Below are 60,948 nucleotides of genomic sequence, written 5' to 3'. Positions count from 1 at the left end.
CCTTTTTAGGTGGGAAAATAGAATTAGCAACTTGCTAATTTTCAGATTGAACATCATTCAAACTAGCAGCGCGTTCTCTATCAGCTTGTATAATTTGAGCAGGGGTCAAAGGTACCAAAGTAATTTTCTTTCCTTTTTGCACAAAAGTGTATTTATTACTTCTACCATGGTGGGTAGCATCATTATCATGTTCCCAAGAATGACCCAATAAGAGTGAACAATCTTGCATAGGTACCACATCACAATCAACCGAATCAGCATAAGAACCAATAGAAAATAAAACTCTGCAAGTTTGTGTTATCTTTGCTTTACCAAAATCATTTAGCCACTGAATATGGTATGGACGTGGGTGTGGGCATGTGGTCAAGCCAAGCTTCTTGACCAAATCCGAACTCACCAAATTGTTGCAGCTACCTCTATCAATAATGACACATGCTCGACGGTCGTTGATGATGAAGAAAATCTGGAACAAGTTATGGTGTTGTAGCTTCTCAGATTGCTGGACTTATGAGCTGAGCACCCGCTGTACAATGATGTTCCTATAGGACGCCGTGGCCTCTTCACCAAGGATTTCGCTATCGTCCTCATCTATATCTTGGTCTTCTTCATCCTCAATGTCAGAGGTGCTGATGTAACCATCTTCTGTAGCAATATATGCCCGCTGACTTGGACAGTCCTTCTGCACATGGCCAATGCCATGGCAGCGGTGGCACTGAATGTCCGAAGTGCGTCCCGTCGATGCAATGGATGAGGAACTCTTGGTAGGCACCTACAAAGAATTTTTACCTAAATTTGAAGGTCTTGCGGGAGGTGCCTTATGTGTAGCGGAAACTTTAGAGGTTGTTGATCGCTTGCTCACTGGTGGAGGTGCCTGAAAAGTGGTTGGCTTGGTTAGCCCCGAAGATGGTGCTGAGCGTGGCGTGTATGTGTTGGTGTTGACCTTGCTCTTGCCTTGCTGTTCACGCCCCTACAATTCCTTTTCTTCAAGCATAGCAAACTAAAACAACTGGTTGACAGTGTTAAATTCTTTATAATCAACAATGTCCTGAATCTCATGCCTCAAACCTGAATAAAAACGACAAATGGCATCTTTATTTCCCTCCACAACACTATAGCGCATCAATCCCTTTTGGAGCTCACCATAGTAATCCTGTACAGATTTATCTCCTTGTTCTAAATGCATCAATTTCTTACGCAAGTCTCTATGATAAGAAGGAGGAATAAAACGATCATGCATAGCTACCTTAAGTTCTTCCCATGTACCAGGTAAAGCATTCTGTGCAGCTAGCCCATTCCACCAAATATTGGCAAAATCCTTAAACTCACTAGTAGCTTGTCTAACTCTATGCTGCTCAGGTACAAGGTGGGCACTAAACTTTTGTTCTACCATCATCTCCCAATCAAGATATCCCTCAGCATCATAATGACCCGAAAAAGATGGTATTGTGAACTTAATTTTAGCATAAGGATCATCGAGCACACGGTGATTATTACCTTGATGGTGGTGGTGGACACCACCCATACCTGTCATGTTGCGGCGAAGACGTTGTCGTAATCTCTCTTGTCAGAAAGCTGCTCGACCTATGTTCCTATTGGCATCATACACCGTGTCTTGACCATCGGTGTTGCTACCGGAGACGTCGTTGTTGCCTGCCACAAAGGTTTCCAACTCAATAACCTTGTCGGTTAGCGTGGAAATTCACTTGTCCAATCTCTCCATGCTATTACCAATGTTGAGTTCAATGAGTGCATCAGTGATGGCCTTCCTGACGGCCTCATTCATCCTTTTTTGGGCATCCTCTACAACAACTTATAGTTGCTCTTGACTGACACACTCATTGAAATCCTTAGGATTGTTATCTCCAGTCTGTTCACCTCCTACCATTGAAAACACAAAAACAAGAACAAACAGGTGAAAGTTATCCCTACCAAATGACTATATGGTTGTAGTTGTATCACTTTTCACAGCAAGTGGAAGCGTCTTACCAAGCTCTTATAAAGTTTTTACCAACACAAGCAGTGGGTGGTACAACCAGCGGTTGGTTCGTAATACCTGTGAGGCAGTGGTACCGAGATTGCAAAGCCCTTTGTCTGTACTGATCTAAAGAGTTTATGGAGCTTGAAAGGCACACAAAGAGTAATATGTATATCTGGCACACAAATCAGTAACAGAAAGTAATGCTAAATTATAGTCCAAAGTACTTGTTCTCGTTGCTGGTCTAAAATATTTCAAGTACCAGGTGTGTGACAAAAGTATGGTGGATAGCAAGGTGACAGGTGTATGAAAAACAAGTATGGTGAATGGAAACAGCAACACAAACAAGGAACCAGACAACACGCGCTAACACAACTCACTTTGGTCTTCTCTATATGCTCCTCTAGATATTGTTCCTCTTTTGTCCCTCTCTTTTTTTTATTTTTTGGGCTGCCGTTATTTTTTAGGAAATTTTGACTTTTTATTTTATTTTTTTGATATTTTTCCTTTACTTAGGAGCACAAAAGAAGTAATCACAAAAAATATGAGCTAAAATAAGTGAAAGATGTGGCCTGTGGAATTTCAGAAAACTTACTCAAAATCGACAAAAACCTTGTGACCACGAAAAGAGGATCTTGTGACCACTTTTTTCTGATCGATTTTGATATATGGAATGTCAAAATTGGAGTTCATATGCGAAAACTAGACCAGTTTTAAGAATTGGCTCCAAATTAGAGGACAAAACGGGAACAATGTGCGCAAAATTGGTCACAACAGCAAAGATTTGATGGAAATGATGGGGGAAAACACACGAACTGGACTCTAACACGACCTAACTAGCAACAAGACCTTGACCAGGACACAAACTCAACACGCCGGACTCTAAAACCGAAATATGCAAAGGCTATGGCGTGGAAGGTTCTAGGACAGGAAAAACGAGTATGGCACTGGACTATGGGACGAATGCGAAATACTCAAACTAGGGAATAAATGTGAACCTGACAGTATACCTTAGCTTTGATTACCACTTAATGGAGATAGGGATCTAGATCTTCCGTCAGGTGATGGTAACTATCGTTGTGGCGAAGAATGACACACTGATCTGGCTTCAGATCGAAAGATTGAACCCTGCAATCTTAGCACCATAGCTCCTCTGGTTATCAACTAAGTCATGGACCAGGTTGACCTCTCCAAGAAGGCTAATCCCTACCTGTGTAATAAAGAACACAAGCAAGAACAAGAAAGAACGCAACCAAATTACAGATGAATGATTATCTCACGAAGTTGGGGTCTCATAAACCGATGAACGGCGAAACTATTCTTGACAGAATAATCTAAGCAAAACCCAAACCCTAATGGAGGGGTGGTGGCTGTTTATGAAGACTCTAGGGTCGTGCAAGACCCCTGGACGCACCCCTAATGGGCCCAAACTCGATACATGGTCCAACGGACCAAAAGACGGTGTTGCAGCACCCTGACAGATTCTGGATGCTGACTTGTTTCAATGATTTCCATTGATTCCGAACAGCTTTTGATGTGAAACCACTTGTATTGGCTTCCTTATCAAATTAGCTTTCCATCCATATGTGGATCATCAAAAATGGAGTCCGGATGCGTCCTAGGTGACCAGTTTAAGGTAGACTAATCCTGGAGGCCGAGGCAGACTCGAATTCTTGTTGGACTGGGCCTCCGGCTTATGTTGGACGTCCTTGCTGGTCATCATCACCTCCACCACTTACTCTAAGTCCTTCATGACCCTTTCCAATGTTCGTAAGCAAGATAACATCATTAGGTAGTAGTCTATTCTCAAAAGTATGAAAAATATCGCTTAAGAACGAGCTCACCTATAAATTGAGTTGTGGCTTTCGAGCCCGGGTCATTGGACCTTGCATGATGGTTGGAGGATCAGCGGGTACCTCTGAAGAAGTGATGTCCTCATCACCACTAACACTTCTTGTAGCACTACTACTTCTACTTCACCTTTGAGTGATGGTCTCACTTGTGATGCCTCACGAACGGTGGAAAATTAGACCCTCAAGAAGGAGGTGAATGAGCTCACTCGTGCCTTAGACAATGCCTATGGTGGAGATGCCCACTTGCTAAAGTGCTTGGGTAGCCAATGGTTTTCTCTCAACAAAGAGGGATTAGGCTATACCCCCAAGAAAGGTAAGGCGGCCTTTGTCACTTCCAAAGGTAGCTTTGTGAAGGGCAATGGTTGGTTTGCAATAGATGCAAGCAAGTTGGGCATGTAGAGCAACAAGAACAAGCTACCTAATGTATCCTTAATTAAATTTGATTCTTGTTACATGCTTTTTAAGGGTGCCAATGGTGTGAAGGCTAAGTTCATTGGTACACCAATTGTGGGCCCAAAGAAGAAGGCCATTTGGGTACCAAAGACCTTGGTAACTAACCTTCAAGGACCCAAGCAAGTTTGGGTACCTAAAAGGAATTGATCTTCTTTTGTAGGTCAATTATAAAGCTAGAGGAAGGCATTGGGTGCTTGATAGTGGGTGCACACAACACATGACCGGTGATCCAGGAATGTTCATTTCAATCAATGAAAACAAGAGCAATGGGATTGATAGTATCACATTTGGTGATAATGGCAAAGGCAAGGTCAAACGGCTTGATAAGATTGCAATATCCAATGACTTGAGCATTTCTAATGTGCTATTAGTAGAGAGCTTGAACTTCAACCTATTGTCGGTAGCTCAATTATGTGATCTTGGTTTCAAGTGCATATTTGGTGTGGATGATGTTGAGATCATAAGTGTAGATGGCTCTAACTTGATATTCAAAGGATTTAGATATGAGAATCTATACTTGGTTGATTTCAATGCTAGAGAGGCTCAATTGTCAACGTGCTTGATCACTAAGTCAAGCATGGATTGGTTATGGCATAGAAGACTTGGTCATGTTGGAATGAAACAATTGAACAAGTTGATCAAGCATGATTTAGTTAGAAGCTTGAAAGATGTCACATTTGAGAATGATAAGCTATGTAGTGCATGTCAAGCCGGAAAGCAAGTTGGTAACACACATCCTAAGAAAAGCATGATGAGCACATCTAAGGCATTTGAGTTGATGCACATGGACTTGTTTGGACCAACCACATACACTAGCATTGGTGGAAACAAATATGGATTTGTAATTGTGGATGATTTCACTAGATACACATGTGTATTCTTTATAGTGGATACGAGTGATGTGTTTGCAACATTCAAATCATTTGTCAAGGGCATTCATAACGAGTTTAAAACAACCATCAAGAAAGTGAGAAGTGATAGTGGAAGTGAGTTCAAAAACACAAGAATTGATGAGTTATGTGATGAATTTAGAATTAGACATCAATTCTTGGCCAAGTACACTCCACAATCAAATGGTCTTGTTGAGAGAAATAATAGAACACTCATTGACATGGCAAGATCAATGTTGAGTGAGTACAATGTGAGTCATTCATTTTGGGCCAAAGCAATCAATATGGCTTACTATTATAGCAACCGACTTTATTGTCATCCCATGATGAAGAAGACACCTTATGAGCTATTGAATGGAAGAAAGCCCAACATAGCATACTTTTAGGGTTTTGGTTGTAAATGCTACATATTGAAGAAATGCACTAGATTGAGCAAGTTTGAAAAGAAATATGATGAAGGTTTCTTGCTTGGTTACTCCACTACTAGCAAGGCTTATAGAGTTTGGAATTTGGCTAGTGGTACTCTTGAGGAGGTTCATGATGTGGAGTTTGATGAAACAAATGGTTCCCAAGAGGAAGATAAAAATCTAGATGATATAAGAGGCACTCAATTGGTCAATGCAATGAAGAACATGGACATTGGTGATATAAGGCCTAAAGAGGTGATTGATGTTGAAGATGACAAGAACCAAGTGCTCTCTAATTCAAATGTGCAAGCTAGTGGTTCTCATGATCAAGTTCAAGCAAGAACTAGTGATGATAAAGTGCAAGATCAACAACAAGTGGCTAGTTCATCATCTCAACCAAGTGATCAATCAAATGCAAGCAATCAAGTGCAAGTGCTTCAACCAACCAATGTTGCAAGAGATCATCCATTGGACACTATTATTGATGATATTTCAAGATGTGTGCAAACTAGATCAAGATTGGCTTCATTTTGTGAGCATGTCTCATTTGTGTCATCCATTGAACCTAAGAAGATAGATGAAGCTTTGAAGGATATTGATTGGATCAATGTTATGTATGAAGAGCTAAACTTTTCAAGAAACCAAGTCTGTGAGTTAGTTGAGAGGCCTAAGGATCAATATTGATTGGAACTAAGTGGGTCTTTCGGAACAAACAAGATCAAGATGGGATAGTAATAAGGAACAAAGCAAGATTAGTGGCTCAAGGTTACACTCAAGTTGAAGGTCTTGTCTTTAGAGAAACATATGCCCCGGTTGCAAGATTAGAAGCAATTAGGATCTTGTTAGCCTCTGCTTGTGCCCACAACATCAAGTTGTATCAAATGGATGTAAAGAGTGCATTTCTCAATGGGTACATCAATGAGCTTGTATATGTTGAGCAACCTCCCAGTTTTGAAGATGAAAAGAAACCCAACCATGTTTATAAGTTGAGAAAGGCTTTGTATAGATTGAAACAAGCACCTAGAGCATGGTATGAGAGATTGAGAGATTTCCTACTCTCTAAGGGATTCAAGATAGGAAAGGTTGACACCACTCTCTTCACCAAGAAGCTTTGAAATGACTTGTTTATAATGCAAATCTATGTTGATGATATCATATTTGGGTCAACAAATCAAGATTTTTGTGAGGAGTTTGGCAAGATGATGGCAAGTGAGTTTGAGATGTCTATGATTGGAGAACTTAGTTACTTCCTTGGTCTTCAAATCAAGCAAATGAAGTATGGCACATTTGTGAGTCAAGACAAGTATATCAAGAACATGCTCAAGAAGTTTGAAATGGACAATGCTAAAGCTATTAGTACACCAATGGGGACAAGTGGAAGCTTGGATAGTGATGCTAGTGGCAACATGGTGGATCAAAAGATGTATCGGTCTATGATTGGAAGCCTACTCTATGTGACCTTATGAAGGCTGGATGTGATGTTTAGTGTATGTATGTGTGCTAGATTTCAAGCCTCACCAAGAGAAAGTCATTTGAAGGCAACAAAGAGAATATTGAGGTACTTGAAGCATACACAAAATGTTGGATTGTGGTATCCCAAAAGAGCAAGATTTGAGTTGATTAGATATTCGGACTCTGATTATGCGGGATGCAAAGTTGAGAGAAAAAGCACATCAGGCACATGTCAACTATTGGGGAGATCACTTGTGTCTTGGTCATAAAAAAGCAAAATAGTGTAGCACTTTCAACCGCCGAAGCAGAGTACATTTTGACCGGTAGTTGTTGTGCTCAATTACTTTAGATGAAGGCTACTTTGAGTGATTTTGGAATAAAATTCAAGCAAATGCCATTGCTATGTGACAATGAAAGTGCCGTAAAGCTCACCAACAACTCGGTTCAACATTCAAGAACAAAGCATATTGATGTTTGCTATCATTTCATAAGAGATCACTAACAAAAAGGGGACATTTGCATTGAGAGTGTGGGCACCGAAGATCAACTTGCCGATATCTTCACCAAGCCACTTGATGAGAAGAGGTTTTATAAGCTAAGGAATGAATTGAACATACTTGACTTCTCCAATATGTGTTGATGCACCCCCCACTTATATGACATGCCTCTCCTTCAAGCAATCCAAGGTAAAAGTTAATTGGCATGGCATACATCCTTGCTAAGGACATGTTTAGTGCATCTAGACATATTTCATATTTGAATAGGCTCATTCATGAAAATCAAATGAATTTGATGCTTGTATGGTACCACTATTGCTTGTGTGCTTAAAATGATCTAGTGGTAGCATATGACATGTTTGTGGGCTTGTAAACCTAGGGTTTGATCTAGAAAATAAGCTATAAGTGTTTAACTCAACATGGTACAAGATAACCCTTATTTGGAGGTGTGAAGAAGCTTGTCCTTGGATCAAATCGAGTTAAATATCTTTTGCAAGTAATCTAGATTGAACCTAATTGGGAAAATGATCCTCATTTCACATGGTTTCACCCTAACCTATCTATAATTTGAGCTCGCCTTTTGTGCTAATTATTGACAAAGGGGGAGAGAAATTCACAAAGATAGTAAGATAGGTGGAGCAAATAAATGAAATGACATTGTAAGGGGATAAAAAAAATGCACACAAGTAAGGGGAGCAAGCTCATAAACTTGTATGTTGCATTTGAATGTGCATTTCATATATTTGCTTGCATGGCACAAGTTTTAAATGTCAATATCCATGCTTAGGTGGTGTATGCTAGTTATATGCTTGAATGGTGAAATGAAAAACTAGCATGCATAGGCTAAAGTAACTAGACTTAAGTTCATGGAAACTAGACTCGTACTTCTAATGTTGATCTCACGGGGCATTCTAGTTTTTGTGTATGTCTAGTTACTAATGGTGCTAAGGAAGGTATATTGATGCACTCCGATTGGTATCACGCTTCAAAGGTCCATCTCGTATACCTTAGCATAATTTGGTAGACATTATCTCCTATATTTACTATCTAAGCATATGTGCAAGCTTCAATCTAAACTCTTAGCACATATGTAGGGGGAGCAATTGCTACCAAATGGGATTCATGAAACTTGTCCATATCCTTTTACACATGGTAAATATGCTTGGGCAAGCAACATGGACTCAATTAAATTTCAATTCATATCTTTGTGAAAGGATTGTCATCAATTACCAAAAAGGAGGAGATTGAAAGCTCTAGTTTCATTTTGGTGAATTGATGAAACCCTAAGTGCTAACCTAGTTTATCAAAGTGATTTTGAGATAGGTGGCACATTCCAAGTGATGAGACAAATGAAGATCATATCATGATGATGGTGATGCCATGGTGATGATCAAGTGCTTGGACTTAAAAAGAAGAAAGCAAAAAACAAAAGGCTCAAGGCAAAGGTATAAGTGGTAGGAGCCATTTTATTTCGGTGATCAAGACACTTAGCGAGTGTGATCACATTTAGGTTCGATAGTCATACTATTAAGAGGAGTGAAACTCGTATCGGAATACGGTTATCAAAGTGCCACTAGATGCTCTAACTCATTGCATATGCATTTAGGATCTAGTGGAGTGCTAACACCCTTAAAAATGCTTGTGAAAATATGCTAACACACACACACAAAGGTGATACACATTGTGTTTAGCACTTGGGAGCAAGGGTAAGAAACTTCACCGGTGGAGTGTTCGCCTGTTAAGTGCGGACAGTCCAATAGTGCCACCGGTGCCCTAGACAGAAAAGATAGGGCTTCATAGAGTGCACCGGATGCTAGCATCTACTGGACCGGAGCGCCCGGTCAGTGGAAGCACGAAGACACTAGTGTCGGTCTTTGACCGGACACTGTGTCACTTAGTGACCGAACATAGGAGGGGTGCATCCGGTCCTGCTGACAAGGTGGCGCATAGAGGAGACGTTGAGTGACCGAACACTGGGTGAGTCCAGTCGGGTATGACGGGACGTGTTCAGTCGTGAATTTTCATGAATGAAACCTTACTGGAAACGACCGGACGCTGGGGTCCTGCGTTCGGTCACTTCATAGCAGCGTGTCCGGTCACAACTTAAATGTACTGATGACCGTTGAGATTGGGCGATCAGCGTTTGAAGCAAGGGACACGTGGCACACATCGTGCGACTGGACGATGGGGTCCAGCATCTGGTCGATCTGACTGGCACGTCTGGTCGTCCCGTTTTTCAGTGGACTGAGGGGTCAACGGCTCTATTTCATGGGGACTTCTATTTAAGCCACATGGCCAGCTCAAGCTCACTCTCTTGGCCATTTGCATTGACATAGCAACCTTGTGAGCTTAGCCAAAGCCCTCCCACTCATCTCCATCATTGATCCATCATCATTATGAGATTAGGAGACAATCCAAGTGCATTGCTTGAGTGATTGCATCTAGAGGCACTCGGTATTTGTGTTTCGCTACGGGATTCACTTGTTTCTCTTGGTGGTTGCCGCCACCTAGACAGCTTGGAGTAGCAAGGATCGTTGAGCAGAGGTGGGTGATTGTCTCTGGCTCCGATCATGGTGATTGTGAGAGGTCTTGTGCCTTCTTCGACGGAGAGTCAAAAGGTAACTCTAGTGGATAGCTCGTGTCATTGAGTTACCTCACTTGTGGGTAGGTTCTTGTGGTATCCAATTGTGTGGATGAGGTTCATGCAACACCTCTTAGCTGCCGAACCACCAAGTGTTGGTCGACACAACGGGGACTAGCGTGCCGGCAAGCACGTGAACCTCGGGAGAAAAATTAGTTGTCTCTTGCCCTTTGGTATTCTCCTGGTGATTGATTTAGTATTCATCTTATGATTGGTTCACTCCTCTACACGACGGTATAATCACCCTACTCACTCATTTATATTCTTGCAAACTAGTTGTAGCAAGCTCTTTAGTGTAACTAGAATTGAGAGCTTGTTTTGTAGTTTAAGTTCATCTAGTGGAGCTCTTTAGTGTAGCAAGTGTGAGAGCTCTTAGTGAGTAGTGACATAGCTAATTGTGTGTTTAGTGATCAAAGCAACTAGAATTATTGGATAGGTGGCTTGCAACCCTTGTAGAGCTAGAGCAAGTTTGTATTTCGCTATTTGTTATACTAATCAAATTGCTCTAGTTGATTTGTAGATTTTTAAATAGGCTATTCACCCCCCCTCTAGCCATATTAGGACCTTTCACACGGTCGCATCAGCGTTGATGGGGAGGTGGTAGCGATTCCTCTGGCGTGTGCAAGGTGGAGAGGGAGGCAAGGCGAAGCTAGTAGTGCAGGTGAATTGGCTCAGGATGGCAGTAGGAGAGCTGCCATCGGCACCTGCTGATCATAGCCTTATCGGCCTTACGGCGAGGAAAGCTCCAAATTGGGGCTTGGCAGTGCGTGCTTCATGGCTGGGTGGGGTTGGGCAGCTGAAGAACTCACTGGCGGGACCATAGACGGGCGGAATTGATTGGAGATGACCTCTCGCTGTCTAACATGCTGGCGCGGCTCCGATGGCGGTAGTAGAGGGAAAGAGGGACGGGCCTGAGCTTTGGTCGTCCTCACCTTGGCAGCTAGCGGTCGGCCGAACTCGCGACCGTGCCTATGCACTCGCTACGCGACATGCGACCAAACCACATGCGCGTGCGGCAAGGCAAGTGGGGGCACGGCCTGTGCGGCCGCAGCGCCATTAAAGCAAGGCGACGGTGCAAGGGCAGCCGAGACAGCCCACGTGCCCGTGGTGGCAGAACGAGCGGCAGCAGCGCCGCATGGCATCGCGGTTACGTCGGTAGGGCAACGTGAGGCAGGGTAGCAGTGCGTGGACGCGACGACGAGGTGATGGCGTCGGTAGTGGCTTCATCGCGGCGCGGGGCGAGGAAGGCGACAGCAGCAGCTCCACGCGGCGGGGCCAGCGGCGGCCGGGACACAGCTAGGCCAGAGGCAGCCATGGCCGGCCAAGCGCGGCAGCGCGCGCACGTGCGACCAGCGCGGTGACTCCGAGCGCCCGAGCTTGGTGACCGCATCTACCCGGCGAGCCAGCCCGAGAACGTGTCACGCACGCATTTTAAAGCACCCATAACAACTAAACGGTTGCTTTAGGAACCAAACCATCTTCACCATGCTCAAGATGGCATGTGAGGCTACCAACCTGAGCTAAAACACGATACCACCTCCTAACTTGATTTCACAAAATAAATCGCCAAACATTGCATTATCTTGTTGTTTATAAACTTGAAAATATTCTAAGTCTTTGAGCTGAACTTGATTCCAAGTTATATTTCTAGGCTATTAGAAATGTTGGCTAGCAATGTTATTTTTCCACGGTAAGTATTTCATTGTCATCTACAAAGTTCGTATTCCAAACTTTATTTAAGTACTACATATATGTTCTATAGCGTTTTTTGTTCAATAAAAAGTAGTTTTAAACCCTACTTAATACATATGAGTTATGGAATAGCTTCTCATTTAACATTTTTATTGATCATCTTAAGTTACAAAAATGTTACATACACATTCTATCACATGCATTATCACATAAACATGATGCTCATGACATGATTTGGTAATTTGTTTAGGGTATAACACCGAGGGTGTTACAGTATATGGGTAAGTCCCTCTGAAAAGGCTTAACTAGTAGTTAGGGTAGTGTCACGTAAAATCTAACCCCATCAAGGGACCTCATGCGAACAACCATTGTCTATATAAGTGCCTGCATGAGAGCAATGAAAGACTCACTTGGACTTTCATTCTTTGCTCTAAAAGACTAAAACCCTAGAGGGCTCTCTCTTCCTCACTCATTATGGCTTGCTCCCAAACCCGATCTCTCTCCACCGTCTAAACTTCTCCACTCAACCTTCTCCACTCTAACCTGCTCAGAACCCCCGTTCCAACATCTATTTATTTAAAAATAGAAATAGCACTATATTTTTGTCGATTAGAGTCTTCTAAATAGGTTGTCGAATATTTTGATTATTGTAAGAATTTCTAGAATTAGTTAGGACACCCTTAATGGTATGAAATAGTTACAGTTCTTAGACAACTTCTCTAATTTTGAAGACCTGGTTGAGATTGGTGCCGATGGCAAGGGTATTCCAACAGTAATGGAACTAAGTGGTAAATTGGAGCGCAAGTTGGAGATGTCAGGGGGAAGGGTAATCATAGTATTCTGTGAGGCACTCGGGCTAAAATCATTGTACCATGAGGTCCAAATAAGCCTTCGAGGCGTAGAACACTCAAGAGCTTTAACAACATACCTGTGGCCCCCTATTCGTGCATGGGGAAAACTATTCGAGAAAGTCCAGACCATGAGAAGGACTTGATGAACATCTTATCCCATGACTTCGATGCAAAAGAACGTGGGCGACATAGTTGTGTGTCGCGGTCAACTAAAATTTCGAAATCTTGAAGTCAATGAGATCATCACTGAAAACAAAATATAGAGACGGGAAGGAGAATGTGCAGCTATTTACTTAGCTGATGCATCATTTCACCGTGAAGAACTGGTAGGAGAGGGGAGGGGGAGGGGAGGGACATAGAAGAGGGGGAAGAGGCGCCGTGCTCACCATAACAGCTGGCGGACCACAATAGGATTGGGTGTTGTTTCGTCTTTGGCGATAAGTACCACGAGAAATGTCTAGGGTCTTCAATCCAATTAAAATAGGCTGGTCTTCGGCTCACTGTGGAAAAGGGGGACTCCCACTCTTTGTATCTGGTTTACGATATTGGAATGTGTGCATGAATATGTTTTATTCTCTTACCTGTTCAACTCATTTTAATTATGTCATATCAAATTAATGTAGCGATGCTCATGCTAGAAATGTTTACACATTTGCCAATTTTGAAGACCTGGTCCAAGCTGATGATAGGGGTATTCTCACAGTCATCGAACTAAGTGCTCAACTGGAGCGCGAGTTGCAGATAGTTGTGGGGAGGGCAATTGTTGTCTTATGCGAGGCACTGAGGCTGAAGACAATCTACCATGAGGTCCAAAAATGGCTTCGAGTCAATGAGTATTCAAGAGCTCTAACAAGAGCGATGTGGAAGCTTCTCCGTTCGTGGGATAAACTGTCTGAGGAAGCCCAGTTTATGAGGAGGAGACACAAGACAGCGTTGACCACTAACCTTGATGAAATTCACGACATCAATTCTCGTGGCTTCGAGGCAAAGAAGCTGGGTGACATAACAACTAAAATTCAGCAAGCTTAAAGTGAAGGATGTCATCACCCAAAGCAATATACGAAAATGGGAAGGGGGCCGTTCTGATGTTTACTTAGCTGATCCATCATTCCAACCAGAAGAACTGGCAGGGGATGGGGACAGAGGAGAGGTGAAAAGAGGGCAGGGGAGAGGGGAGAGGAAGAAATTCAGCAAGCTTGAAGGATGTCATCACCCAGAGCAATATACGAAAATGAGAAGGGGACCGTTCTGATGTTTACTTAGCTGATCCATCGTTCCAACTAGAAGAACTGCAGGGGAGGGGAGGGGTAGAGGGGAGAGGAAGAGGCAGAGGAGGAAGGATCACAAGAGGAAGTGATGGTTTTGCGCTGAACGGATCCTTTTGGCATGTTTTTTTTTTTTTTGTAAACGATACTTCATTCTAAATTATAAAACGTTTTGAATCTTTTAGATACATTATTTTTTATATATATGTAGATATAGTGTATATCTAAGTGTATAGCAAAAATTATGTATCTAGAAAAACCAAAACGTCTTATAATTTGAAACGGATGGAGTATTAAGTTCTAGATCCACTTTTACTGTTTGATAAAAAAAAATCCCAGAGTGTTGGTTGCATTATGTTTCATCACTTTTGACACAATCGAAACAATACACTGTGAAGTGTTACTGCAGCAGAATTGGGAATGGATCATATCATAGAAGGAGCATTGGAATTGGGAAGCAGCAAATAAACAAGAAAGCATTCGTTGGACCTGTGATTGAGAGGAGTTGATACGATACGAGGGCATTACAATAAGCTAGCTAGCCAAGCCAATCCATAGGCGGCAGTAATCAGTCACTCGGAGGAGGGCGAGGGCGGCGGCGCCTGGTCGTCGTCGTCGGCCTGGGACTGGAGCGGCGGGAGGAGCTGGGACTTGCGGCGGGTATCGCGGGGCGGTAGCGGGATGGCGAGAAAGTGCTTGGTCTTGGAGATGGGGCGGGAGGGGCGGAGCTCGACGACGTCGCCGACCTTGAACTGGTTGTCGGGGTCGTGCGCCTGGTACTTCTTCTTGATGCGCTCCCGGCGCTTGTACTTGGGGTGCGGCGCCAGGCGCACCACCTCCACCCCCACCGTCTTGTCGGCCTTGGTCGTCACCACCCGCCCCGTCAGCTGCCTGGCAGCCTCGATCCGCAGCGCCGCGGGGCGAGCGCCATAGCAAGGCTGGGAGAACTGCGGCGGCAACGGCGACACGGACACGAAGGGGGAGCTCAGCAGCATCCTGTCTTTGCTTGCCCTTCTCTGTTTCTCTGCTAGGAGTCAGACGGGGTCCGTCCGTCCTCAGGGTCAGGTAGGGGATGATAAGGAGGCCGATAAGTTTTTTTTTTTGGTTTCGGGGGAGGGGGACTGGGGGACGACGCGCCGGACGCGGCGGCCCTTCCTTTCCTTTCCGTTCGGTCCAGTGAGACGAGTCCAGGCCTTTTTCTCCGTTCCGTTCGTGTCATCCATCGTGTGGCATTGCTTTGTGTCAAACTTCGACATGTTCATCTTTGGACAAAACTCAAGCGCATTTCCGATACATACGTACATGCCAACTGAGAAACAAGCAAACCTCATACTCAAGCTGTTGCGGATTAAACAGCAATATCGATCGGTTTATCATGTACACCCTCCGTCCAAAATAAGCATAGCTTCCCGAGAAATCAAACACTTTTAATACAAATGCTGACAATATTTTCTATAAACCTAACCAGATTTAAAAATGTTTGACCCACACAAATATCATAGCGACGCTTATTTTGAGACAAAAGGAGTGCTAACCAAAACCAATGGGAGAAACGCAGTGCAGTCACAGGAGAAACAAACCCCATCGATCTTTTATTATTGGGCAATGAATTGATTTCATACAAACCCTTCCTGTCGAACAAGACTCGAAAACAATCCTACACATAGTAATAAACCAAAAAAAAAGAATTACACGCTACAAAATCTTTCTGTTTGCTCAATGTTGCCGGGGCGAGGCGAGCAAGAGGGTGGGTTTGGTCAGTGGAATGACAAAAACAAAACCAAGTCCGCTGACCCAACCAACCAATACAAACTGACAGACATTCTCACCATCCCGTTGCAGGCAATAACATTCACACTCACTCCCGCTGGGGAAATGCTGCGATGTGCTGTGCGGTGCACGAACTAGTAGCCAGTATACAATGGACAATGGAGTACCAACCAACCACCCAACGAACCGAATCGATTCTCAAGTGCCACATATGTAAGATGAATCAGCAGCACGCACTCTCGAGGACCCCTCACAGACAGACACAGACATACATTCTCATAGCCCTTTCTGCTCCTCTCTGTCTCCGCCATAAAGATGGTCTATGAGGTGAATAAACCACACAAGCTTGCTTCTCGATTGCCATCATACTCCATATCTAGCTAATTTCTGCACAACATCTGGTTGCAGGGTGGCCATGCATTGTTCCCACCCACCATTTCCAAGTAGCTAGACAAAAAACAGTTTACCACATTAATTTATCATCCTTGCCATCATATAATGCAAATGCAACGGCGGGTAAAGAGGCCAGCTTTACCTGCTTGTAGCCATTCAGAATCTGGCACACTTCATTGTGAAGACCTTCACTTTTTATCTCCTGTACACAGATCAAAGAGCACGCATTGAATTCAATAGGGCTATAGGTGAACCTAAAAAAGACTCCCAACCCAATAGGAATCGCAACTCACAGTCCAACTTGCACAGGCCTGGCAGATGTAAGCTAATGAACCAGCGGCTCCTGTAGGGTTTGCCGCCACCTGGTGTAACCAAATAAGATTTCAGAAGAAAATCACCCAGGTAGGAAGAATGCAGCCATAACCAGGAGGTCTGGATATACCATTGCACACAGTCCATGAAAAGCGTCCTCTTTCTCAAAATCATCTCTGATCCTGGATCACACCAAAGAAACAAGTTCCATTCATCATGCAACAAACCATAGATAAAACACTTGAAAACCATCCTTCCTTCTCTAACCCTTCGGATGTGCTTAAAGACTCCAGAAAAGGGGCACTTACATGCACAAGGCATTGCACCATGCTTGCATGAAATGCTCCATATGAGGGGCCACAATGTCTGGACAGACCCAGCTAAGCCTCCCGAGAGTGATCGCACTATTTTCAATAAGTGACTTGTTCAAACCCTGTCAATGTGCAGGGGACAAAAACTAGCCCTTTAGTTAAGATCTTAAATGAAATGTGACACAAGAAACCTTAAAAATCACTCACCTCTGGGGATTTTACAATGGGAACCAAGCAAGAAACAACAGTGATCACCACAGGTGCAATTTCTTTGCCAATCTGGAAACAAATAAAATCAGTCACATATATGTACAGAACTTCATAAATACCAATCAGTACTGTTATGTCAAAGAAATAAGCTCTGTGGTGGGGCCGGTGCACTGCAACTTTATAAGCGACATATACCAAGAGGAAACCATGCCAAATAGTTTGAACTTTAACAGCATCAAAACAAACAAAAAGGTATTTTATGGATTGCAAAAGAATTCAGCACTGGGCTAAACCAAATGGTATAAAAGTAGGCACTAACCTTGATTGCTAATTCTCCAATAGCCCAACAGGCATTGTTAGCTACTGATACCGCATCCTTCACAGACTGAGGATTCTGCAGCGAAGTTATGAGAAATGAATCAAGATAATTATGATAACAACATATAGACCACACAGAATATGCTTACCAGTTGCTTTGCTGCAACAGTAAGAAATTCTTGAAGGCGTGGATGCAAATGTATTGGGCAAACCTAGTGTAACAAAGAGTGTTAATTTTTTGTAGTGTGAAAATTATCTCAAGATAATATGAACTATGGTGGTATGCGGTCAACCCTAGAAAGGTCTCCAAGAAGGGCAAGGGCACTTTGTCGAACATCAGCTGCTTCATCCATGCAGCATTGCAAAAGTAGATCTCTCAAACTGCTCTGTGCAACCTACAAGAAAATAAAGATGGCATATCAAACTTCTGCATATTTTGTACTAAAATTTTAAGTATAATCAGCAAACAAAGGAAAAGGAGTAATTGCCCTTCAAAAAAGTGTAGATGTCATGGCCATACTTTACTTGGCTCTAAACCCCAATAGTGTGACCATACCACAAGGGCAGGGAGATAACTAGGAACTTCAATATATTTCTTGCTTGATGAGATGGGAAGACTTGACCTTTAATAAACCTCTCTTAGATTAAGGAAATAGAAAACACTGCAATCTGATCTAATCTAATGTCTAACCAACAAACGAGCAACATACCCATCCTGAGCCCATTGTGAACAGGAACATGCGTGCACTGTTTACCTGAACAGAATTGCGCATGGACGCTATACTGGCCCTAGGGAGGTTCAGCGCTCAACTTAAATGTGTGGCTATTGTGTGCACCTGCTCTGAGTTTAAGAAAGGTGAAAGGCGAACCACATGCCCATAGGTGTGCCACAACGCGCACAGGCTCGGGCAGCCAGGCCATGAGATAAATGGTGTGCCAAAGGTTTTTGCAAGCCCAAACTCAAGGCTAGAAAGGTAAAAGAGATGGTGGACTGAGGGACAGATAGACAGATTGTGTGTGTGTGTGTGTGAGGGGGGGGGGGGGGGGGGGGGGCAGGAAGAGAGAGAGAGAGATTATCGTACTTTAATGCTATACTAGGTATAGATAAATAGATGAAAACAGCCCATTTTACAACCTTGAACAATCCACTTTGTAAGATTAACCCCCTAAACATAATTTTGGATCAATTTACTCCCACAAACAATTGGTCTCATACTTGTGCTCTGGTTTTAATCCAATTTCATTACCGCACAAAGCATCAGCACTTAGTTTTAATAAAGTCAAACTTTGCTATATGACAGTAACCAGTAAAACCAACATAACAAATGGAACTAACTCTTTCCAGATGGAAAAGAAAAACATATCCAGCCATCCTGGTGAGAAGTGAGATCTCAAACCTGAGGAGTCACACCTAACATTCATCCAGGATACATGCTAAACAGACAAAATGCCTAAACTCAGCTACCTGGCAAAATTACCAACTGGACAAACACACATGGTACAGCCCCATGTAATAGAACTGATAATTTCTGTAAACAATACAGTAGATATTGGGACAATCTATGTACTGTCTGACATTAACAAGTTCAAATGGAATAAGAGGTTTATGTGTATACAGCAAAAGCAACAGATACTACTGAAAGAGAACCAAGTGTGGTCAGTTGTTTAGGATCGAGCGCACTAGGATCTTAGGGCTCACCATTCTTCAGGACCCAGCGTGTGCATGTGGGTCCATTCTGGTTAGCCCTCCCTAGTTTAGATGTGCGCTAGGACAGACCCCAGGAGCGGAGCTACATGCTTCCATCAGAGTCAGCTGGCCCCGATGACTTTTGATCAATCCACTATAGTTCTGCTTTAACAATAGTGAATTCCTCCTCTAAGTACATAGTACAGCATGGCCCCAATATGATAGTATGATTGACCCCAATGAATAAATAATTCAACTCCGCCCCTGACGCGCCCATGTGGGTATGTGAGTGGTGTGTTCATGTGATCATGTATAAAATGTACTTGGAAGGGAAAACGATATCATACGACAAGAACTTACAAGACTTTCAATACCAGCGCCAAGACCTTCTGCAAGTCCTGACAGTAGGTCCAACGAACAAACAATGAATTCTCTATCATACACCAAACCAGCTGCAGTAGGATCAATCTGCGCATTTGAGGGAAATCATAAAGGAAAAGAAAATGTATGAGTCGTATATGTGATTTGACCTAGCTTATCATATTTAGTGTTTTTTTTCAGATGACCAAGATCCAGGGCACTCAGAAAGCACATTACGATGTTGGAAGACGATTTCTGTGCTTACAAGTGACCAAAATACATAGAAACAGCTCACAGGCCACGTAACCACTAAGGTGAACATCTAATTCCTTCCATGAACCATAACACATTATATAATAAGTTTCACCAATTCTGTGAAACAGCTAGAATAATGTGTGTTTTGCACGATTGGACAGCTCCAATTTGATGTCTCTGACATGATAACCAAGATTGAGCAGTCAATGTTAACCAACCATCCAGTTAGCAACTAGATGGTCTCATTTTTTATAGAAATTAGGTATTAGCAGTAAGTACATCATTGCGCTAGTATGGCTGTACAATAAAACTGTGGTTGAAATGAAAAGGAAAAAGAAAAAATCACTGATCAGGTCTCACAAAAAACAAATAATTGTGATACTGCACTTTGCATGAAAAAGTAGCATACTTGGATGAGATGAGCGATTCACAGAGAACATGACTCAAATATGTTATAGAAGGTAAAGATTAGACAGACCTTTGCCAACTGTTGCGATTGTATAAGATTGATGCACCTTTGAAACACTGGTTCCGCAAACTGAGCAAATCCTGGTCCCAATGCCTGTAGATTAAACATAAGGCATTGAAGTCCCAATATTGTATATGAGCATCTTACGAACAGCTAGGGGAAAAAATCCAATACTGTAGAAAGTCTTTTAATTATTCACATTCTTCTAGTTTTGAACCACAATAGGCAACTAAAAGCAGCTCCTACTCCAAACTGTTGCAATAGATGATTTCCAGGTAAGATAAGAACTACATAGATGGTTTCCACAGATTAAAACCACAGTACCTGTGAAATAGATGTAAAGCATTCAAGGAGTGGAAATAGATCTTTGTCAGAGTTGGACAGTTGCTGCCACTTCGTGATTAAAGGTGGCATAAATATATCTAGATATTTCGCCTGCATAACAACTTAGAAGAATTAGTATCTTCACAAGGAATTGACATACAAGAGAACATGGCATCAAGGAGTCTGGACTCTGAAAGAACCGAAATGATTTTTCACGATATACAGAATAAACCAGTGAAAGGTTTGTGAAAATGTTAGCACCTGATTTAATTCTGCTCCAACAGCATCAGCCAGGGTACCAAGGGCGTCATAGAGTATCCGGAGATTTCGTCTCTGCTCAGAAGCAACACATAAAACTAGAAATAAGAATGTGAGAGCTGACATAGCAGTGCTTGATAACAATCAGTGCATGCACAAAATAAGATTATTTAAATTTCGAAGAACCTGGTATTTTCCATAGGCACACATAAGGTGCTGCAAAATTACTTCCAAATGAGGTACTAATTCTTCGGAAGCTTCCTGAAAACAGAAAACCAATTTGTACAGATGAGGATCTGCAAAGTTACTTGCATGCATAATATTAATTCTTACGCAATTCCCTGAAAACAGGAAAGCATACTAAAATATGTCAATAACCTCTTCAAGAGTAGCAAACGCCGAACAAGCAGCCTCTTGCACTCTTTTGTTAGTATCCAATATCCTTCTGAGCAATCCCATGAGAATCTTATCAAATTGTTCACGTCCATTTGGATGATCAAGGCTCTGCATTGGAGACAAGAATACAGTTCTATAAGAACCATAATGTACAAATTTAAAAATGCAAAAGTGACACTTCTCCAAAAGATGATGCATAAATGTCAACTCCACATTCCTAAAACATGATTTGAACATAATGAGCTTCCGCTGAAACCCTAGAATGGAAGGAATAAGAATAATATCAAGGAACAAATGTGCCATGTTACCTGAACAATGAATTTGCTGTATCGAGAGAGCGTCCAACATGTAATACTCCGTATAAGAGGAAATTTATCATCAAGAAGGGGGATTAGGAAGGCAACAATCTGCATTTCAATGAAGATACCATATAAAACGTACAACATATACAGCAAGATGCATTGTGGTACAGTATAGAGAATAAGAAAAATCACAATAACCCACAATTGCAGAGAGGACAACAAATCAAATAAAAATATTTGAGTGATAATAATAATGAATATTTTGAGTTTCGATTTATCCAGTAAATACTAAGATTGCAACAATAGAATGCTCCTGCAATAGCCATTTTAAAATCACCACATACTGTAGCAATCTTATAGCTATGTTCTCAAGGATTCGTACCATAATCAAGCATTAAGTCTACATGGCTGCCTTTAATAAATGTAATACTAGCGTTTATGGTGGTATAAAGAAGATTTAGCACATAGTCATCTACCACAACGAGACATTTAATCATTTATAGAAAATAAAAGATATTTGACTACTATTCTTGCAGCGCATATGAACATAGCCACAATTATCCATTACTCATTAAAATTACCTGAGGAAGGTGCGGGTATAGACCACTAATGCACCCCTCTGCTATAGCGCCTAGACACAAAACAGCAGTTTCCCTCTCCTTCCAAGAATCATCATCTGTTCGAGCCAAGTTTTGCTGCAAATTACCGAAAATGGTGTATATTTAACCAAAAGATGCAAGGTTAAGAGCAGCACATACTAACAGTAACGCAAAGGCAGCCAAAAGGCATATACACTGGACAGATCCAACCATCAAATAATATCAGGAAACATGTTCTGAAGAAACCTTGCAATAATAGTTTTACATTATGAATTACTTTTGCACTTTTGATGACTAGGCAACTTTCAGGAATGGCTTTTAGGGTTTTCAAGCCATGCTATTTGACTAGTGCTAATAATAATAACTTTCAGTGACTATTGAGGAGTTTCACATTGTTTTCAACTAAACACAGAGCCTGAACAATAGGGCTATAATAAGGAAATCATAAACCCACAATGCTTTTCCATGAGCCATGCCAAAGGCTCCAGTTCAGGTCATTTGAGTAATTTTTTCAACAAAAAGCACCACAACTAAACTATCAGAAGTACAAATTACCTCAATCAATGGCATTAAAGTTGGAAGGATGCTGTCCCCAAACACATTAGAGAGAACATCCAACCCAGCAGCACTACACTTCCGCAGGTTCCAGACATTTACAGCATCATCATCATCCTGTTCGAATCACCAGTAATTTTTTTGAACACTTTACATAGATGAGGTAGTAAAGGGATGGCAAAAGCCATCAAAACCAAATGGCTTAAAAAGAAACAAATTTTAAACTCACATCATCATCTCCAGTTTCTGATCCATGCAATCGAGAGGCATGGAAGCGGGGCTTCAAATCCTGTTACACATTGTGTACATAAATGTTGGAAGAGGCTCGCATTATTCTTTATATTGCTAGTGTTAACTGACTTCCAAAAGAATTAACTACAGACAAATCTGCAATATGCTATGTGCGTTTACAATTCAGTAGTATACGGCTGCAAGGTTAAGCTTTCCTGTTGTTGTTGGATAATCTACTGCTCTCACATCTTTCTTTTGTCATAGGAGCATATGAATAGTGACTGCTCCCTCCCTTTCCTGTCAATAGGACAGCAGAAGTTGGGAGTATTGCTATAGTGACATATAGTACGTAGTATGGCTACAGTAGTAAGTAGGGGGCAGTATCAGTATGGCCCTTAGTTTGACATCTGTAATCTTTGCTTCTATATGAAGGAAGTGGCTAGCTGCAGCCATAGTAGTTCAGCAGCTCATTCACGTGTGTTCATGTGTGTGTGTGTGTGTGTGCTCTGATCTCCTCTTCTTCAACCTCCAGCATGTGTGTGTGAGTGAGAGCCTGAGAGGTGTGGTGATACACAGCTGAGTCACAAAGCCAGCCAACAGTTATTAGGTAGTAAAATACAGCAAAACAAAAAAGAAATCCTGAAATAGAATCAGCTTGGTCAATGCATTGCTGATGCACCACTCCACCCCCCCGCCCAAAAATTAGATCTCACTGATAGTCCTGAAATGAGCTAAAGCTATAATGTGATCACTTCATTCTGCCGACGCAGGTCTAACCACTACAATCGATGGCCACAGATGGAGCCATTCATGAAATTAGGCCATTATTGGTTATGAAGATTGCTCAAAAAGAATAAAACCAACCTGTTCCCTGTCTGGAAAGGATTCATCTTCCTGAAATAAATTGTATATATATAATATTTTATCAGAATAAGATATTGCCACTGATGACCCCCTGGATCAAACATGAAAGATATTAAAAGTTTACCACACCTCAGCATCATCAAGAGACTCATCATCATCCGCATATACCATGTTCGACAACAAAGTCTAGGAAAAAAATTGGAATGTAAGAAATTATATCCAGCAACAAGGGTACAGCTGCACTAATTTGAAGTACAAGAAAGACACATACCGGGATTAAGCGTGGCAAGAACTCCCGCAAACCTTCAGGTGGCATACTCACATCACAGTATGCAGACCTGAAAGATTTAACAGTTTTAAGAATGAGAATAATAGGCTTCTAATTCCTAGCCATATAGTTAGTTATTCAGACTTAGTTTTGGATTTGAGCAAAAACAATTTGTGAACTTCAAAAGTTAGAACCAACAGTTAATTAGATTGTTGTAAAGTGTCCATCACAGTATGTGCCCCATTAGTACTACCAATATAACTCAGATTCAGATAGTCAATGTACATTACTAGGTGCATTCTATATATTTTAAAGGATTGGTGCATTCTTTGTGCAGCCCTCATTACACTCACTTACTGAAAACATACCAGAACTCGCAAGCTTCCAGGGCGACTTCATCATCTGAATCTTTATTAGCTTGCAGGATCAATTCAGTAACATTTTTAAGATGTGGCTGCAGTTTCAATATCCAATGTTAGATCCAGTACGTCAAGGGAATAAGCAAACTAATACGAGTCAAGGCAAAAATTGTGTACATCATCAGAAAAATTGCGGGAAAATAGGAAAATGGAGAAGTTTGGAGCACTAGTTACATTACATCACTAATAAATATTAGGTGAGAGCAGGAAAAAAAGTCTAATAGACAGCAAACGTAACACACCTCCAGAATTGATGGGCGAACTTCAATGAGCTGAACCCAGGCTGAACAAACCTATCAAATAAACAGGGAGAATTAGCAAGTTGATATGTTCCATTGAAAAATCATTATTGCCATTTTGCTTGCTGACAAATCAGCTATAAGCCTAGAAAATAAATCCTGCTTCAATTATGAAATAATTACATTTGTATGCATTTGAATCTTATTCTCTTGCGAATAAGTAGCACACCATAATGTGCAATTTCATTATAACAAATAAGTTAGTACGATAAGTAATTATCTACGGTGGATACCAGTTTCCGAACATCTGCCAAAGGGTCCTTTGCAAGGTTGAATAATCCCTGAATATACTGATCCATAGACATGTAGAGTGCCTGTGCAAATCTAACAGTGAGTCAAAAGCGTTGATAAAGATAAGCTGAAGATGGGGCTAGAACTCTTACCGATGGCATCACTACTATGTACTGATTTACGCACCCTAACGATAGTTTTCTCAAAGCTGCATGTGGTGACTGGAAAAACTGAAGGAAAAAAAAAGCAGCATGTATCAGAATGAAACCCCGTAAATATGTTAAACGAGACTGTTCAAGCATCTACATGCCACCACAGTTGCATGCTTAGCTGAATTATAGGCAACTGGTGTATGCAGACATAAATATGACCATTTACAGAGAGGAAGTCAAAGTGTCAATTGCGTAGGTATGTAATTGGCTATTTCTGGATGTTGGATATAGACCTGCAGTATTCTCGGCATAAACACATTGATTGGTCGTTCAGACAAACCAGGAACATCAACATCGAGCTCTTCAGGGACATCCTCACAGATCTGTCATCAGAAAGAAAGATTTTGAGAACACAAATTGTAAGTGTAAGATACACTACATCATGCTGGTTTAATGCATGGAACCCCTAGTATGACAGGAGTGCGCATTACCTTGTATATCGCATCCATAGCACCTTCCATGTGATCCAGGTCATTACTATCCAAACACTTATGGAGTGCCTGAAACAACTCAATCCATCCAGCAACTCGTACAATTTGGAAAAGTACACTGATCACTGTTCCAACTGTGGATCTAATTGCCCTATTGGTTGCCCCTATACATGGTAACAGCTCAGACTTAACATAATGCTGGAACGGAGGTGGCATGGAACTGAAAGTCGTTCGCAAATTGTTTTTCAGTAGTAGACCAGCTGCCTGTCTAACTTCAATAGATTTCCCCTGGTACAAACACCAGATGTCAGATATGCCGAAGAAAAAATAGCTGGACCTACAGGCATATAGTCATATCAAAAGAGAATTTTGCTCCATAACAAGTTTGATAATTTATGAACTACATGCATGGCCACCTGTAAAAGACACCCCAATGTCGAAAAGGTTTTAGAACGAATAAGCGAGGAAAAGAACACAAGGGAAGCACACAATCCACAATTTTCATCCCACATTAACTCCATGATTAAATGACACCCTCCTTGATTCAATTCATTGTTTATCACTGTTTCTTATATTTGCCGAGCACACGTGAAACTAAATTCGGTAATAACCAAAATACAAACCGTAGGCAGAAAGTTAAAGTAAGTGGCAGTCCTTTCAATGTGTTTTTTTCCATCATCATTCCAGAGTCTAGATCACGCCAACACTACCATATTGTTTCTGCTGTGGTCTCCCTCCAACCCCTCAAGCATTAAAGTATAGATATTTCCTATCATCTGTATCTCTAAGTAAGTTACAAGGAAATGTTTTAGATAGTGGGAGCAAGCCGTCACTCAACTCCAGTGGTTACTTAAATCTCCGTGGGAGCATCACCAGTCGAAACTCAAACACTACTAGAACTCAAGTAGGCCAAATAACTAGCCATCTGAGCAAAATTTTGAAGTGGACACATGACTGCCCGAGGATTCTAAAAATATCGCATGATTTGCAGTTTAAACATTCTGGGCAATTTGAGAAATCATTACCACAATAAGCAATGATGCAGCGGCAAGTAGGACAGACATAAAAGATTAGCATGGAAACAAGCTGTCATCTCTTACTGTGCGTCGGCACATATCTGCGTAGACTAAGCCCTACTTGAACCTCCAACGCCACAACACAACAATTCAAATTACCACCGAATAAAACTGAAATGCTACATAGATAGGTAGCCTTATGTCGGCACTGAAATTTTAGCTTGATTGCCAGCGCATCTTTTCCGCCTTTGTGTGTACACAAATAGCACACACAACGTACGTTATCATTTCCACTAAAACACCAGGATATCAATATCGATTTGGATTAGAAGTTAGCACGTGCAATCCAAGCGCTAAACTCCAGTGGCGACCTAGGGGTCTATGGGGTCAAACAGCAAGCTTCAAATCCCTAGTAGCATCGGAGAAAACCCTAGGCTCTGCTGACGGCGTGGCGATCGGAATAAACCAGCGAGGGATTGAGGTGAAGGTGACACTCGGAGGAAAGGAAGGCTCACCTCTCCGCGGGCCAGGATGAAGACTAGGTAATTGTTGAAGTCCGGGAACTGGCTGTACTGCTGGAGCTGCTGCCAGATGCGGGCCTGGTCGGAGTTGGGGGAGATGTGCGCCTCCAGGAGGGTGCAGATCTCGTGGAGCCCCTGCTCCTGCGGCTGCCATATCGCCGGCGCCGCCATCGACGATTCCCGGGGGACGGAGCGGGGGGTGGGCGATGGGGATGAGATGAGGCGGAGGCGGCGGCGGCGGCTGGGAAGGGGGGAGAGGAGGTGAAGTAGGAAGGAATCGGCGGAGCTCAGGGAGTCCGAATCGGCGAATCCAAACCCAAACTACTGAAAAGCGCAGGGGTGGACGCGCAAGACTCCTCAATAACGTGGTTCTATGTATATATGGCTATAATTGATAGGATTTGTGTTTCTTCGCTCAGCAACTAGTTCAGCTTTCTCTCGTGGTCGACTTGTTCATCGCACTTAGATTTTTTCTTGTTCATCTTACTTAGCAAGTCCTTTCTCGGTTCCAAATTATAAATCACTTTAATTTTTTTTATATCTATTTTACTATATATCTAGATATAATAATATATCTAGATATATAATAAAATAGATGAATCAAAAAAAGTCAAAATGACTTACAATTTAGAAAGAGGGAGTATATACATTACATTACAAAAATTGAAGGATATATTCTAAATATTATTTGTTACAAAATTATATAAACCAAGTTACAAGGTCTCGTTCGCTCGTAGTTGTCTTCTTGACTAAATAAACGAGGACCCTTAATCAACGTGCGAGCGTTAGGAAAAGTAGCGATGCATGATTTTACAATCCACTCTTCATTTTCCTCATGCTCCGCCTCCACCACCACCTAGTTTGTTAGCACTCTCGTAAGCATTCTCACCGGCTACCTATTATCGTTGTGTCGCACCCCTGTCTTCTACTTCCTTCTCTTTCCTTTCACACTGTGTTGCCCCATCGACGCCACCATAGTCGCCGCCCTTCCCGCCAACGACTTCACCACCCACGTCCCATCGTCATCGCCACAGCGCCAACCCTTCCCTAACATTGTGGTCAGTTGCCGCCGCCGTCTGCCCTACCCACCAAATATCCAAACATTGCCCACTCGTGTGGCGCTCCCGCCTCCTTGCTCATCGCCCATCAAACCGCCTCTACCGTTGTCCCTCTCTCCCTTCTAAGGCGTTGGGTACGGACCTGGACCCCTCCAGATCCCTAACACTATAGATGGGGAGAAGAAGAAGATGAGCAGGAGGAGGAAGATGCAGACGATCCAATCGTGTGTTGACATGTGTTGCTATGCTTTCGCTTGTGGTTACGACTCACGCACTATCGGTGTTTTGGACCGGCGGGTCCTCAACCAACTAGTAAATTTGTACTGCGTGTTCCCAATCCCGGATGGTGATGCAAAGAGACACAAGGATTATACTAGTTCGGGTAATGGGTACCCTACGTCCAGTTCGAGAGGCCGATCTTATATTTCTTGTACCGAAATGCTCATAGTAGGAGGTTACAAGCAGGGTGAGAGAGGGAGCTAATCCTAAGTCTCTTCGTGGAGCGGTGTGGATTGCTTGAGATATTGATCTCAAGCCGTGGGGGAGCTCGGGTGTTCGTCCGTGCGTTTGTGCGCGAGTTCGTTGTGTGAGCCTAGGTCTAATCGCCCGCCTCCCCCTCCGAAACGGCCCTGGTCCCTCCCTTTTATAGTTGAAGGGGGGACGAGGATAATACATTCGCTAGCTACACGGCGTCATGCGGACGGAGGCAGCATGTTCGAGCTCTGTAGCTTGTTCCTGTGGCGGCGTGGCCGACGGAGTGGTCTGTCCTTGAAGTACTAGGGCAACGCGCCGGTCACGTCCGATCCTATGCGTCATGGGAGCTCCAGTGTTATCTCGAAGCGGGCACGGCAGTCGGCGTGTTGGTCACTGCGTGCTAATAACGCGAGAGGCCGAGGCTTAATTAGTGCCAAGGCCGAGCCATCGTGGGAGACTCGGCAGACGTGAATCCCGTGGTTGCCGAGACCCTGCAGTAGATTGTCGAGGCCCAAAAGGAGCAGTTGGCCTCGTACGCTGATTCCGAGGCTATGGTGACCCGGACCTGACTCCCCATGCCGTGTTGTCTCTAGGGCGGGGGTTAGGTGGCACAGCGTAGTGCAGGCACTTGATCGTGGGGCGCAGTACCAGTGCATAGTGGCTGGTAACCCCTACCCCGTCCTGCTCTGGACGGCATGGCGTTGAAGTGACCTCCCGTCCCGTCGGTCACTCCGTGGTGTCGAGCCGTCATTCGGCTGAGATTACAGGAGTGGTTGACGCATTAATGGGACGCGATGCATTGTCGGGAAGACTGGTCGAGGCAGGAGCGACAGGTTATTGCCGAGCCAGCCTCGAGCGATACGGAGAATCGCTGTCTCGTTCAAGGCTGTACGCGTGGGGCCTCGAACGAGATGGAGAATGGGTTCCTTATCGAGGCCTCTCGTGAGAGGCCTCATGCGAGGCGGAGATTTGTCAGGCCGTCAAGACCTCCCGTGCGAGGCCAAAGGCGAGGCGGAGAGCCGGCGGGCTCGGACGGGGCCGATGGTTAACCAATGGCTTACCTTCTGGCTTTGTTTTTTATGGGGTTGAAATGGTTCTTTCAATATACGCTCGGGGTACCCCGTTTTATGGTACCCGACAGTAGCCCCCGAGCCTTAGGGAGAGCGTGAGCGCTCTCCTTGAGGTTTTGACGAGGCTCGACTTGCGGTAGCTCCTGGCGGAACAGTGTTTTGTACTTCGAGGCCTCGGTGGGTGCGCGCGAGTGCACCCGCCGTGTGTAGCCCCCGAGGCCCTAGGGGAGTGGATTCATTCCCTCAGGGTCTTTTTCTCATGTTGAGCGAGAGATTTTATCGTATTTGCTGAGCCCATAAGTGCGAGTTTGGGTCGCGGGGTTTTGGCAAGGTCGTAGGAAGAGCCCCCGAGCCTCTGCCCGGAGCGAGAGGGCGATTAGGAGCTCCCCTGGCTTTTTGTACGACCCTCGCGCTTCCTTTTTGCTCGGAAGGAGGGGAGGAATATGCCAGGCTACCCTCGGTGGGCGTGAGTGGTGATACTTCCGGTGAGCTATTATCGGGTAGTCCGAGTGGAGGCCCGTGCCCCGTTCGCTAGGGGTCGGCTAGCGGTCCAAAGATGCTCTCCAAGAGTACCAGAGGGTTTCTCTAGTGGGTGCCGGGGCCGTTCGCTAGGCCCCGGTGGCTCAGTGCCTCCCTATGGTGGGATCCCATTCGGAGACCTCCCTGCCAGTCTCGGACACGACTTAGGACGTCCTGAGCGATCGTTTGCTCGGGCCTTGGCCATACATGGGCTCGCCCATAGTCATCCCTGACTCTATTGCCCTAGGGCGGCTGTTGAAACCCTAGGGGGCCTTGGCGTCCCGGCGGACCAGTTCATGCGGGCGCTCCCGCACTACTATGGCATGGAGCTCCACAACTTCAACCCCAATTCTATCATGCAGGCGGCCATCTTCGTCGCTGTCTATGAGGGGTATTTGGGGATTGCTCCCCATTGGGAGTTGTGGCTCCATCTCTTCTGGGCAGGGCATACCACCAAGCCAACGGGCACGTCGGGCATGAGGAAGGCGGTGAGGGCCAGCGGCTGCACTCTCCAAGTGCGACAGGACCGCCAACACCTCTACATCTCGACCCAGCTCGCATCAACCAATCATTGATGGTACACGAGCTGGTTCTATCTCTACAATGACGACGGCAGACTTCCCCCCTACATTGGGTGGATTGTGGGGAGCTGCCCGGAGAGGTGGAAGTATGGCATCCTGAGGGAGGATCAGCCTAAGCTATAGCTGCTCCTGGAGGGGCTACAGAGGCTACGGGACCGCTGCCTTACTACAGCTATGGTCGTGGCCGCCTTCCACCATCGGAGGGTGCTGCCACTGATGGCTCGGCGGCGGCGCCTGTTCGAGATGAGGCCAGATGAGCCGATCGTGGGCATCCAGATGTCTGCCTATGCCCTCTCTGACGAGGAAATTCTTCGCCGGGTGAGGGAGATGGTGGATGTGAAGCTGAGGAGCGGTGGTCTGACCACCCTTGTGATGCGTCCATCATGGGGGTTCCTCTCGCTAGTAAGTCACGTGCCGCTGTAGTCCCCAAGCCTTCTCTGTCTCTCATTATTTCTCATTCCCTTATCCACGTTCGCCGTTCCTGCAGGGGATGAGGGACGTGTGAGCCTCCCCGCCGCCCATTCCTGAGGACGCGAGGCGGCGGGCGACCAACTGGGCGCACGCCAAGGTGCAGAAAAAGCGAAAGGACGCCAAGGCGGCGAAGCGCACGAAGAAGATCCTTGCGCGTGAGGAACTAGACAAGCGCCGTCGGTAGCAAAGGAAGGACGGTCTCCCATTGGAGGAGTCCCCTTCGCTGTCGCTATCGACGGATGCCTCAGATGGAGATGACGAGGGCAAGATGGGGAGGGGTCTCCTGGACCATCTCCCTAACATCGGGGAGACGGTGCCCGGGGCATCGGCAAGTAGCCCGGCGCTCCCAGGAAGAGGAGGAGGAGCTGTCCTAGGGTTGACAATCGCCCACCCTAGGGCCGAGGCCGACACGCTTGAGGCGCGAGTGCTGGGAAAGTGTGCCGTCAGCCCGGTGGGCTCGACAGCAGCAGCAGAGCAGGTGGCGGCGAGGGCGACGCAACCGCCCCCGTAGAGGACCGAGGGGGCACTGGGGTCCATCGAGGACCGGCTGGCGTCGGTGGATACAGAGGCCGTGCCTCTACCACCGCCACCGCCTTTGCAGACGAGGGTTGCCATGCCGAAGTGGTTGCAGCCTCGCTCGAGGTAAGCGTATTTTTGGTAGAGCCGAAGTGTTTTTCCATTCGTTCTTCGGTCTCGTGCTGACCCTGCAAGTGTTCTATTCTTAGTCGGAAGCGACCTACAGAGGTGCCTACCTTGGCACCCCTTAAGGCGCTCAAGGTGAACCCTGGTTCCACCACCCACTGGGTGGTGGAGGCGCAAGCCGCCCTATAATGTGGCACGGTGTCGGCAAGGGCCGACCCGAAGGAGCCAGCCACCTAAGGAGGGGCCGCCGAGGTGGCCCCGACACGGACGAGGGAGGGAGCACCTACGCCCCATGAGGGTGAGGCCCATGAGTCAGGTGGGGCCGAAGTGCCCTCAGTTGCCGAGGCCACCGAGGTCGAGGCCCCCTTGGTCTCCGAGGCCGAGGCGGCGGAGGCCGGGGAGCCCAGGACCATCGAGGCCGTTGTGGCGGGCGCTGGAGCCCCCGCGACCACCGAGGCCATGATGGCAGAGGTCGAAGCCCTTGGGACCACCGAGGCCATGATGGCGGAGGCCGGAGCCCCCGGGACCACCGAGGTCGATGTGATCACGGCGAGGCCATTGGCCTAGGAAGTGGAGATGATGGTGGCAGAGGCCTCGGTGGTACCCTTGGTTCAAGGCCCGCCGTCGTTGCGGGAGAGCACCCGGGAGGTAGAGGTCCTTCCGATCTCCTCTGATGATACTTCCCGAGCATAAGAGATGGCCGATGCCAAGGTGGCCGGTGCCATAGAACAGTCAGTTCTGACCCTAGGCGAGGGAAGCTCGGCCCTCATGCGGGTATAACCCAAGCCCCGCGGGTGGGATCACTCGTGTGTCCTATGGCAGAGCCGGGACGACCCTGGGGCAGAGCCTCTGTTCGCCCTTGAGGACGTGGCCGAGGACGGGTGCTAGGACACCTTCGAGCAGTATCGCCAGCTGGTGGAGCGGTCACTACGAACGGTGCTGTCTGTGGTGGTCGACGATCTGCCCGGAGTCGCCTAGGTTCGTGCTTTCTTTTCTCACGCGGTGTTGTCTTTTTCTGAGTTTTCTTGTAGGGATTGACCCCTGTTCTATTTCCCCTAGGAGCTCAAGACCCAGTCCCTTGGGAAGTCGGTCTTTCTCCGGTGGGAGAGGGACGTCTGGGACCAGCTTCAGCGGCAGAAGGGCCTTCTTGCCGGTGCCAACGAGCTCCTATCGGCGTGGAGCGCAGAGGTGGAGGACCTCCACTTTCGTTGTGCCGATGCGAAGGTCAAGGCGGCCACAGCCTAGGAGCAGGTCACCCCTCTAGCGGTGTGGATCAAGGAGTTGGAGGAGGAGCTCACCCACATGGCCGGTGATCGGGATGCCTTCAGGTCCTGAGCCGATGAAGCCACGGCCTCAGGCAAGGCTCTTGCTGGACAGCTAGGAGCAGAGCAGAGTGCGCACCAGCTGACGAAAGGTGCCTTAGATGAGGCCCTTACGGTGGTTGAGGCCTCCCAGACCAAGGCTATGGTCTAGAGGGGAAAGGCCGAGGGTGAGTCCTATTCCCCTCGTTTTATTCGCTTTTCTTGTATTCGACCCCTAACTCTCTGGTGTGATGCAGAGCTAGGGAGAGAGGCTTCTCGATCGACTGAGGCTACTTGGGTCGAGGCCCAGCGCCTGAAGGAGAAGGCCGAGGCTTCCTGGGCTGAGGCCCTGCGCTGGAAGGAGAAAGCCGAGGCCTCTCGGGTCGAGGCCCGACGCTGGGAGCAGAAGGCCAAGGGTGAGTCCCATAGGCTTCTGTCCCTATTTGGCTTGTTTTCCTTTGTGCTCAACCCCATTCCATTTCCTATGGCACAGAGTCGGAGGCGGAGGTTAGCCGGGCAGCTGAGGCTTCCGTCGTGGTGCAGGCGGTGCTCAAGACCGAGATCAAGGAGCACGATGCGCTGAAGGGTGCCGCCCGTACCACCTGCGAGGCCCTGGAGGTTGAGGGGGTTTAGTCAGGCAGCTCCCTTAGGAGCCATCTGATTGCATTGAGCGATCAAGTGCACGAGTGGCTCCGAGGAGCGCTGCATATGGGCATCAAGCGCGCGCTGGCCGTCATCGCCTCGCACTACATCGGCGTTGACCTCCAAGCCATCAGCGATGGCTACATCCTACCCGATGATGACAAGGAGGCTGATGCGGCGGTCACAAAGCTGATGGAGGCAGTGGAAGGCCTCGGCATGGCACTGGCAACATTGTTCGAAGAGGAGGTTGTCCCTCCCCCACCGTCTGCCAATGCTGGAGGCCCTAAGCCTTGACCTAGGCCCAAGAGGCCATGTAAATAGAATAGGGATTAACCTTGTATCATGATGCTTATGGCCATCAAGGCCTCTTTTTAAAGTACTCGTGTTTCTTAGTTGTTTTTCTTATGTTTCCAAGCCTCTGCCCTCTGTTGTCTCTGATCAGATTTCTTTTGCAAAAAACCTCCTTGGAACCTAAGCCGTCCCTTGGGCGAAAGGTGGTGAGGGAGTGCCGTAGCCCGGGGGCGTAGGCTGTCTCATGACTCTACTGGCCTTCTGTCCCTGGAATAGACTTTTTGGTCCTTGGGTTTTTTACAACCGATTCGTCAGAGCGTGCTAGAGAGTTTGGCGTAGGAATTTTTTCAAAAAACAACTTAAAAAAAGGTGCGTGGGACTTAGGGGGAAGTCCCCCATCTAGCCCCTAAGGGAGGCTTAGTTCTACAGAGGCAGAGCCAAGTCTCTCTTATGGTGTTATTGTATTGCCGAGACCCGCGATGGGCTCAGGGGGGGTTCTCGAAAAATTAGAACAACTAAAGAACGTTTCTCAATTGTATTCCGAGAAACAATATATATAATGCTTGAAAATTTAAGGGTAAAAGCAACGTAGCTGTTCTATATTCCAAGCGTTGGTGAAGATTTCGCCCCTCTCGTTGGCTAGCTTGTAGGTCCCGGGCTTCAGCACTTGGGCGACGATGTACGGTCCTTCCCATGGTGGGGTCAGCTTGTGGCGGCCCTTGTTGCTCTATGTTAGCCTCAACACCAGGTCACCTACCTTCAAGTCTTGGCTTCGAATGCACCAGGCCTGATAGCACCGTAGGGCTTGCTAGTATTTGGCCAAGTGCAGCAGCGTGATGTCTCGGGCTTCCTCTAGTTGGTCGAGGGCGTCCTCATGGGTGGTGCGGTTGCTTTGCTCGTTGTAGGCCTATAGCCTCGGGGAACTATATTCTAAGTCAGTGGAGAGGATGGCCTCGGCTCCATAGATCAGGAAGAAAGGTGTGAACCCCGTGGCTCGGCTTGGAGTGTTCCTCAGGCTCTAGATGACCAATGGGAGTTCGGCGAGCCATTTATTACCAAACTTCTTCAACCGGTTGTAAATTCTTGGCTTGAGGCCTTGTAGGATTATGCCGTTGGCACGTTCTACTTGGCAGTTGGTCCTTGGGTGTCCTACGGCCGACCAGCCACACGGATGTGGTGGTCGTCGCAGAATGTCAAGAATTTTTTGCCGATGAACTATGTCCCATTATCAGTGATGATGGTGTTAGGGACCCCGAACCTGTGGATAATGTCAGTGAAGAATAGCACTGCTTGCTCGGATTTGATTTGATTGATCAGACGAGCCTCAATCCATTTGGAGAACTTATCAATTGCTACCAGTAGATGGGTGTAGCCCTCGGAGGCCTTCTGCAGAGGCCCGACCATGTTGAGCCCCCACACGGCAAATGGCCATGTAATGGGGATGGTTTGGAGGGCTAGGGCCAGGAGGTGCGTCTGCCGAGCATAGTACTAGCATCTCTCGTAGGAGCGTACTAACTTGGTGGCGTCGGCAACCACCGTCGGCCAGTAGAACCCTTGGCGGAAGGCGTTTTCGACGAGCGTCTAAGGCGCCGCATGGTACCCATAGGCCCCTATGTGCAAGTCCCAAAGTAGGGCTTGGCCTGCCTCAGTGGTGATGCATCGTTGGAGGACACCGGAGGGACTTCACCTATATAATTCGCCATTGCAGAGGACATAAGTTTTGGCTTGTCGCGCAAGCCATCGAGCTTTGGTCCTGTCACTAGGAAGCTCTCCCTAAGTGAGCCAATCAAGGAACGGGACTCGCTAGTCCGTGTCCTGATCGGTCTAGGGAGGCCTGGTGTCGACTTCCATGACCTCGGGCTCGGCCAAAGGAGTCTCGGTAGTAGAGGGGGCGTCGAGCCCGTGCTGGGTTTAGTCGGTGGGCCCTCTTTCGCTGCCGAGGTGTAATCAATGGAAGGCTTGTGGAGGTCCCTAGCAAAGACGTTCAGGGGGACCAGAGCCCGTGCCGAGGCCATCTTTGTCAGTTCGTCAGCGGCCTCATTGTATTTCTGCGCGATGTGGTTGAGTTCGAGACCGTCGAACTTGTCTTCTAGGCGACGTACCAACTTGTAGTACGCCTCCATTTTGGGGTTGAGATAGTTTGACTCCTTCATGACTTGATCAACGACGAGCTATGAGTCGCCCCAAATGTCGAGACGCCATACTCCAAGTTCAATGGCGATCTGCAAGCCATTGACGAGGGCTTCATACTCGGCTACGTTGTTGAAGGTGGCAAAATGGAGCCGAACCATGTAGCGTATGTGTACTCCGAGGGGCAAGATGAAGAGCAGACCCGCGCCTACCCCGATCTTCATTAGGGACCCATCGAAGTACATGGTCCAACACTCCGTCTAAATTTGAGCTGGTGGCAGCTGGGTGTCGGTCCACTCTGCTACAAAATCGGCCAAGACCTGAGACTTTATTGCTTTCCGAGGTGCAAAGGTCAGGGCTTCCCCCATGAGTTCAACGGCCCACTTGGATATCCTACCTGAAGCCTCCTGATTATGGATTATCTCTCCCAAGGGGAAAGATGACACCATGGTTACTGGGTGAGACTTGAAGTAGTGACGCAGCTTGCGCCAAGCCAAGACTACAGCATAGATCAACTTCTGGATGTGCGGGTATCGTATTTTGGTCTCAGAGAGCACTTCGCTGATGAAGTAGACAGGTCGTTGGATGGGTAGAGCATGCCCCTCTTCCTACCTCTCTACTACTACGGCAGTGCTGACCACTTGGGTCGTTGTGGCGACGTAGAGTAAGAGGGCCTCATCCCTGGCCGGCGGTACCAAGATGGGAGGATTGGTGAGCAGTGCTTTGAGCTTGGTGAGGGCTTCTTCGGCCTCGAGGGTTCAAGAAAAGCGTTCGGATTTTTTTAAGAGGCGGTATAGAGGCAAGCCTTTTTCACCGAGGCTCGAGATGAAGCGGCTCAGGGCCGCAAGGCATCCCATGACCCTCTGCACTCCCTTGAGGTCTTAGATTGGTCCCATGCTGGTTACTAAAAGCTCTAGTTTGGTTTTGGTGAATTGATAAAACCCTAAGTGCTAACCTAGTTTATCAAGTGATCATGACATAGGTAGCACACTTCAAGTAGAAAAAGCTAATGAAGATCATAGCATGACAATGGTGATGGCATGGCGATGATCAAGGGCTTAAACTTGAAATGAAGAAAGAGAAAAACAAAATGCTCAAGGCAAAGGTATAAACCATAGGAGCTATTTTGTTTTGGTGATCAAGACACTTAGAGAGTGTGATCACATTTAGGTTTGATAGCCGTACTATTAAGAGGGGTGAAACTCGTATCTGAATGTGGTTATCAAAGTGCCACTAGATGTCTAACTCATTGCATATGCATTTAGGATCTAGTGGAGTGCTAACACTCTTGAAAATATTTGTGAAAATATGCTAACACATATGCACAAGGTGTTTGCAGGGTTAAGATGGGTGGAGTGCTCGGCGGGATTCGGCGCTTTTGGAAAAAATGAAATGTCTATTTTCTATTGCGCCGGATGCAAAATTCTTGGTGATTGGCACATTTGAAAAAGGGTGAAGAAGTTAGAGTTGAAATGGAGTTGGTCGAAATGATGCTGGCGTCGGTCTACTGATCGGACGTTGGGTCACTCAGCGACCGGACGCTGAAAGGCTACGTCCGGTCGAGCTGTCAGATGACATAGTAGGCTAGGGTTGAGCATCGGACGCTGGTCTGCATCCGGTCAAGGTGGACCGGACACGTTCGGTCGAAAAAACATGCCTTAGGGAGCTTACTGGAAACGACTGGACGCTGGGGCTTCAGCATCCGGTCAGTTTTGACCGGAGCGTCTGGTCAGCCTCGTAGCCGTTGGAATCTGACGAACAGCATTTGAAGGCGATGACATGTGGCGTCCTTCGGGCGACCGGACGCTGAGGGCCAGCGTCCGGTCAGTATGACCGGAGCGTCCGGTTAGAGCACGTTTTGCCCAGTGAAGGGGTATAACGGCTCTATTTGATTGGGGCTCTATTTATAGCCCCATGGCCGGCTGTGGCTCATATCTTTGGCCATTTTCATTGACATAGCAACCTTGTGAGCTAAGCCAAAGCCCTCCCACTCATCTACATCATTGATTCATCATCATAGTGAGATTGGGAGTGATCCAAGTGCATTGCTTGAGTGATTGCATCTAGAGGCACTTAGTGATAGTGGTTCGCTGCGGATTTTGCTTGTTACTCTTGGTGGTTGCCGCCACCTAGACGGCTTGGAGCAGCAAGGATTGTCGAGCAGAGGTGGTGATTGTCTCCGACTCCGATCATGGTGATTGTGAGGGGTTCTTGACCTTTCCCTAGCGGAGCGCCAAAAGGTACTCTAGTGGATTGCTCGTGGCTTGTGTGATCCTCATCTTGTGTTGGTTGTGCAGCACCCTATTGAGGGTTTGGTGTGTGAAGCCAATTAGCGCCTGAACCTCCAAGTGAGTGAATCGCCACAACGAGGACTAACTTGCCGGCAAGCAAGTGAACCTCGATAAAAATCATTGTCTTCATCATTGATTCCAAGGTGATTGGTCAACATTGTTATTCATCTTCGTGATTGATTGGTTCATTCATCTATACGGCGGTATAACCCTCTTGATCACTCTCTTTACTCTATCGCAAACTAGTTGACAAGCTCTTTAGTGTAGCTAGTTGTGAGAGCTTGCATGCTTGGTTGGTGTGGCTCTTTAGTTAGCCTTTGAGAGCACACTAACATAGGGTAGTGTCATTGATCTTGTGTGAATTGACACTATCTAAACTAGAATTGTGGTAGGTGGCTTGCATTTTGAGTAGGCTAGCGCAACACTCGCTTCGCCTCATAATTGTCTAACCATTTGGTTAAGTGTTGTTGTAGAAATTTTTATTAGGCTATTCACCCCCCCTCTAGCCATTAGGACCTTTCAGTTATGACTGAGACCTTCTTTGGGTTGGCCTCGATGCCGCGTTCTGAGACTATGAATCCCAAGAGCATGCCTCGGGGGACCCCAAACACACACTTCTTGGGATTGAGCTTGATGCCCTTCTCCCTAAGGCATTTAAAGGCTATCTTCAGGTCGTCAATGAGATCCCCAGCCTTTCTAGACTTGACCACGATGTCATCCACATAGGCCTTGACGGTTCACCTAATGTGGTCACCAAAGACCTAGGTCATGCACCGCTGGTATGTGGCCCCTGCATTTCTGAGGCCAAAAGGCATAGTCACATAGCAGTACATGCCGAATGGGGTGATGAAAGAAGTCGCGAGCTGGTTAGACTCTTTCATCTTGATTTGATGGTAACCAGAATACGCATTAAGGAAAGACAGGGTCTCACACCCCATAGTGGAGTCAACGATCTGATCGATTTGAGGTAATGGGAAGGGAACTTTTGGATAGGCTTTATTCAAACCGGTGTAGTCTACACACATCCTCCATTTCCCATTTTTCTTCCTGACCAACATGGGGTTAGCCAACCACTCTAGATGGGATACTTCCTTGATGAATCCAGCCGCCAAGAGCTTCTGCACCTCCTCGCCGATGGTCCTGCATTTTTCCTCATCGAATCAGCATAGGCGCTGCTTCACCGGCCTGGAGCTGGCCTGGATGTCCAAGGCATGCTCAGTGACCTCCCTCGGTATGCCTGGCATGTCCGAGGGACTCCATGCGAACATATTGGCATTCACACGGAGAAAGTCAACGAGCATGGCTTCCTATTTAATGTCGAGGGTGGCACTGATCCTCAGCGCCCGGTCGTCGGGGCAGGCGGGGTCAACTAGGACGAGCTTGATGGCCTCCGTGGGCTTGAATGTCTCGGCGCGACGCTTGGAGTCAGGCACCTCGCCACCGAGCCAGTCGAGGTTGGCAATGAGGGTCTCGGCCTCCACGAGAGCCTCGGCGTACTCGATGCACTCGATGTCGCAATCGTATGCATGTTCATACATGGACTCAATCGTGATGATGCCATTGGGACCCAGCATCTTGAGCTTGAGGTAGGTGTAGTTAGGACTGCCATGAACTTGGCGTAGCACGGTCGCCCTAGGATGGCATGGTAGGTTCCCCTGAATCCGACCACCTCAAAGGTAAGGGCCACCTTGCAGTAGTTGGAGGAGGTGCTAAAGCAAACGGGAAGGTTGATGCGCCCGAGGGGTTGCGTGCATTTCCTCGACACGATGCCATGGAAAGGCGCGGCATCACCCCGGAGCCTCGACCGGTCGATCTCCAGGAGCTCTAAGGTGCTAGCGTAGAGGATGTTAAGGCTGCTGCCTCCGTCCATCAACACCTTGGTGAGCCAGGTGTTGCCCATGATCGGGTCAACAACGAGCGGGTACTACCTGAGATTCGGGACATGGTCGGGGTGGTCATCTCGATCAAAGGTGATCACCTCCTGAGACCAGTCGAGGTATCGGGGAGTGGCCACCTTGATCAAGAAGACCTTTCGGCATTCCTTCTTTCACTGGCACACCGCAAGGCACACCGAGGGTCCGCCCAAGATCATGAAGGCATTGTGCACCTTGGGGAACCCGTCGTCCTTATCATCGTCCCAGTCACTGGCGCCTTTCTGCTTGGCGTCGTCGTCGGGGAGCCCGAGCTTGGCGTAGTAATGCAGCATGGAGCAATCCTCGAGGGCATGCTTTACCGGGCCCTGGTGGTAAGGGCAGGGTTTATTAAGCATGTCGTCGAAGGGCCTAGGGCCCCTGGGGCCTCGGGGATTCTTGCATTCTGCGGCCGCAACTAGATCGGCCTTGAGGACGGCCTGCTTCCCCTAGCGACCCTTTTTCTTTCTCTTAGGGAGGTGGGGATCCGAGGCCTCGGGGGCCTCGTCCCTCCGCTTCCCCTTGGCATCGTTCTTGGGGAAGATGGCCCCAACAGCCTCTTCGCCTGAGGTGAAGTTGGTGGCGATATTGAGGAGCGCGGTAGCCAAGCGCGGCACATTCCGGCCTAACTCTCGGACCAAGTCTCGGTAGCTAGTGCCGGAGAGGAAAGCCTAGACGATTTCTGAGTCGCCAACGCTGGGCAACTCGGTGCACTGTTTAGAGAAGCACCGGATGAAGTCTCGAAGAGACTCGTCCGGTTTCTGGCGACAGCTCTTAAGGTCCCAAGAGTTTCTAGGGCATACGTATGTGCCCTGGAAATTCTCAACGAAGATCCTAACCAAGTCGCGCCAGTCGTGGATCTGTGAGGGAGGAAGGTGCTCGAGCCAGGCTCGTGCCGAGTCTGACAAGAGCAAGGGGAGGTTGCGGATGATGAGCTGGTCATCGTCCGCGCCACCTAGCTGACAGGCCAAGCGGTAATCGGTGAGCCAGAGTTCAGGATTGGTCTCACCGCTATACTTCATGAGGTTGGCTGGTTGCCGAAACCGAGCCGGGAAATGAGCAGCGCGGATGGCTCTGCTAAAGACTCGAGGGCTAGGCGGTTCAGGAGAAGGACTACGATCCTCCTCACTGTCATAATGGCCACCTCAGTGCGGATGGTAGCCCCAGGTGGGCCCCTCATTATCGTGGCGTCGTCGCCTGCTGACCACCTCATGGTCTCCCTGCGCCTCGCGTTGGTTGCCGAGGCGGTCGAGCAGCAAGGGGACCCAAGGGGCTATTGGCACCCAAGCGGGCTCGAGACGTATCGAGGCCTCCCTATTCTGCCGAGGCGGTGCCACGGGAAGGTCTGAGGCGCCCCCGCACCACCGAGAGGTGGAACTGTTGGTTTGCTGCACCGCAGCGATTTTGAGGAGATCTTGGAGCTTGCCACAGATCCGTCACACCTCCGTGGTGGAGGGCTCGGGCATCGTGCGAACTAGCATCGCTGCAGCCACGATGTTCTGGCTAGCGCGATTGAAGATTGGGGGTTACTCACTTCCTTCGTCCTCGTTGATGCGGTGGTGCATGTCGCGGGCCCTCTGTCAGGCTCCTCCGCCCTCACCACGTCCTCGCTGCTCCTACTCGAGAGTGTCTCGAAGCTACTGCAAGAGGAGTTGGTCTTGTTCGACCTTGGCCTAGAGCTCACGGAGCTATTCCAGGTCCGGGCGTTGAGGTCATGCGGGGGCGAGGTTCTTGTTCCATGCTACCGGCAGGACAATGCACGGAGGTGTGGCAGTGCCTGCACCTAAGCAAAGCAGGGAATGGCTACCTGCCCCCTTGTCCTCCTCGCCCATCCTCGGCATCCCGAGCCTGATGTGGAAGCACTCACGAGTGGGGTCGTAAGCACCTTCGTCGTCGGAGTCAGAGTAGCCGAAGCAGTAGTCGCTTGCAACCAAGAAGCGATGCATGGTTTTAGGGTCGTGGAGTTTGGAGAAATCCGCTCTAGCCCATGCCTCATCCTTCTCCAAGGAGTCAGTGTGGGTGTGGGTCGACGCGGTGGTGTCAAAGTCGAGGGTGAAGCACTAGCGGTATCCTAAGGGATCCACGTGAGCAGAAGCATAGGTGTAAGCGTAGGAAGCGACGGCATTTCTCAACCTGAAGGGGTATGGGGATGGTGCCATCACTAGGTTCTACTCCGCCAGAGTTGGCTCCTCAGGGAGTGGTGGAGCGGAGCTTGATGATGGGGCGTCGTCACATGCCACCGGTGTTTTCCCTTGTCTAGGCTCAGGCTAGATAGGTCCCCAACCAGGGACCTTGTGCCAATAGCTGGTCGTGGGATACTAGAGGAGAGCGGCATGTCGCCCTGAGTTCACGTGGTGTCGGGGTGACCCTGCTCGTGTCATGCCTGGCGAGCGCGGTGAGAGCGCCGCCTGTGCCTAGGCTGCCGGTGCGTGACGTCGTCATCGGTCGGTAGAGCTCGGGGGCATAAGGAGTACCATGTCGTACTCATGCCCTAGAGACATGAACTCTAGGCTCCCAAACCAGATCACCGTGCCGAGACACAGTGGTCGTACAGGGTCTACCATCCGAAACTTGTTGGGATGACAAAACTGACACGTAGAGGCCCCTACCTGGCTCGCCAACTGTCGGTGTTTTAGACCGGTAGGTCCTCAACCAACTAGTAAATTTGTACTACGTGTTCCCAATCATGGATGGTGATGCAAAGAGACATAAGGATTATACTGGTTCGAGTAATGGGTACCCAACGTCCAGTTCAAGAGGTCGATCTTGTATTCCTTACACCGAAATGCTCATAGTAGGGGGTTATAAGCAGGGCGAGAGAGGGAGCTAATCCCAAGTCTCTTCGTGGAGCGGTGTGGATTGCTTGAGATGTTGATCTCAAGCCATGGGGGAGCTCGGGTGTTCGTCCATGCATTTGTGCGCGAGTTCGTTGTGTGAGCCTAGGTCTAATCGCCCGCCTCCCCCTCCAAAATGGCCCTGGTCCCTCCCTTTTATAGTTGAAGGGGGGACAAGGGTAATACATTCGCTAGCTACATGGCATCGTGCGGATGGAGGCAGCATGTCTGAGCCCTGTAGCCTGTTCCTGTGGCAGCGTGGCCGATGGAGTGGTCCGTCCTTGAAGTACTGGGGTGACGCGTCGGTCACATCTGATCCTGTGTGTCATGGGAGCTCCAGTGTTATCTCGAAGCGGGCGCGGCAGTCGACGTGTTGGTCACTACGTGCTGATAACGCGAGAGGTTGAGGCTTAATTAGTGCTGAGGCCTAGCCATCATGGGAGGCTCGGCAGACGTGAATCCCGTGGTTGCCGAGACCCTACAGTAGATTGTCAAGGCCCAGAAGGAGCAGTTGGCCTCGTACGCTGATTCCAAGGCTATGGTGACCCGAACCTGACTCCCCATGCCGCATTGTCTCTAGGGCAGGGGTTAGGTGGCACAGCGTAGTGCAGGCGCTTGATCGTGGGCACAGTACCAGTGCATAGTGGCCGGTAACCCCTACCCCGTCCTGCTCTAGACAGCATGGCATTGAAGTGACCTCCCATCCCGTCGGCCACTCCGTGGTGTCAAACCGTCGTCCGGCTGAGATTGCGGGAGTGGTTGATGCATTAATGGGACGCGACGCATTATTGGGAAGACTGGTCGAGGCGGGAGCGACAGGTTATTGCCAAGCCAGCCTTGAGCGATACGGAGAATCATTGTCTCGTTCGAGGCTGTACGCGTGGGGCCTTGGATGAGACGGAGAATGGGTTCCTTGTCGAGGCCTCTCGTGAGAGGCCTCGTGCAAGGTGGAGATTTGTCAGGCCGTCGAGACCTCTCGTGCGAGGCCAAAGGCGAGGTGGAGAGCCGGCGGGCTCGGACGGGGCCAGTGGTTAACCAATGGCTTACCTTCTGGCTTTGTTTTTTATGGGGTTGAAATGGTTCTTTCGATATACGCTCAGGGTACCCCATTTTATGGTACCCGACACGCATGTTGTATTAAGATTTTCCTAAATAAACACTTGTCATTGATCTTTTATGATGGTGAATAAGCATATTTATTACTCATCAAATTAAATCGTGTGTTGACATGTGTTGCTATTATTTCTAGGACAGAGGATAACAGCGTTAATTTCCTTCCTTGTGTCTCTTCTACTCTTCTAGTATCCAACATATTATACTGTCTCCTCTCTTCACCACCACCAACTCTTACTCTCAAGTGTCATTACTACCATAACATCTAATGTTACCATTATTATTTCGTCCTCAATGTCTAACATTCTAGTGTCCCGCCCTCACAATACAACCATTATTTGTCTGCCTCGCGACCACCTATGATAATAACAGAGCTTCAAATGAATCATGATAAGGGGATGTTCATCCCCAACCAAGAGAACCACCTTCAATTCATCCAGGCAATCCTCGAACCACCGTCAATTCATCCAGGCAATCCTCGCCATTAGGCAATGACAAGTTGTGCACCTTCTCCATCCCTCCTTCTATGTCATATCCTCCCCTTCTCTCCTCCTTTCTACCTATGCTGCAACAAAATCACATGGAGATACCACTTCGAGTGGCCAAGGATTGTCACGGTTGGGCTTCCTTAGGATGAATTTGGCTATTTGAGATTAAATATTTAACTCATCATGTGAGGAAAAATCTTAGGTTCACTATGCTTACCCTCCATGTCTTCACATGGCTCAGTGGCACATGGTTGAGGATGGACATGGTCGGGTCTTCCATTCAGGCATTTGGGGTTTGCATATGGTTCCTCTTACAAGGTTAAGGCTATGGGATGCTCGTAGCATGACCTCCATGTCACCTACATCTACAGTGATACAACAAATTAGGCATAGCACCTAGTAAGACCATTAGATAGCCCTTCTTGGACTCATCATTGGTGTCCCGTTTGGAGGGGGCTAGGCCCTCGCAATTAAATTGTCACCACAAGGGAAGTTCGGTGTCTGCCAACATGTGTGCCTTTTGCAATTCATGTTAATCTTCTTGGTAATGTCAATTGGTATGTAATTCATGTGAATCTTTTGTTTTTTGTCATATTAAGTTTTTATCTTGCCCTTATTGTGGATCCATGAATGTCCTTCCCCAGCCCATTGCCACCCTTCTTTGGTTGCATTATCTCATAGTGTGTCAGGTTGCAAGACCTTGACCCAATGTATTGGGTTTCCTATTTATCCTTTGAGAGAATTATTTATTTGGCACTAAAAAAATCGCTCTTGCTCCTAAGGCACTCAAAAAATTAAAGTTCCTTATTTAGCATCGAGTTAAAAATTCCTTCCCTAAATAACACTATCGTCAATTTTCTCTATTAACGGTGTTAAGTGGTGTCCAAAATGACCTATATACCCTCTTTATATCAAAAAAATATATGGTGTCATATAAGAAAAACATGAATGTTCTTATTGTCAAATAAAGAAGATATAAGTGGTAATATTAGAAATATAATTGTGAAGTAAAACATGATTTTTTTTTATAAATGAAGACTATTCAATTGTATTACTACATGGTATATGACTGTATGAGCTCCTTATATTGTATAAAGATATATTGAACAATGAGATAATAAAAAAATATTAAAATCCATTGCTTTATTAATATGATTTCAACTGTATTACAAAAGAAGATATCTCATAAATATGCCATATACAGAGTGAGCATATACAAATCAAAATAAAAGAAAATCTCTAAATAATAAGCTATCTATATGACGACAATTCTAGCTCTTGTACCAATCTTCCAATATCGTATCTTCTTGCCTTAGGAGCTATCAAAAATAAGAAATATTCAACTGAGAACTGACTTTCAACCTGCAGGTAACGTGAACCATCATCCACGGATCCATCCATTCGGATCAAACAGAGAGAAGGGGAGGGTGGGCAATAAGGCAGGTACCTCACGCTAGGGAATCCTAGGACAGATTAATAGGAGCAAGCGGTGGCCTAACCCCTTCTCGGTTCTCGCTAGTGTGCTACCACCACGCCGACCAGGGGAGCTAGGGAGGCCCCCGGTCGCCACACCCGTAGATCCGCGTCAGGAACAGGACCGCCCGGCCACGTCCTCTCGCCTCGCGTGAGCGCTTTAGGGTGCCGCTGGGACCCAGGAGATGCCCCCTCCACCCATCTCATCTTCTTCCCCACCCATGAGATTGGCCTCCATTCATTTAGGGATTGGAGAGATTTTTTTGTCAGAGGAAGAAGAGAGACAGGCTCAGAGCCCCGAGCGCGACCCCTCATTGAGGGGAGAAAAGTGGGGCGACGGTGAACGATTATTTGGCCAAGGGCATTTTGGTCCCTTTCAAAATTACTGACACAGTCAAATAATTCGACTAACAGATGTATAGAGAAAATAGACAGTAGTGCTATTTAGGTAACGAATTTTCAACTCGGTGTTAGGTAAGGAACTTCGATTTTTTTAGTGCCTTAGAAGGAAGAGCGATTTTTTCAGTGCCAAATAGATAATTCTCTCTTATCCTTTTGCATGGTCATCCTTATTCATAGTCTCCTAGCACATAGAGTGTGGGATGAAACTAGGATACACTATTAACAATGTGTTGCTAAGACATTATCATGCCCAGTTAGTATTGGTTGTAGTGGTTTCTTAACATGTCGCTAGAATGAGGCCCATGATTGTTAGTATTTATTAACTTGTCACTTGTTTAAGTAGCCACCTAATGTTTATTGATATTTCTTAACATCACTTTTGCTAAGTTGTCATCCCTAGCTATGACGCCAGAAATGCTTGTTGGTACTATCTAGCATTACAACTAGAATGGTACTAAGTAGTAATTTAAGTATTTCATTGTGACTAGAAAGAATGCAAATATGTATATGAAGGGATTTGCAAGTGCATAGATAATATACAATTGTAGCACTTCACCTAGAAGTATTCCAGGTATCATTATTTATATTTTTACCATAGGGAAGGACGGGCAGTTGAAATATATTGATAACTTATACTTTTGATGGAGGAATAAACCATAACCATTACTCTACTCATAATAGGAGTAAGTCAAGAGATAAATATATATGAATGGTAAATGATAATTGATCACTGAGAGTACTCCCTTCTATCGCATTAGCATGGCTAAGTAGAAATTAGAGGAATAATTCCTAAGTCATTCTTAATTACAAGTCAAAGCATATGTTGATTAGTGCAATTACACTTACTAGTCATAGCTAATATCAACTTCATATCTACACATAAGGGATATTACTAAGGAAGATTAAGAACAAAGCTTGTCTTCCTTCGTAACTAGATCCTACTTGTCCTATATTCAGAGAGTGGACTACAAAGGACTCAACGGGAGTGTCACATCCGTGATCTACCACATAGCCCAGAATATAGGTGCATCCACAGGTAAACAACGTATAAGCACCATATTTACACAATGTTGACCACCCACCCCTTGTACTTTGGAACGAGCGCTATACGAACTTATGCTTGAACATGATGATAATCTAGCTATACTAAGCATATAATCAAAGTAGATAATGAACATGATAACTAGGAACATGAATAATATTAAGAACAATGTCGAATCAATTGTAACAAACATATGAATAATGAAAGATATAAAAGAGGATACAAGGGGCTATACCAAGCCACGCTCTTGACACGATCAGTAATCCAAGCAAAGCTTGCCTCCCTCTAGATCTAGCCTAGTTAGCTATGCCCTAGAATATGGTGGAGCTCTGAGAATGATTAGGGTTTTTTCCTTCTTGACTGAATGACTTATGCCTGAGGGAGGGGGTAGGGGCTGGTATATATAGGGTAGAGCATCAATTCTGAGCCCTTGGATCAAACTGACTTGAAAGAACGGTGTAGATACAAGCCCTAAGGCAGTGGAGAACCGACGTTGCAACGCGGAGTCTAACATGTGGGCCTAGGGGCTGGTCGGCCCCATCTAGCAGCCACCTGCCCTCCGCTTCGGTGGTTTGCCTCCTATAGTCTTCTGTAACCTTCTAGAGTTGTTTTCGTTGCGGATAAGTGTGATTAATTCTAACTTTTGGGTCCACCTTGATAGTTTTTTGGATAAACCCTGCAGAAAACATAGATTCACCAAAACTTGTGGAATTTATTAGTTTAAACCCATAAACCTATGTTGGTGATCATTTTCAAGCGTTATATTAACGGTTTATGATGGATGCTAACTACCGTCAGGAATGATCACTACTCTTGGGTCTATACTGATGGTGGCTTGGACATGGACATGAAATCACTTTTGCACGTGGGATCATCCTAAAACTATGTCACTTCATAGCGGCACCAACCATAATTCCATGGATGACTAGTTTTTCAATGGATTGAAATTTGTAAGAGTAGGCATGCATGCATATTGCCTAGAGGACAACTATGGTATGTATCCTATCATGTCCCTAGCATTATGGAAGCACATGCACCTACTACCATTTATGTACAAGCACGGAATTAATCAAATATAGAGGACAAACTTAGGTCATGCTCTAACAATCTAGCATTCTCATGCTTTGTGCTGCTTCAAACTGTGACTCAATGTTATGCGTGGAATGTTTGCCACTGGCATGACAAACCTTTTCTTTAGCACAAGCATGGCCAATGGCAGATCTAGAAACATGTGCTGGGAGGGGCTCCTCTTCCTTATTTACTGCATTTATATCTCTTCTTTCTAAGTTTTAAGGACTACAAACTTGTAGGGGGATTATGAGGGTCTTCAAACTTTCAACAACGATAAAGGGGCTCGAGCCATGGACAACCAAGTGCTAGATTCGCCCTTGAGCACAACCCACACTTGGTGCAAATACTATACTAATATTCTTCGACTACTGATCGGCTTGTACACTTTTCACTACGCCGAGATCTAATTGTGTGCTTCACGACTATTCTAGAGGATATCATGAGAATGCCTAAATTACTAGCATGTGTCTTTCCCAAATAACAAATAGCTAGCATCCCATGCACAGAAAAAGACACATTTCATGTTTGTTAGAATGACTAGGGTTATTTGTACCCCATAGAAAGCAAATACCAATAGATGGGTCATTTTCATGCAGTGTTGGCTCGCCCATCAATGCATTCATACCATATATAGACCATCATGCTAAGCTCCTGGGCATGGCACAACATGACAATGACCCTGTTGATGCAGAAAGTGACCAACACGTAAATATTTTTAGTTTTTCCGTACGTTGTGATTAGATGTGTCCTAGCACTCAATGACATAGGGTTTATACTAGTTCAGCCAACGTGCCCTACATCTAGTTTGAGTCGGTTGGTGACTTTATTCCTGAGCTTAGGTGCTCAAAGGTTACAGTGGGGTTACAACACAAGAGGGAGTAAGATGGGGGTGCAAGAGTTCTAGTCAGACTCTAGACTGAAGGGCCGAGAGAGATGGGAGCTCCTATGTCCGCTAAGTATTTGAGCATGTGCTATTGTTGGAGTTATTCGTTGGGTGTTTGAATCGATCAAATCTCGGGTAGTCGAATCGTCTGTGTGTTCCGTCGTCCTTTTTGAGAGAGTGCATCCTCTTTTATAGATGAACGGGATGGCTTTACAAGAGAAAGAGTGTGAGAGAAAGAGAGTGTGTGCTACCTAGTCTTGTTGCCCACACCGCTGGGTACAAGGTGGTTTGTCAGCGCCCACAACACTGTTGATGTCTGGATGCATGTGATAGGCTCCATCATGATCTTCCGGTACGGCTGATGTTGGTGCCTACCATACTATAGGATAAATGTTAGCGCCCATAACACGGTTGGTATTCTAACATGTCTAGAAGGATATAAAGTACCCTTTTGACATGACCTGATAGTGCTGTCCTTTAGGTGCGCAGGGTATGGTCCTTGATATTGTGGCTGACTAAAGTGCCCTGTCTGTTTTTTGGGTCTTCACCAAGTGGGCATCCCCGGTCAGTTGTTCCCCAGTCGAATCCGACCTCCCGGTCAGAGAAGACCTATAAGCATATGTTTGGTGTATTCTTGGTCAGAGATGTGAGTTGGAGTCAGAGGCAATCATCGTTCCTCCTTGGCTAGGCCTTCTAGTCGGAGAGGCAGGCCAGAGTCGGAAGCGAGCACTGGACTCAGAGGCGAGCTGGCCATGCCTTCTAGTTGGAGAGATGGCCTAGAGTCGGAGGTGGGCTGGCTAGGCCTTCCAATCGGAGAGGCAGGCCACAGTCAGAAGCGAGCGTCGTTCCTCTTTAGCTAGGCCTTCCGGTCGGAGAGGTGGGCCAGAGTTAGAATTGAGCATTGTTCCTCTTTGGTCAGGCCTTCTGGTTGGAGACTGGATCGCCCTTCTGGCCCGCTGTTAGGTTTTTGGGCTAGCCCAGGAGTTGTGCATCTATCGCAACATTGTCTGTTGGGCTAAGCTTCTGCTGGGAAGTAGGTCCATGAGGGACCCTGGGTTTGTGAACCCGACAAGAGCCCCCAAGCCCTCGGGCGATTTAGGTAGAATTGTCTGGGGGATTTTCTTGGTTTTGACGGCAGGTCCATGTGAGCGTACCCACGGGTGTAACCCCTGAGCTCCTAGGCAATTCGGGTAGAATCGTCTAGGGGGTTTTAGTGTTGCCAGTGGGGAATTTTTTGTTTTGATAGCAGGTGCACGCGAGCTCACCCACGGGTGTAGCCCCCAAGTGATTCAGGCATAATCGCTAGGGGTTTTTGTTAGCGGGTGTGTTGAAAGCTCTAGTTTGGTTCTGGTGAATTGATGAAACCCTAAGTGCTAACCTAGTTTATCAAGTGATCATGAGATAGGTAGCACACTCCAAGTGATGAATCAAATGAAGATCATAGCATAATGATGATGATATCATAATGATGATCAAGTGCTTGGACTTGGAAAGAAGAAAGAGAAAAACAAAAAGCTCAAGGCAAATGTATAAACCATAGGAGCTATTTTGTTTTGGTGATCAAGACACTTAGAGAGTGTGATCACATTTAGGTTTGATAGCCGTACTATTAAGAGAGGTGAAACTCGTATCAGAATACGGTTATCAAAGTGCCACTAGATGTTCTAACTCATTGCATATGCATTTAGGATCTAGTGGAATGCTAACACCCCTAAAAATGTTTGTGAAAATATGCTAACACATGTGCACAAGGTGATACACTTGGTGGTTGGCACATTTGAGCAAGGGTGGAGAAGTTAGAAGTAAAATAGAGTTGGTCGCAATGATACTAGCATCGGTCAACTGACCGGACGCTGGGTCGCTCTATGACCGGACGCGGAAGGGCTGCGTCCAGTCATGGTGTCGGTCGGCATGGTGATTAGGGTTAAGCACCGGACGCTGGGCTATGTCCGGTCAAGCATGACCGGACGTGGTCGGTCGGCAAAAACATGTTTTGGACCCTTACTGTAAATGATCGGACGTTGAGGGTCCAGTGTCCGGTCAACTCTGTTGGAGCGTTCGGTCAACATTTCAACCATTGAGATCAAATGTTCATAGTTGAATGCAGGAGACACGTGGCTGCCATTGGGTGACCAGACGCTAAGGAGCAGTGTTTGGTCAGTTGGATCGGAGTGTCCGGTCAGCCCGTGTTATGCCCAGTGCAGGGGTATAACGGCTCTATTTTGTGGGGCTTCTATTTAAGCCCCATGGCCGGCTGTAGCTCAGTACCTTTGGCCATTTTCATTGATATAGCAACCTTGTGAGCTTAGCCAAAGCCCTCCCACTTATCTCCATCATTGATTCATCATCATAGTGAGATTGGAAGAGAATCCAAGTGCATTGCTTGAGTGTTTGCATCTAGAGGCACTTGGTGTTCGTGTTTCGCTGCGGATTTTGCTTGTTACTCTTTGTGGTTGCCACCACCTAGATGGCTTGGAGCAGTGAGGATCGTTGAGCGGAGGGTGGTGATTGTCTCTGGCTCTGATCGTGGTGATTGTGAGGGGTTCTTGACCTTTCCCCGGCAGAGCGCCAAAAGGTACTCTAGTAGATTGCTCGTGGCTTGTGTGATCCTCATCTTGCGTTGGTTGTGTGGCACCCTATTGAGGGTTTGGCGTGTGAAGCCAATTAGCGTGTGAACCTCCAAGTGAGTGAATCGCCACAACGAGGACGAGCTTGCCGGCAAGCAAGTAAACCTCGGTAAAAAATCATTGTGTTCATCATTGATTCCGAGGTGATTGGTCTTCATTATTATTTATCCTTGTGATTGATTGGTTCCTTCATCTACATGGTGGTATAACCTTCTTAATCACTCTCTTTACTTTACCGCAAACTAGTTGTCAAGCTCTTTAGTGTAGCTAGTTGTAAGAGATTGCTTGCTTGATTGGTGTGGCTCTTTAGTTAGCCTTTGAGAGCACACTAACATAGGGTAGTGTCATAGCTATTGTGTGAATAGTTACTATCTAAACTAGAATTGTGGTAGGTGGCTTGCATTTTGAGTAGGCTAGCGCAACATTTGCTTCGCCTCGTAATTGTCTAACTACTTTGTTAAGTGTTATTGTAGAAATTTTATTAGGCTATTCACCCCCCTCTAGCCATTAGGACCTTTCATGTGTGTGTGCACACCTTGGTGGCGTAGCATCCTCTTTCTAGTCTTTGGCCCATCATTTCCAAGAGCGCAGTCCTAGGTGTTTGGTCATGACCGAGGGACTAGGCGGGATGGAGTTATCAACCAGGGCATTGGGCGTGTCGAGGTATCAGGCGAGTTGAAGTCACAGATCTAGGGATCGGGTGAGTCGGAATCGCTAACCAAGGCGTCGGTCGCGCTAATGGATCGGACGAGACATACTCACAGATCTAGGCATCGAGCGTAGCCGAGGGACAGCCAAGGGATCAGTCGAGATGGACTCATAGATCTAGGTGTCGGATGTGCTGAGGAATCAGGTGAGTCAGAGTCATGGATCCAGGCGTCGAGCGTCGGGTGTAGCCGAGGCATTGGGCGTCCTAAGCCCTTGAGCCTCATTAGGCTTGGTAGGGGTCAGTTGAGTTTCGTGCATTACCTCGTCCGTGGTTTTCACAATCGGAGGGGCTGAGCTAACGTCGATTGCCTCGATGGCTCGAGTGACACGCTCGGTGAGCTCGCTAACGTGTACGTTTGAGTGGAATCTGGGTACGTTGTTCGTGACAGGGTCAACATAGCCCTCATGTGGCTTTCCACTGCTCCTTAACCTATGTCTCGGTAGATGCTCGGGTCATTTCGGAGATTGACCTAGGTGGCCCACTGGCCTCCCCTCGATGGAGATTCTATGGGCATGGCTCGAGGTTAGGATCAAACAAGAAGGTTGAGATGACCCTGTTTGCTTTGGAGCAGACTAGGCGAGGGGCGCTGGGGCTCATCTGCATTTTCTCCCTTGGCTCTGTTTGACGTGAGACGACCTCAAGCCCTTTGTGGGTAGGCCTTCGAACCTCGGTCGATCGTTGCTCATGTTGAATGGGGCAACTACCGTTTCGTGACGTAGCATGAAGTGTTGTGATGCATTAGCTGCATATGCGATGCTTTGGATGTATGGGATGAATGAATGATTGTATGAATGAATGTGTGAATGCGTGTATGAGAATGGATGAATGGATGTTTATGCATTCAGAAAAATAAAATGAAGTAAGTGGGATTGGTAGAGTTACCTTGATGACTCAAGTGATAGGCTTTGGAGAGCTTTTTATCGAAGGTGTCCGAATGGGATCTGCGCTTGTCGTTCGTGACAGAGTTAGCATGGCCCGCATGGGGCATCCCTCTGCTCCTTACCTGTCTCTCAGTGTTCACCTGAGCCATCCAATTGACTCAGGAAGCCTATTGGTCTCTCGTGGTGGAGATCCCGTTATTGTGCCTTGTTTCCAGCGCCCAACATGCGGTAGTGGTGGGCCATACCTAGGCCATGTCCCATCTAACTAGGCTCCATCTCATTAGGCAGAGTGTGTCCCATCAGTCAGGGCACGTCCTATCGTATCCCATCCGCATGGAATGGGGGAAGCGAGAGGGTTTCTCGCCCCAATCTTTCGCCTTTTCTCAACTACCATGCCTCCTCATTAAATAGGGGAAGGGAGAGGGCTTTCATCCCATTCCTTCACCTATTCCCCAACTGCCGCCTTTCCCCCTTCTTCCTTCTTGCCAAGAGCGTTCGTATGCTACGACGGTTCTTAGGAAAAAAAGGGAGAGCGAGGGAGAGGAGAAACTCGTAGATCCATTCATGAATCCGAAGTGCAATGTTGAGCTAGAGGTCATCTGTTGTGAGCAAGTCGGTGCTGGCCACCTTTGCGGAGAAGGGGGTGCTGCCACTGAAGGAGGTGGTGCACTAGAGGGCTCCTACGCTGGAGGATTTCCCATGGCCTTAGGCCGATCAGGTCTTCTCCTTGCTCACCTTCCATGAGCTCGGGCTAGGGTACCCCATGCACTAGTTCCTACGTAAGCTCCTTAATGAGTGGTGTCTGGAGCTGCATCACCTCAACCTAACTAGGGTGCTACAGGTCATTGGCTTCATCACCGTCTATGAGGCCTTCCTCGGGATGGAGCCACACACGGATTTCTTCCGGTGGATTTTCTCTAGGCGAGCATTATAGGAGGTGAAGCCACTCAGGATCACATCGATGGGGGGCTTCACACTGCAGAAGAAGCTAGAGGTGCCATTCCCGCCTTTCACCCAGCGGAGGCGCCATTCCCACCTTTCACTGGTAGGAGGCCAGAGAGGCAGGAGAGCTAGTCGTGGGGCCCCGCCGGCTGGCAAAACAAGCTAGAGGTCATCGAGGCGGAGCTCTAGAAGTTGGTGCGGTAGGGACTCGACGGGGTGCGGGTGTTCCACACTTTCTTTCACCATTGGGTTGCCCCACTGGCGGAGAGGACACGACCGATGTGGATGTAGACCGGCCCAATGGACCTCGACCGTGCGTCGCCGGAGGAGCTGGCAAAGGATGAAGTCTAGAGTCGATTAGACCGAGTGCTGCAACTGAGCGCCCAAGAGACCCTCAAAGGAAAGCTCGGAGCTCTTCACACCTCAAAGGTGTCTAACCTAGTTTGTTCTCCTCTCCTTACTTCATGTCCCTTTCAATCCTGCTCTCCTATAATATTGACTTTGAGTCATCCGTTTTGTAGGGGCTCGAATGCTACAAGTCCTGGCCACATCTTCTGAAGGGGCTAGAGGGCGTGGCTCGGTAGGTGGCCCTAAAGAAGGCAGTGGATGGCTGAAAGAAGAAGGGAGCTGAGAAGGCTTGGAGGAGGCACCAGAAAGAGTAGGATATCACCTAGCACATGTGGGCCGAGGAGAATAGGAGTGACGTCGAGGCGGAGCTCGATTCAGAGGATCCCACTGAGATGGGTGACGACGTGATCTCCTCCGAGGACGAGAGGGGCTAGGAGGTCATCATGACCTCAGTGGAGCTCTGCGAGACTATGGCTATGTCCACTAGTGGCGGTTGGGAGGTAGAGAGGCGCAACAACGTTCCCGTGCTGAGGAAGCGTGCTGTGAGCTCGGACACCATCGACGAGTGGGAGGCAAAGTGGACATGGTCACTACGCCCTTTAGAGGCATCGCCAGCCTTGTCTCCACCTGCTCCAGGCATGGTGGGGTAGGCTAGGTAGTCGAAGGAGCAGGCTCGCACCCACGCATCATCAGGGCCGGCACCGGCGCATGACCCATAATGGAGAGATGCCCCGCCAACTGCTCTAGTCAATGTGCCTCAGGCCAGCGGTCACGGCAACATGCGGGTTGAGTGGGTGCCGACCGTGTCAACTCCCCCCCATTCGAGGTGAGGGGGCGTGGCTCATGGCTTGCGAGCAGGCCTCGTCTGATAGGCCTGTTGCCAGTGGATCAGGGCTTTAGAGCCCTGCCGCTTACATCTCGGTATGCTTTCTTCATTTCTTTTTGATCTCGTAGTTGAGTCTTTTGGAGTGTGACTAACTTGTGCTTTTTGATAGTGGCCTGATGCTACCGGGGTTGAGTATTGCCTCGCCTCCTATGCGGGAGGACTGGAGGCCCACCTTGCATCGCATCACGACGAGTGGCGGGGAGAGCAGGGTGGCGGCATTGCGACCTTCCCTTCTAGGGGCGATGTCCCCTAGGTCAATTGTGAGTACAGTGGCAGTGGTGGCAATGGTGTTGGCAGCAATCCTGGTGGCGATGGTGGAGGCCGCGTTAGAGGTGACCCTTGCGACCCCTCCTACACCGGCTGTGGCAGAAGAGCAGAGGGAGACCAGGCTCCCTGCCTTGCCCAACGGAGGGCCACATGGCTCACCCTCCTGGTCGAAGCTGGAGGTGTCAGGGGGAGATGTGACCAGGCTAGAGGTGAAACATCTATTGGTGGGCCATGAAATCGAGATAGTGGAGGTCTCCTCCGACAGCGAAGCAGGTGATAGGGTGGAGTCACCGATGCCATCGCAAGAGCTGGCGGTGTTTCAATCATCGGCCGGGCCTTTTAGCGGGATAGGGGCTACCGACCTAGTGTGGCCCTACCCTGAGGACCCGAGGAAGGTTCAGTTCATCCTTCGGGATGAGCAAGAGGATCAGCTCTGGGACATGCTTGGGGGGAGATGACTCATGATGGAGTCCGATCTCGCCCAAACCAGGGTGAAGCTCGAGGAGGCCCTGGAGCGAGTCAAGTTCGTCCCGCAAGTGGTCATGGTCGACCTGCCCTAGGTCATAGAGGTAGGTTTCTACATTCATCTTTGACTCCTTGGTCTTTCGTCGATCGCCTCAGCATGCTTGCTTCTCATTTTGCAGGGTTTGGAGGAGATGTCGAGCCGTAAGTCTTGCTTCCTCCAATAGGAGCATGCCTGGGAGGCTAAGATGTCACAGTGGGTCATCAAGCTCGAGCATGAGCTAGAGTCCACCCACCGCGAGTCCTAAGACCGGGCGGCAGAGGTGACCAAGGCATGGTCGACGGAGCTACTCGTGGTGGAGGGGGCGACCACCGCTGAGCGGGGGCTTAAGGCAGTGAAGGTTCGCTAGGCAGATACTGAGGTGGTGCTCTAGAAGTCCTTGACGGAGACCAAGGCGATGCTCTGGGGTTCCTTGGAGGCCCTGGAGTTGGAGCGAAAGGCCTGATCGAAGGTCGACTAGGAAGTGCTCGTGCTACAGGGCTAGGTGCTTAGGACGGAGGGGGCAAACACTTGGCTGTGTGAGTAGGTGACTCGGCACGAGGAAGGGCTCTCCATCCTCAAGAACACCTGCCTTGGTATGTACCTTTTTTGCTTTTGATGTCTTGGTTTTTTCCTTTAGCCTGCTTCTGAGCTTGTCATCCTTCTTTCAGAGCTAGGCGAAAGGTTGGTTCTCTAGAGCAGGACCTAAAGACGGCTAGGGCAACGATTGGCTAGAATGAGGAGATGCTGGCCAAGTCCCTTGAAGAGTGATGTGCTCTCATGGGGGGGCTTGACCAGCTTTGCGATGTCATGTAGGTCATCATCTCAGAGGTCTTTGGGTTGGCGCCGAGCACCAGCGCGCCCGCCATCCAACTAGTGGAGGTCCTAGACAAAGTACGGGCGCTCATCACTAATAGGATATTCTATGGAACGTCGGGGGTGCTGACATCAGTGGTGACACACCACCTAAAGCTGGACTTTGCAACCATCTACAGTGGTACATCGATGGTTAGAGCCTGAAGGCCATCCATGTGCTTGGGGAAAGCTGGCTACCACACGCGCAGTTGGTGGTCGAGCAAGTCTCTACGCAGTGGGTGATGGATGCCCATCGGGCGAACATAACCGAAGCCACGCATGAAGACGCCATCCAGCAAGTGGATGGAGCAGAGCCTAGGTCAGAAGCGATCCTCGCCCCGCCTCCAACCGAGCCAAGTGTCGTCCAGCCGAAGAGCGAGCAGCCCCTACCTTCGCCGGTCGCGCCAACAGCCGATGCCGCCGGGTAGCCATAATAGCATGTAAAAGTAGAAACAAGTATTCTATGTAAGGGATAAGTTCATGAGGGAGTCTCCGATGTAAACTTTTTTGTGTATTAATGAATACAATCCATTTCGTTTTTTGTGATGGAATCACTTCGTTCGGGGAAGCTTGTCACATTCGTTCCTTATTTTTATCTTAGCATAATTTTGTTTTTTATTCTTTCTTTTTTGCACCTACCCATTCATCTTGTAGGCTACAACCTTAAGAGCCTAGGCATGGCCCATGAGGCTCAGCTGCTTGTAACCTTAGGTAGAGGCGGGGTGCGATCGGTCGAAATGTTTAAAGCAAAGTTACGTAAGGTGATTAATGGAACGGACTACCCTTTTGTTCGGGAAAATGTATTTACCATAAGATAGTAAAACAGAGAGGTGGTATCACACGCTCGTGGAGCCCCCGAGCAACCTAGGCCAAAAGTGTTTCAGGGTGGGGGTGCTTTGTAGGAGCGAACGTTTGAATGAAAGAAAACGGTAAGACCAAATTTTTAAGGGAAGAAACAACATAACTATTTGATGTTCTAAGTGTTGGTGAGAACGTTGCCATTGTTGTCCTTCAGTCAGTAGGCGCCCGGTCAGATCACTTCGATCACCATGTAGGGTCCTTCCCATGGTGGAGAGAGTTTGTGCATCTCCTTGGTCAATTCGGTCCTTCGAAGCACAAGGTCTCCGACCTCGAGGATTCTCCCTTTGATTTTACTCTCATGGTACCTACAGAGAGTCTGCTGGTAGCGAGCGGAGTGGGTGATGGTTATCTCATGGGCCTCCCCAAGTAGGTCAACTATGTCTTGTTGAGCCTCCGTGGCTCGGTCATGGTCGAAGGCCTTCACTCTTGGGGCACCATGATCGAGGTCGAAGGGCAGCACTACTTTAGCTTTGTAGGCTAGGAAGAATGGTGGGAACCCTATGGATCAGTTCGGGGTTGTTCTCAGGCTTTAGAGGATCATAGGGACCTCTGCAACCCATCACTCAATGTACTTGTTCAGTTGGTTGAAGATGTGTGGCTTGAGTCCTTGGAGGACTATGACATGGGCTTGCTCGACCTAACCATTAGTACATGGATGTCCGACCGAGGCCTAGTCGATCCTGATGTTGTATCCATCACTAAAGTCTAGGAACTTCCTCCTGGTGAAGTTAGTTCTGTGGTCAGTGATGATACAGTTAGGAACGTCGAACCGATAGATGATGTCGAGGAAGAATTTGATCGCCTCTTTCGAGCAGATGTTGGTGATAGGCTTGGCCTCGATCCACTTGGTGAATTTGTTGACCTCTACGAGTAGATGAGTGAAGCCACCTAGGCCCTTTTTGAGGGGTCCTACTATGCTGAGGCCCTAGACTACGAACGGCCAGGTGATGGGGATGGTTTGGAGCTCTGATGCTGGCAAATGAGTTTGCCGAGCATAGAACTAGCATCCTTGACACCTACGAATGACCTTCTCTGCATCTCATAGTGTGGTGGGCTAGTAAAAACCTTGGTGAAAGGCTTTTCTGACTAGTGACCTCGGTACCGTGTGTTGTCCACATATTTTGGCATGGACCTCAAGGAGGAGCTGCTTGCCTTGGTTGGTAGGGACGCACTTCATGAGTACTTCCGACAGACTCTGTTTGTAGAGTTTGTTTCCGATCACGACAAATGTCTTGGCACGTTGAGCGATCCATCACGCTTCAATCCTTTTGGGTAGGAGAACCTCCTCAAGGAGGTAGGCAAGTAGCGATGCTCGCTAGTTGGCTTGATCAAGTGCCAGCACGGTGACGTCGGTGGGCAACGTCATCATGGAGGCACTGTGGTCAGAGCCCTCGAGCACCAGGTCAGCATCGAGGTGTGTCTAGATCAAACCTTCTAGGACACAGGCAGACAGTTCATGAAGGTCGTTGATGAAGACCCCATCTGGAGACGAAACTCGCCTGGTAGCTAATTTTGCAAGAAAATCAGTGGCATCATTGTCCTTTTAGAGGACATGATGCAGCTTGATCCCCTAGAATTTGTTCTTGATCTTGCGCACCTCCTGGCAGTATGCTACCATGAGGGGGCTTTTGCAGGAGGATAGCTTCATGACCTAGTCGATGACCAGCTCTAAGTCGCCGTGAACGTAGAGTCATGTAGTGCTAAGCTCGATGGTGATGCGCAGTCTGTTGATGAGGGTCTCGTATTCTACGGTGTTGTTTGAGGCTAAAAATTGAGACTGATTGTGTAGTAGAGCCTACTCCCGTTCGGGGAGATCAGAACCACTCCAGCCCCCGAGTCGGGCGCCATTACAGACCCATCGAAGTACATCGTCCAGTACTCATGGGTGACATCCAGGGTTGAAAGCTCGACCTCCGTCCATTCGGCGACAAAGTCTGTGAGAGCCTAAGATTTAATAGCAGTACGGGGAATGTACCTGATGTCGTGGCCCATTAGTTCGGGTGCCCACTTGGAGATTCACCCCACTGTGTCGCGGTTGCGGATGTTGTCTCTGAGTAGGTATGAAGTGATAACCGAGACTTCGTAGTCGGTGAAGTAGTGCAGGAGTTTTTGGGTCGCCATTAGCACGACATACATGAGTTTTTGTACCTGGGGGTACCGGACCTTAGGGTCAGTGAGTACCTCCTCGACAAAGTACATGGGTCATTGGACCTTAAGGTGGTGTCCTGGCTCCTCCCTTTCAATGACTAGGGCGACGCTCACCACATGGTTGCTTGCCATGATGTAGAGGAGGAGGGGTTCTCCCCATTCGGGAGTGACGAGGATTGGGGCTGACGTTAGTGATGTTTTGAGGCTTTCCAAAGCCTACTTTGCCTCCTCAATCCAGACAAAGGCATT

At 47.3% G+C, this 60,948-nt stretch overlaps 2 protein-coding genes across 2 annotated transcripts; both read right to left on the bottom strand.

Annotated features, from left to right (window-relative positions):
• Positions 1–14,390: 14,390 nt before the first annotated feature.
• LOC136498126 (small ribosomal subunit protein uS17c-like) lies at positions 14,391–15,079 on the bottom strand. The gene has a single exon (XM_066494067.1). It carries the CDS (start codon positions 14,969–14,971, stop codon positions 14,549–14,551), a length of 423 nt encoding a protein of 140 aa, XP_066350164.1. The 5' UTR covers positions 14,972–15,079; the 3' UTR covers positions 14,391–14,548.
• Positions 15,080–15,547: 468 nt separating this feature from the next.
• LOC136498125 (transportin-1) lies at positions 15,548–27,391 on the bottom strand. The gene is made up of 29 exons (XM_066494066.1): positions 26,982–27,391; positions 25,451–25,738; positions 25,253–25,342; positions 24,960–25,037; positions 24,810–24,890; positions 24,520–24,570; positions 24,227–24,312; positions 23,862–23,928; positions 23,720–23,776; positions 23,591–23,620; positions 22,725–22,784; positions 22,496–22,612; positions 21,923–22,036; positions 21,348–21,446; positions 21,022–21,147; positions 20,830–20,904; positions 20,647–20,718; positions 20,386–20,496; positions 20,071–20,154; positions 19,338–19,445; positions 17,584–17,685; positions 17,440–17,502; positions 17,292–17,366; positions 16,970–17,041; positions 16,760–16,884; positions 16,582–16,633; positions 16,433–16,501; positions 16,282–16,341; positions 15,548–16,193 (listed from the first exon to the last, which is right to left on the bottom strand). The coding sequence occupies exons 1-29, from the start codon at positions 27,156–27,158 to the stop codon at positions 16,110–16,112; spliced, it is 2,673 nt and encodes an 890-aa protein (XP_066350163.1). The 5' UTR covers positions 27,159–27,391; the 3' UTR covers positions 15,548–16,109.
• Between the last annotated feature and the right edge of the window lie 33,557 nt (positions 27,392–60,948).

The sequence above is a fragment of the Miscanthus floridulus genome, chromosome 12, assembly GCF_019320115.1.
Source record: "Miscanthus floridulus cultivar M001 chromosome 12, ASM1932011v1, whole genome shotgun sequence".
Lineage (NCBI taxonomy): Eukaryota > Viridiplantae > Streptophyta > Magnoliopsida > Poales > Poaceae > Miscanthus > Miscanthus floridulus.
Note: the sequence above shows the minus strand (reverse complement) of the source record. Positions and strands in the feature narration are given on the sequence as shown.

Excerpts from the sequence above, each read along its gene's own strand:
- LOC136498126 (XM_066494067.1), bottom strand. The coding sequence starts at position 14,971 with ATGCTGCTGAGCTCCCCCTTCGTGTCCGTGTCGCCGTTGCCGCCGCAG.
- LOC136498125 (XM_066494066.1), bottom strand. The coding sequence starts at position 27,158 with ATGGCGGCGCCGGCGATATGGCAGCCGCAGGAGCAGGGGCTCCACGAG. Across the intron at positions 22,785-23,590 it reads CCTTTCCAGACAGGGAACAG|GATTTGAAGCCCCGCTTCCA; the intron begins GTTGGTTTTATT and ends AATGTGTAACAG. Across the intron at positions 16,634-16,759 it reads TGGTGCAATGCCTTGTGCAT|GATCAGAGATGATTTTGAGA; the intron begins GTAAGTGCCCCT and ends GGTGTGATCCAG.